At 35.7% G+C, this 63,553-nt stretch overlaps 2 protein-coding genes across 2 annotated transcripts in view; both read right to left on the bottom strand.

The window, feature by feature from the left end:
* Window positions 1-2,933: 2,933 nt before the first annotated feature.
* Window positions 2,934-43,613, bottom strand: LOC121416306. Its single transcript, XM_041609856.1, has 9 exons — window positions 43,216-43,613; window positions 40,502-40,549; window positions 37,635-37,855; window positions 35,844-35,933; window positions 34,636-34,786; window positions 29,799-29,981; window positions 27,997-28,293; window positions 11,833-12,023; window positions 2,934-3,777 (listed from the first exon to the last, which is right to left on the bottom strand). The coding sequence occupies exons 1-9, from the start codon at window positions 43,595-43,597 to the stop codon at window positions 3,535-3,537; spliced, it is 1,806 nt and encodes a 601-aa protein (XP_041465790.1). The 5' UTR covers window positions 43,598-43,613; the 3' UTR covers window positions 2,934-3,534.
* An 18,928-nt stretch (window positions 43,614-62,541) lies between these two features.
* Window positions 62,542-63,553, bottom strand: part of LOC121415002 (toll-like receptor 6) — a 2,553-nt gene continuing 1,541 nt past the window's right edge. The window contains exon 1 of the mRNA XM_041608041.1: window positions 62,542-63,553. This exon is cut by the window's right edge and continues 1,541 nt beyond it. Within this exon, the coding sequence (XP_041463975.1) occupies window positions 63,029-63,553 (525 nt within the window). The 3' untranslated portion in view covers window positions 62,542-63,028.

Below are 63,553 nucleotides of genomic sequence, written 5' to 3'. Positions count from 1 at the left end.
TCAGAATACGGGCCCATGACTACAGGCAGTTGTACACGTGATTGCACCTTCTTAGGTCTATCATATAGGCCTATGTAAGGTTAAAAACAAAAACAAGAAAATAATGAGACTGCACAGTGTATTCCCTTTTTACCATGTTTAATGCAGAATTACGATACGAACATATCACCGAACACCAACTTTGATTGGAAAAAAAACAAGAAGAATTAAAATAATGGAAGTCAAATGACCGAATCAGTCAGCGAGAACATTAAAAAATGATTAACACCTTCTTACAATGTGGAGCATAATCTATAAAATGCAGTATTGAGCATTGATCAGCCTCTGTAAAGGTATGGGTATAATGGATATAAAGAGGTCCCATGACATGAATAACTTACAACTAACATTTCAACCTCATGCACAAAAGTGTAGGGGCAGTTAAATAATTCGTTTCCTTCAATTATTGTACATATTAATTTCATTCTTTGATGATAATGTAGCATCTTCTCTCGTTTTTTTTTATTATTTGTTCTTTGAAATAGGCTCACTACTGAGAAATGGTCTAATCTTTCACTGGATCAACCAAAACTGAAACTTAAAAATCAAACTTAAACAAAATAACCATGGAACATCTCAAACAGAATAATTCGATCGAAATAAAAATCGTTAAAGGGGAATCCAACCCAAATAAAAACTTGTTTTTATAAGGAAAAGAAAAATCAGACAAGTTGATAGGTGAAAGTTTGAACAATATTGGACAAACAACAAGAAAGTTATGAATTTTTAAAAGTTGTAAATATTGGTAATCACTATACACATGGAGACTTCAAATTGGCCGCATATGGGATGTCATAGTGATGTAAGGCAAGGACTACTCTTCCATGTACTCCAATACATATTATGGCTAAAATGTCATTTTTCCCAAAAGTTTTATTTCAAATTATATTTTTCTTTCATGAGGACATACTACAATATACTACCTGCGTTATATTTAGATTACTGCCCCAGGGGAATGGGTACTTAGGAGAAAACCACAAATCCCTGATAATAAAGTACATGGCCTATGGGAAAGTTGTCCTTGCCCCTTGTCATAATTTACTTACACATTTGCCAATTTGAAATCTACTTAGTATTAGTGATCTCAATTTAAAAGCAGCTATAACTTTCTCATTGCTTGTCCGATTTCTTTCAAACTTTCACCATTCTGTTTAATTTATTTTTCTCCTTCCCAACATAACATTTTATGGCCAAGGCTGGATTCCCCTTTAAGACAAAAGAGAGTAAATAATTCAGGCACGGATCCTGGAAAACATCGAGTAAGTGCTCCCCGTTTTTGTAATTTCTTTGATCCGCCCCTGAAATTAATGATAAAACTAATTAAATATTTTTACTTGAAATACGATAAATCTTGAGGGTGGTAATAAAGTTTCTGCAAATAATCATATTCGTGCTATAATTCATAAGAAATTTGCAAATTTTCATCTTAAAAGATCAAGTTACATTGAAATCACAATATTCATTGATTAAAATGTAATATTTATACACTTTGAAATCATACGCAACATGCCCAATAAAATATTATCAAAAGTGAATTAATTGGAAGCTAGCAATAAAAAAAATAATATCATAAAAAAGGTAGAAGGTATACTCAATCTTATCATTATGAGTGTGATCAACCTACAATTCTAGGGATATCCTATATTCTAAGATCAACAAATTTTATCATGCCATAATAATCATGGTCTAAAGTGAACACAGAATTGCATGCATAAACTCATGTCTTCAGCAATCTCAACTTAACAGTTTAGAAAATTATAATTAACAAAACATAGAATAAACCATAACACCAAAATAACAAAATGTGCTGATAAAGATTAAATACAAATGACATAATTGTGAAATTGGACAGTAAATCAATTCGAAAAAAAGATCATGTACCAGCGGCAACCACCCATACGAGTACTTGTTCGTAGAATCAAAATAATCACACGATATTATTCAAGAGGCAAATCGCAAACAGCAAGCCCATAACAAGCGTAATGAGTAAAACAAGTATTGAGATGCAAGACATGGCGTTTTGGCAAAATTTCTGAAACCTTTTACATAAAAAAATCTAATTTTGTGATAGATTTACACATCATAGCACGTTGCACATTATGCGTATGTTGTTGTTTTTTCTTACGTTTTGGCGCGACGCACAGGCAATCAATTTATTCACCAAAAGGATATCAACATGCAATAAGTTATGTTTAGATATTCTGATAATTCAAATTTGCCGACAAGCAGATGTGACTTCTTCTTTCCCGTTATAAAGGACCTGTAGGATATTTTGAAAGCAAACATTCATAATACTGGCAACAAAACATAGGTCTACAGTATTTGTTCTATAATACTTTTATGTGTTTAATGTAACCTTTTCAATGTAAACACCAACGAACGTAGAGGGCAGCAACACAGAGCAGTGCACACCACTGATCTCAGTGGTGGTGGTGCACACCACTGATCTCTCCACTAACCCTAAGGGAGAGATCAGTGGTGCACACCAACGAATAAGCCAGTTCGTAGTTCCTTTCTGCGCATGATCAAAAGATTCTACGCATGATCAGAAGAAGGTCATTAAGTGGCATGGTGCTTTAAAATCTAATGAGATAAGCACCAACTTTGATGTCTTGATTATTCATATATTCTTTTGATTGTCGTTTTCATTTACATCCACAAAAACAACAATGCTTCCACGAACGACTGGTATTTCACAGTTTGTCAAGTACATTGTGCAACATGCTAAGATATGCATTCAAAGTAGGAATGCATTCAAAGTAGGAATGCAACAAATACCTTCATTAAGTGTTCATTGGTGTGCTATTCTAGTCACCTGGTCTATTCAATTTCTTCATCCTGCTATGTAAGGCAAGCTTAAGTAATATCTTGCTTTGAAATCTGCCTAGTATCATGATGAAAGAAATGAAAGGTCATTTGACCAAAATTGCCCATGAAGTAACTACGAACTGGTCTATTGTTAACTATTGTATTTCTGTGGTGCACACTGATCTCTCCACGAGGTTAGTGGAGAGACAGAGATGTATCAGTATATATATGTGGAGAGATCAGTGGCAGTGCAACACTGCCGTGTGTTGCTGCCCTCTACGTTCGTTGGTAAAAACTAAAGTGCTATGGTACAGATGTGAAATGCGTTTTCTAGGCCCTATACTATTACTATCATTACAACACAAGACTTTTGTTGCCTGAATTAAATGCATTGATAATGATGTCTTCCAGTGATTCTCATCATGATGATTAATAACATTTATCACTGTAAAATATGCTTTTGTTTCATTTATCTTTTTGTCTTTCTCTTCATTTTTTTTATGTGGATGCTTCTTTTTTAATATTTGATGTTAATGTACCCTAATGTGGCAATCAATGAAAATGGAGACGTTTTTTCATTGCTCGCTTCGCTCGGTCGGAACAAACAATGTGTTGATAATTCGGTAACATGGAGAAGTTTGTCGGCCACCCTGCCTGCTCTGGTAGTGACATTACCCATGTACTCCATCAGCCCTGCATTGCTACGTTTAAGTAGGCATTTTGTAATTTTATTACCTCCACTACAGCCTGTGTAGTCATTTTCTCATGAGAGAACACAATGTCATTAGGATCAGTGTAGTAGTAGCAGAAGTTTAATGTCACTCCTTCTGTATCCACTTGAGCGCCAGGACCCTCGTCCTGAGGCTCGTGTTGAGTCGTCTGGTCAGTCGCAAGGTATAGCCACAGCTTCTTCACACTCATACCGTTTACCTGTATTTATAAGATCATTCTTTTTATTATTTTTATGATTTCTATTGATGCCTTCAGAAAAACATAATAATTCAACATTTCAAGGGATAATATTCACATTTTTGTGTTTATATAATGATTACCCCCCCCCAAAAAAAAAAAAAATAGGTACAGGTGCGTTGAGTAGTGCAAATAATGTAACAAACTAGAAATTTGACGTGTAAAAAGGACACAGATGCCCCCGCTTAACGCGATCAGAAATTCATTCAATGTGATTGAACTTAATATCGTGCAGAAACCAATATGCATATATATAATGAACAAATTTAGACCTTTGAACCAACTCGCGCATACAGTGAGCTGTGACCTTTATCCTGCGGACTCCGAATTTGAACTTCGCCTGTATTTTGGTGTCATCTACCTACACACTTCAATTTTTTTTTAATCTGTTGAATATTTCATAAGTTATCATGCGGAAACCAACTTGCATATTTAATTAGCTCTTACCTTTGACCTGCAGACTCCGAATTCGAACTTAGCCTGTATGTTGCTGTCATCTACCTACACACCAAACATTTTTTAAATTCTGTTGGATATGAGCTGTGACCTTTGGCCTTTGACTTGCGGAATCCGAATTCGAACTTAGCCTGTATTTGGATGTCATCTATATACCTACACACCCAACATCTTTAAAATCCGTTAAATATATATGTTTCGAATTATTGCGCGGACACCAACTCGCATATTTAATGAGCTATGACCTTTCATCTTTGACCTGCGGACTCCAAATTCGAACTTAGCCTGTATTTTGGTTTCATCTACCTACACACCAAAAAAAAAATCCATTGAACATTTTTCAAGTTATTGAGCGGAAACCAAGTGGGGGGGGGGGTGGACAGACAGACAGAAGGACGGACGGACGGCCAGGGGCAACGCTTAATGCCCCTCCGGACTTCGTCTGCGGGGGCATAAAAAGGTAAGTAAAGGAAATATTGTATGTTGTGATTTGTTGAAATTAAATAATGGCATAATGCATTTCCATTTTGTTTAGCGGATATTAAATTTTTCCTTAATTTCTTTTAGCAATGTGCAATTCTTCTGTTTGTGAAGAAAATAATATTCTATGGAACAGTCCATGCTTGGCTTATTTTTACTATTTATACTAGTATAAAAGTGGAATGGTATTATTATTTTAATATCTTGTTTTCTAAAAAAATCTACAAGTAGGCCTACAAACGGTCTTTTCGCTTAGGGTAGAAAAATCAAATTTACTACGAGGCTACAATGCCATAGTGCATGATTATTCTCAATTTTCATAATCCCGAACCATGACTTGTTGAAGGTGAAGTGCACCCCACAAAATTGTTGATGTGAATCGATAGAGAGAGAGAAAAAAAACAAGCATAATGCTGAACATTTCATCAAAATCAGATGTAAAATAAGAAAGTTATGACATTTTCGAGTTTCGCTTATTTTTTACAAAACAGTTACATAAACAACTCAGTGATATGCAAATGAGACAGTCGATGATGTCCCCCACAATTTCTTTTGTTTTTTGTATTGTTTGAATTATACAATGTTTCATTTTTTACAGATTTGACAAAACGGACCAACTTGACCTAACCATAAATTGTTAAAATAATGGTAGTGTCACATGTTCAAGGAGGAATAAAAGTTTGTTTCACATTGCGATGAGGGAAAAATTAGAATATTTCATACTAAAAAAAATATAAAAGAAATAGTGAGTGGGTGACGTCGTCACTAACTTCCATACAGACTTGGATAACTGTTTTGTGAGATTAAGCGAAATTTTAAAATGTCATAACTTTCTTATTTTACTTCCGATTTTGATGGAATTTTCAGTGTTATGCTTGTTGAATTTTCTATTCAACTTTTTGTTGGGGTGGACTTGTCCTTTAACGAAACCGAACAGGAATCGCACGGTAACAGGCTACGATTTCATACACATACGGTTGTCCCTCAAAGAGGATTGTAACATTGTATCCGGCATAGTATTCTATTCGCTTAAAAACAAAGAAGATTCCTTGAATTTCTAAAAACAAACAAGGGGTGATGATGGTGGTGATGACGATAATGATGATTGTGATGATGATGGTGGTGGTGATGATGGTGGTGAAGATGATGATAATGGTGATGATGATGATGGCGATGGTGAAAACAGCAAAATAATGTCATTGATGATTACAAGAAAAAATAAAGGATCGTGATAATAATAATAAAAAAAATGATGCTTATTACGAACGAAATAATGATATGACAACATGTTATAAAGTAGGTGTATTATTTCAAACATCGCGATTGGGCAATACGCGTCACATGACATCCAGCTTTTTTTGTGCATGCACGGCAGTGCAAAAGGTGCGCAACGAAAAGTGACATTGCACGCTCAAGCAGACCAGTGGTCTCACAGGCCTAATTCATTCCCCATAGACTCATGTGTTAAATTGGCACTTTAAAAAATTCATAAAAAATAAGGATGAAATTCGGGGGTCGAATGTTTACTACCAGTGGATAGGATTTATATCTGGCAATCCATATCTGACCAGAAAAGGGTCCCTCGACCGGCTCATTTTAAAAATAAATTGGCGTGTTTGAAGACACCGTCGGGGGGAGCAGATTCATCAACTCAAACAGCAAAATAGCCGTAATCCTTCCGCCAGTCAAAATATAGTCCAAAATTGGTGATATTTCTTCCCAATTAGGGAAAAGGAAGTTCAGTAATTACCAAAAATAGAATCAGTGTTAGATGGACAATCATATGCATACACTTTGTCAATCAGCCATATCAAAATAAAAAAAATAGCAATGGGTTGGCTCGAATGAATATCTAGGGCCTGCCACTGGTGATTAGGCCCGTGAGACCCAGTACGGTAGAAGTCACGGCCATAGAGATGTATATTATTGACACTAGAGGGCGGACTTCATCAAATTGCTGTGAATCCATGTTCGGGGCGGCCGCCATCTTAAAGAGGGCAAGAGCGCGGATTTATAACACACGGCTCTATGGGAGAATATCACATATTTCACTTTTTTACATTATATTTTCAATTTAATGCTGTATGCAACGTTAAAATCACAAGGCAAAACATTTTTATGTTAAAATATATGATAACCATGCATATTTTATAAAGGAGATGGACTGAACATCCAGAAAACGGGGGGGGGGATAGGTTGCTGTACGTGCATTATATGATGTAGATCAGGGCTTGGTCTGGATTTCCCCTCCTTTCAGTTAATTTTGAGGAAATCAAAGTAGAAATCATATGGTGAATCACTGATAATCCCATTAAATATAATATTGGAGACTATGCGACGTTATAGCTACATTTAACACCACGGGTGTTAAATCTAGCAGCCCAATCAATAAAGGACCACACCATCTGGTGTTGGAGTTACAATGCCACTGGTGTTAAGATTACCAACATTTAGGATGTTAAAATATATCAACACCAGTCTTGGTGTTCGATTTGAACACGAGTCGGAGAACGTTATGAAGTTGACACCATTTGGTGTTCATTTGACACCCTCGAACACCTGCAGAAACGAACATTTAAACGAAAGTTTAAATCACCCGTTGGTGTAAAAAAATACCAACACCAGCTTTGGTGTTGTTTCACGGTTCGGATTCACACCATTTGTGTCCGATTTCAAGTTCTTCAACACCTGCAGCCTGATGGTGTAACTTAACACTAGGGTATTTTTTAAAAATATACCCCAAGAACTGACAGTGAAGTTGAGTTACTCCAGAGTGAAGTGTAACTTCAACAATTTTTGTTAAAATATTTCTATCCAACACCTGTCACAGTGTTGTTTCAACACTTCTGAGTATTTAGTGTTTATTTTACACTCTAAGTGTTGTTTCAACACAGTATATTGCTTGAACACTGCCGGAGTGTCAAATAAGCACCAAGTTGTTTCAACACTTCTGAGTATTTGGTGTTTATTTTACACTCTAAGTATTATTTCAATACAGTATATTGCTTGAACACTGAGTGTCAAATGAGCACCAAATCAAGAGAACATATGAACACTCTAAAGTGTTAAGTTGACCTTATCTAACACCCTTGTCACGGTATATGCTATATAATGGCTTACATATTGAATAACTACACTCAGTCGACCTCGTCGCCTTTTTCCCCCGTTTTCTGGATGTTCAGTCCATCTCCTTTATAAAATATGCATGGTTATCATATATTTTAACATAAAAATGTTTTGCCTTGTGATTTTAACGTTGCATACAGCATTAAATTGAAAATATAATGTAAAAAAGTGAAATATGTGATATTCTCTCATAGAGCCGTGTGTAATAAATCCGCACTCTTGCCCTCTTTAAGATGGCGGCTGCGCAATACATGGAATCACAGCCGCATTACGCGCGTATGGCAAGCCGTATTGACATATATTGTGATTTTGTGATATCACGAATTCGAATTACTGATATCACTAATTGGAATTACTGATATCACTAATTCGATTTAGTGATATCACTAATTCGATTTAGTGATATCACCAAATCGAATTAGTGATATCACTAATTCCCATATGTTTTTCACACAAATCCCTTTTTTGATATCAAGAAATAGAATTTGTGATATCACTAAATCGAATTAGTGATATCACTAAATCGAATTAGTGATATCACAAATTCGAATTTGTGATATCACTAAATGAATTTGTGATATCAAAAATTCGAATTAGTGATATCACTAATTCGAATTAGTGATATCACTAATTCGAATTAGTGATATCACAAAATGACAAAAGAAATTTAGCACTCATGTTGTGAAAGATATCGCTTTGATTTCGAGCTTTACTTTAGTGCTAGAATTCACGTGGTATTTTGAGCTTTACTTTAGTGCTAGAATTCACGTCGTATTTTGAGCTTTACTTTAGTGCTAGAATTCACGTCGTATTTTGAGCTTTACTTTAGTGCTAGAATTCACGTGGTATTTTGAGCTTTACTTTAGTGCTAGAATTCACGTCGTATTTTGAGCTTTACTTTAGTGCTAGAATTCACGTCGTATTTTGAGCTTTACTTTAGTGCTAGAATTCACGTCGTATTTTGAGCTTTACTTTAGTGCTAGAATTCACGTCGTATTTTGAGCTTTACTTTAGTGCTAGAATTCACGTCGTATTTTGAGCTTTACTTTAGTGCTAGAATTCACGTCGTATTTTGAGCTTTACTTTAGTGCTCAAATTCAGCTCTGTTTCTATCGCTAGTTTAGCGTTTTAATTCACTTGGTATTTATTATATTGATGCAAAAAATAACCTGTGATCTAAACCTTTACATTAGTGCAATAATTCAGTTCTGATTTTTTTTTGCACTTTATTCGTTTAAATCGATTGGCAACATATCAAGAATGAAATTAAGGATATGTTGCCAATTTCTATGTAATCATTCAGTATTCTCTTTTGACGTATGATATTTTGGGGTTTGTTTTTTTATTACAAAAAAATGAACAACTTATACTTTATTTGCATTTTCATGGTTGAAATTTAGTTTTGAGTGGCACATTAGACAAAAAAAATGAACGCTAATTGTGCAAAAATTGGCAACATATCAGTAATTCATTTCGTGATATGTTGCCAATTTGTTGTTTTTAAATATTATTATTATTTTTTCGACATCGCGTCTACTACACACTCTCGCTAAACTACACTCACGTTGCCACAATCTTCATGTGCCAATCCATCATTAATTATCTCTTCATGTTTTATGGACAATTCCAAATTTGAGTACCGTAAGTAACGGTGTATAATTAACTGCACCTTTTTCTCGGCGGGGCAGAAGCAAAAGTCGGGGGTGCGGTTTATACACGGTGACGGGTCCGGTCTGAGCCAGCCCGCCGTAACCCCTCCCGTACATGTACGATGTCTGCCAGTTCACAACACATCGAGTGGCCGGGCGTAGCCGCCCAGGCAATGTCGTTTAGAGGGGTATGAGCCGCGGGTAATGGGAAGCGATTATTGCAATATTAATTAAATGTTGTCCTTAACAAACGCACCCACCTTCATGACACTAATTTTGACTTTATTCTCGCTTCAAAGTAGTGAAGTTCCCTTACAACGCAATCTCTAAGCTCACTCAACTCTCGCTCAGCGGAATATTACCGAGTATGCTTGGCGTCTCTTTAAATTCGCCAGGGAACTTCACTACTTTGAATCGAGAATAAAGTCAAAATTAGTGTCATGAAGGTGGGTGCGTTTGTTATGGACAACATTTAATTAATATTGCAATAATCGCTTCCCATTACCCGCGGCTCATACCCCACTAAACGACATTGCCTGGGCGGCTACGCCCGGCCACTCGATGTGTTGTGAACTGGCAGACATCGTACATGTACGGGAGGGGTTACGGCGGGCTGGCTCAGACCTGTCACCGTGTATAAACCGCACCCCGACTTTTGCTTCTGCCCCGCCGAGAAAAAGTTGCGGTTAATTTGGAATTGTCCATAAAACATGAAGAGATAATTAATGATGGATTGGCACATGAAGATTGTGGCAACGTGAGTGTAGTTTAGCGAGAGTGTGTAGTAGACGCGATGTCGAAAAAATAATATTTAAAAACAACAAATTGGCAACATATCACAAAATGAATTACTGATATGTTGCCAATTTTTGCACAATTAGCGTTCATTTTTTTTGTCTAATGTGCCACTCAAAACTAAATTTCAACCATTAAAATGCAAATAAAGTATAAGTTGTTCATTTTTTGTAATAAAAAAAAAACAAACCCCAAAATATCATACGTCAAAAGAGAATACTGAATGATTACATAGAAATTGGCAACATATCCTTAATTTCATTCTTGATATGTTGCCAATCGATTTAAACGAATAAAGTGCAAAAAAAAAAAATCTGAACTGAATTATTGCACTAATGTAAAGGTTTAGATCACAGGTTATTTTTTGCATCAATGTAATAAATACCAAGTGAATTAAAACGCTAAACTAGCGATAGAAACAGAGCTGAATTTGAGCACTAAAGTAAAGCTCAAAATACGACGTGAATTCTAGCACTAAAGTAAAGCTCAAAATACGACGTGAATTCTAGCACTAAAGTAAAGCTCAAAATACGACGTGAATTCTAGCACTAAAGTAAAGCTCAAAATACGACGTGAATTCTAGCACTAAAGTAAAGCTCAAAATACGACGTGAATTCAAGCACTAAAGTAAAGCTCAAAATACGACGTGAATTCTAGCACTAAAGTAAAGCTCAAAATACGACGTGAATTCTAGCACTAAAGTAAAGCTCAAAATACCAGGTGAATTCTAGCACTAAAGTAAAGCTCAAAATACCACTTGAATTCTAGCACTAAAGTAAAGCTCAAAATACCGTCATTTTGTGATATCACTAATTCGAATTAGTGATATCACTAAATCAAATTAGTGATATCACTAATTCGAATTAGTGATATCACTAAGTCGAATTAATGATATCACAAAATCGTATTAGTGATATCACTAAATGAATTTGTGATATCAAAAATTTGGAATTAGTGATATCACATATTCGATTTAGTGATATCACTAATTCGATTTAGTGATATCACTAATTCGATTTAGTGATATCACCAAATCGAATTAGTGATATCACTAATTCCCATATGTTTTTCACACAAATCCCTTTTTTGATATCAAGAAATAGAATTTGTGATATCACTAAATCGAATTAGTGATATCACTAAATCGAATTAGTGATATCAGTAATTCGAATTCGTGATATCAGTAATTCGAATTCGTGATATCACAAAATCACAATATATGTCAATACGGCTTGCCATACGCGCGCGTCAATGCGAGCGATTACTCTAGTGTCAATATACATCTCTATGGTCACGGCACACTCGCCGTCAGCGGCTCGTGCCCAGTGCGGCACCGATCTAAAGAAATCTCGCGTGCTCTGCATTTCCACTTAACGCACACGACTGCATGCATTATTGTATAATAATATTGATAAATAATCATGATAAAAAGAGTTTTGAAAAGCGGCACCACCCCCCCCCCCCCCCTCAGCTTTAATATTAAATAGAAGATGATAAAAGAATTACGTACTTGTTGACAGGTATCAAAAACTGTCAGAAGCATAAAGTTGGAATCGGTGGGTAAGTGTATTGCCTGTGTCGCGGTGTTATCTGCTCGGCAGCAGAACTCTTGTTTAGTCTGTGTTCCAGCTGGCACCACGCCCTCATCGGCCAAATGTACGCCATCCCCATAATTCCAGTCTATGTAACTAGAAGTGAAGCCTGCAATGAAAGAATGTAAAGATAAAATATGCGTTGTATAAAATTGTGTTTTTATTTACCATGCATCCAATCTTAGCAGTAGGGGATAAAAGCAATATATTCTGAGCCGATTTTTTATTTTATTTTTTTTTTTGGGGGGGGACCCCATATGAAGGGCTATGTATAAAGATATACAAAACGTGCAATTCATTCTACTTTATATGACACCTAGATAGATCCTTGTGATTTGATTGGTTGTTTGCAATGACGTCATCAACCGTGCAATTTTGTATCAATTCATTGTGCAATTTTGGATCCATACCGATCCATACGATTTTGTCCATTGCACACGCGCACAAGGACTGCAGCTGTATGGAAGCAGGAGACCGTCAAAAACACGTATATACGTCGTGTCGTAATTCAATTTACTACACGACGTAAATAATTACGTAGTGTAGTAATTCGAATTACTACACGACGTAAATAATTACGTAGTGTAGTAATTCGAATTACTACACGACGCAATTCCGAATTACTGCCCAACGATTTAATGTCATGACGTTAAATGAATTAGTGTCGCTACATCAAATAATTAAGGTCGTGTAGTAATTCGAATTACTACACGACGTAAATAATTACGTAGTGTAGTAATTCCAATTACTACACTACCTAAATAATTACGTCGTGTAGCAAATAATTACTACACGACGTAATTCCGAATTACTGCTCAACGATTTAACGTCATGACGTTAAATCAACCAATGAGACCGTTCGTTATATGAGCGCAATGCGAAGAGCTGAGACTACAGAGTATTGTACAGGAACGTACCGGCAGGAAGTTAGTTGGATGTCCTGACTAATCTCTTGGTGCCGCCAGTGGATAGAGTAAAAAAAAAAACAAGGAAAGAGAGAATATATAATAGAAGAGAGAGAAGCGAAAGGGGGAGATTGGAAAGAAAAGGAGGGGGAACGGGAGAGAAAGAGAAGGGAGAACGGAGGGGTCATATCATTGTATGAACAGGATGTTTTATGATTGTGCCCCGAGCAATAGGGCGAAGCCCCAAGCTCAGTGCGTTATAAGAACAAAAAGAGGGGGCACACAATGGCGCATGCAGCAAAAATTTGCTTAATAATAAGTCTCGAGCCAGCGAGAGAAAAAAAACTTTAACTTTGAGATTGATTTTGACATGGTATGCATAAAATGACGTATCTTTCATCTTTCTTTCCTTTCTTTCCTATTATCATTTCCTATTCTCGGTTGTAGAACTTTTTTTGGGGGCAGTGCTATGCGGATCGGGTCCGTGGCATGTGACGGCACCAAGGTTTTTAACCTAGGAGGAGACAAAGTAACATTTTGGGGCCAGGGGGAGGGTGACACACATTTTTTTAAAAAACAGAGCGTGGGGCGCAAGCTAAATTTTATTTTAAATGTAGTCTCTAATCAGTGACTTGAAAAGGGACCTGTTAAGGACTAGCAGTTTGCATAATTAATTGGTCCATGAAAATGATATCTCACGAGCCGAAGAGCTTTGATATCCGGGGATGATATCTGGACGTTCTAAGCACTTTTTGTAATCATGAACACGATGGGTATACACCTATACAATTGATGCGATCGCGCTTGAGCGGAAACAAAATGGCGATTTCACACCAAAAAAAAAATATGGTCCAGCTTCACAGGCGTTTGCATATCGAACCTGAATATCAAACCAACTTCACAGTTTGAATATCGAATATCGAACATCCAACTAACTTCCCTTCTCTTTCTCTCCCGTTCCCCCTTCTTTTCTTTCCAATCTCCCCCTTTCGCTTCTCTCTCTCCTATTATGTAATCTCTCTCTCCTTGTTTTTTTTACTCTATCCACTGGCGGCACCAAGAGATTAGTCAGGACATCCAACTAACTTCCTGCCGGTACGTTCCTGTACAATACTCTGTAGTCTCAGCTCTTCGCATTGCGCTCATATAACGAACGGTCTCATTGGTTGATTTAACGTCATGACGTTAAATCGTTGAGCAGTAATTCGGAATTACGTCGAGTAGTAATTATTTGCTACACGACGTAATTCTTTAGGTAGTGTAGTAATTGGAATTACTACACTACGTAATTATTTACGGCGTGTAGTAATTCGAAATACTACTCTCTTAATTCCCGAGACTTAAAATTTAAACCTTATGTGAGACTTGTAATTATTTAAGTCGTAAAGACTTATTTTAGTGATGCCTTGATTTAAAATTTCTCGGACGTTTCGCGAAAACAATCGATGTTTTAATTCTTTTGGAAAGACTTAAAACTTTAACCAATCATATTGCGATGAATTGGAATCACGTGACCAGAGCAAAACTTCCACCGCCGCCATAATTTATCTCTCATAATGGCTGCGATCCCGGGCTGCGATGGAAGAATATTTGACCAAAAGCGTTCCGGAGGACATTATTGCAAAATTAAAAGGTATGCTCGAAGTTATATATGTATAATGATGAATATGTTGATATTTATTTTATTGTGATTCGTCGTGGAAAACTTCTTAGAATCTGTGTTTTTGGTGTCACCAATGACAACGTGATGTTAAACTTAGCCGCTTAGCGTTAGACTCTACCGGTACCTAACCCAGGCCAGGGAGCTCCGGCTCGAGAAGCGGCTCCGTCCCGCTTGCTCGGGCAGGAGCTCCCTGGGACGGGCTGGGTTAGACTACCGTAGATCTAGACATGATGTACCGTAGGCCCTATATTAATTTGTTGTGTGTCCGGACGGGTAGTTTATCCGGGCAGTCAATTTTTGATAGTCATTTAAAAGTTAAACAGGCAATGCCTTTTATAATTTTTAGAACAAATAGGCCCCGCCTAGGTCATAGAACAGTTATTGAAAACAGCGCATAGCCATAGATAATAGAGTCTAAGCCTAGCCTAGGCCTACAGTAGTTTTTGTTTAATCAAACTCAAGAAGGCAGTTTCATTTTTTAATTTCATTCTGTCCCGACGATGATGAGCTACTACTAGTATGGCAGCCCGAACGCTTACTACTGTACTGGCGTTCGTGGCAGCGTCCCGGTCAGCCCGGGGCTACACATGCATGTGTGCAGTCTCCTAGAGGCTAGACCTTGGAATTGCATTCATTTTATGCGCACTTGGTCAATATGTTATTGTTGGAATTGGTTTGATTTTTCTGTGTGTGTACTACTACTAGATCTAGTCACTGTAGCGTAGTGAAATCACTTGTTAGTGTGTTGGTATCACTTCAGAAGTTCAGTCAGTGCATTAGTCTAGCCTAGAATCTAGATCTATATAAAATGGTTGATCTAGATTTAACAGTCTAGATTCTAGATCTAACGTTAGATCTTCATGTATGGTCTGAAGCCCCTTGTCTGCGCATATACTTTGCAATTCTAACATCATAAAGATGCAACGGACACCATCATCTTTAAATCAATTTTTTGCGATACGTACATGTCACTGAAAAAATGAGGAAAGAGGACTATTTTATTTTTTACTCGCATGCCTTGAAAATGCCACTTTCATGCAAAAAATCCCAAACTGCATGTAAATTGTAAAGTGAATGAGTGGGCAGACAAGGGCACCGTCCTCTTTTTTGCGTCAAATTTACATCATCGCCTTTTCTGGTAAAAATCACATTCTTGTTCGCATTTTGATGAGATTTTCTGTAGATAGTACATAAAGTTAGATCTATTTCTGACATGTAGAGTAAACTACCCGAAATTCAACCACTTAAGCTTTTCTGCAATATTTAAATGCGCTGCACCATATACATGGTTGTCCATCGCAGAGGTTCCGGCGCCCATCAGTACTCCCCTTGCGGTCGAATGCAGGCCAGCGGGGACTTGCATTTGACTTCGGCAGATACGGAGGGTTTGGGTTTTTTATTTGTTTTTCGCCAATACCATCACCCTCGGAGCTTGAGATAAACGAAAATCTTGTCACAAACTGCAGATTTCTTTTTTTTTGCGCATTTTTTGCAACCATGTTTCTTAGCAGTATAAGCTTTAAAAATATGGTGCCTTTTTGCATAAATTATGAAACCAAAATAATCAAAATATGGCCTTTATGTGGATTACGGGACTTGTGAGTGACATGTCTCTAGATTAGTGTGTAATGAAGTGATTTGTGTGTGTTGTGGAGCAGCATGACACATTGGTTAGATTAAAACAAATGTGCCATTTTTTTTTTACCTTACTATAATCAACAACTTAAAATAATCATTTATTAGAATACCATATGAGGCACACAATCCCAACGTAAATGTTATTCATTAATGCCTTTTTAGTAAAGAAAGGGAGTTTTGTTTTTATCTGTAATTTGTAAAGGGAAAAAAGTAGTTAAACAAATTAATGACATTTATTCATTTTAAATCTAAATATAGGAAGTGCTCTATTGTGATGGAGAAGGGTTCATCCAAACTTGTCTTAAAAACTCCAGAATGTCAGCAACAGGAGAAGAAAATGAGGAAACCGAAGAAGACCAGCGATGAAAAGGAAGATGAAGCAGGTATAGATGATGCATTATTGGAAGACACTGATGCAAAGGAAATGGTAAGCCCCTTTTAACAACAGGGTCAGTAGCAGGGTGAATATTCTTCCAAAAAGCTGCTTTATCACTTGATAATTTTGCACTTTGCTATTAAAGATTTTGAAACCTAATGAAATAGGATTGTGGAAGATTTTGATCTAATCACAAAAGCAATTTAAGAACATCAATTTTCTCGAAGAATATTCACCCTGGCCCAATGGAAATTCATTTTGCAGGATTTTCTTTTTAAGAGCCAAATCTCGTAACTCAGCTACTAAAGATGCAGCTGCAGAAAACCTAGTATTTATACCAAGCATATATGCTGACCCTAGTTACTTGGAAATCAATCAACTCATGTTTAAAATCAATCATTACAATTTTGTATGGTAAATCTGATTCCCCTTCTAACTTATAAACCCCATGCTATCCATCAAACTGCAAGAATTAAGTTTTTATTATGCTATACTACCTTGTGATTCTGAAGATTATAAGTACTTCTCTCCCCACCTATAGTTATATTGGTTCATATCTACCGTATTTTGACTTTGTAGGTTGAATGAATGAAGTATGCCAGCCCAACCAAAGAAAACTTAGCAACAATAAGAGAATACTTTCAGCGAACTTATGAGTATTGGCAGGCACAGGTCAAAGGGGAACTCTGTTACCAAGCTCATAGACCTGTATCCATGATACAAGGATTTATCCAACTAACTTGGTAAGAAACATAGATGGTTCTGTAGAATGTGCCAATTAGTTTATTATACAGTTTATACCCTCGATGTACATGTAGTGCTTTAGAAATCTGTATCATATAATGTGGACATCTACAATTTCTTTTTCATTATTTCACCTTTTAAAAAAATCTACCACGTACCAAAATGTTTGCAGAGTAGGCAGAGCCACTGCATTCATTAAAATTTATTATGCAAAATTGAACCTCTCACTGTTTTTTAATGTGCACTCTTGCAGCCAATCTCGTGGTAGTGCACTATCACATCAGAAAAAGTTGTGAAAGGAGTGGAGGATTTTACTTAGGCGATTCCTTGTGAAGGAATACAGCAGTCGATTGCTGGAAATGTACTTCATGATTCCTAAGGATCCAAACTTTAACCATTAGCTGAAACATGCATGGTCCTCCCATTTTCAGACTTTGGCATGGCTTCTCCATTTTTCAGAGACTGTGGCTAAAAAAACATGACTCCAATTCGAACACACTCCTGTGTTGTGCAAGCATGCCACATTGTCCCGATCTCTACCTTGGCCAGGCAGGCAGGGATATAAGTTTGCGGCACCCTGCGTAAATCCATTTGGATTCTCGCAGAGGAGTTTTGCGCGAATCCACAGATAATCATGAAATGGTGGTATTAATTAGTTTGTGTTTTATTTTATTCCAGATCAATGTTGAATTTGCACTTATGTTTCGTGAGGAGTCTGGGATTTTTCTGAAAAAATGGGGGACTACAGGGAGAACATCATCACCACTGCCAAGGAGGATTATGCTACAATACAACAGGTCATGAAAGATGAAGTTTCTGACAGTAAGCTGCCATTTTTATGTTATTAAAACTGCCAAAATTGGAACACTGATGTGATCAAACATCATGAAATATGCATCCAACTTAGGAATGTTGTGTCACTTACTTGCATTCCAGCCAGATTTGCATTTTCATGAGTGTACTTTTTTTAAATTGAATAATTAGGAGGTTGTTTTTCATGTTTTGATTTTAATTAAATCTTGTTGTGCAAATGCAGTAGACTTACTTTTTTTCACTGGAGTGAATTGTGCCTTTGTCAGATAACAATGAACAGCTTGCAACACTTAATTGGCGGGTCTTGTGAGTTGGATATCTTATATGTATTCAGAGTTTCAGTGATTTCATCGCTTGACTTAAACTGTGTGCATCCATAAGAGACCAACGCTGTGTGATGTTGACCAACAAAATCACTCGAACTCTGAATGCACCCTTTTTAGTGGCCTTAGCTGAGCTTTCGATTGTAACAGTCTTTTTCAGTTCTAGACCTCAAAAGAACTCCCGCTTCGATTGGCAAAAGTCTTTTTGTTGGATATATATCTTGTTTATTGAAAACGTCCATTAAACTCAATTTTTTTCAGATTGAAATATCAAAATTTTCAGCACGAGCTTCGCGCTCGCATCTATTTTTTTTTAGATACCCATCTTAATCATTGGTAGCAAAAATGCTCAGGATATCAAGTTTTCAGATCAGAATATGTAAAGAAATTGTGTGGGCAGCTCTAGGCGAATGATGTCAATATTCAGAGATGCCAGTCTTCAATATGATTCACCGTACAGGGTTGGTTTTTTTTTTTGCATTTCAGGTTTTTGAACAGTAATGACTGGCAGCTCTGAATATTATCCTCCTGTTATTAGACCAAATTAAGGCGAGTGATAAAAAGCTTGCTGCAAATGACAAGGCCTGATATATTTTTTTGCTGAAATAGATGATGGATATGGTTTTTACTGATTTCTTTAAAATTGTAATATTTCAGGAAGGAACTGATTTGAGGATGACGGCTGGAAACGGAGAAAATGTTCAGCCAATCTTTCCTTGTGAAGAAGAGCAAGCGACACTACTTGGTGTTGGACCAAAATGTCCTTGTAGCAGGTGATACATTTGACAGGCTCTTCAAAGCCCATTACTGTTTCGATGTCCACTTTTCCCAAGTTTTGGCACCATTTAATGAATATTTAGCAGCCTACATATATGGGGTGTTGCACCCATCCAAGGTGAGACCTGCAGTGCGCTCACTTGCATCAGTTATTATGTCTGATCAGTAATCCGTACAAACTGAACCCTCTTCGTGTTAGACCAAAATGTTATAATTTGATCATCACTAAATAGGCAGGCCAATTCACAACGTGAATTGATATAGGAAAGTACTGAACACAGCGCAACTGCAGCAGACGCAGCTTCTGTCTTACGCAGCTTCTGTCTTACACGCGCATCGGTGTCTATGATGTACGTGTGAGTGGGATTACCTTGCGCACAGATGAAGAAAAGCCTCACATTTCCTGCCTGTTTAGTGATAAAGTAAAGTGCCAGGTGATGGCTTTGTTGAATTATTTGACAGGCTATTAGAAGCCCATTTTGTTGTTTTAAAGGGATGGTCCGGGTTAAAAATATTTATACATGTATCTGAATACATAGAGTAGAATTCATTGAGAAAAATGCAGAAGAATTCATCAAAATCGGATAACAAATAAAGTTATTGAAGTTTAAAGTTCAGCAATATTTTGTGAAAACAGTTGTCATGGTTATTCATTAGGTAGGTTGATGATGTCACATCTCCACTTTCTGTTTTCTCATGTTATTAAATAAAATCATATTTGTTTCATTATTTCATACTTGTGTGAATATGTCTCCCTTATAATGAAATAAGTTCCAGCAATAAATATCTAATGCACAAAATCAGTTATCCACTTTTTCTAGTTCTTGGTGGAAAAAATTAGAACAAACCTGATTTCATATAATGAAATACAAAAGAACAAGTGGAGATGTGATATCATCAGCCCACCTAATGAATATTCATGACGACTGTTTTGACAAAATAGTTTAAAATTCAATAACTTTGTTATTTGTTATCCGATTTTTATAAAATTTTCGGCATTTTGCTCAGTGAATTCTACTCTATTTATTATGTTTTACATACTTTCAGCCCGGACCATCCCTTTAAAGGTCAAGTCCACCTCAGAAAAATGTTCATTTGAATCAATAGAGAAAAATCAGACAAGCACAATGCTGAAAATTTCATCAAAATCGGATGTAAAATAAGAAAGTTATGACATTTCAAAGTTTCGCTTATTTTTTAACAAAACAGTTACTTGAACGAGCCAGTTACATCCAAATGAGAGAGTCGATGATGTCACTCACTATTTCTTTTGTTTTTTATTGTTTGAATTATACAATATTTCAATTTTTACGAATTTGATGATTGGGACCTCCTTGCCTGAAACACAAAATGTTAAAATAATGGAATTCCATGTGTTTAGGGAGGAATGAAACTTCATTTCTCATGACAATGACGAGAAAATCAAAATATTTCATATAAAATACAAAAGAAATAGTGAGTGAGTGATGTCATCAGTTCCCTCATTTGCATACCGACCGAGATGTGCATATAACTGTTTTGTGAAATGAAGCGAAACTTTAAAATGTCATAACTTTCATATTTTACATCTGATTTTGATGAAATTTTCAGTGTTCCGCTTGTTGAATTTTTCTCTTTTTATTCAAATCAAGTTTTTGTTGGGGTGGACTTGTCCTTTTAGGCCACATTCCCTAACAATAAGACTGATAACGAGGTCTGCCATGTTCACTGGAAATTTTAGCTGGTTTACACTTGTTGGATTTACAGTTTTTGAATACAGAAAGATGAAAGTCATCTTGTATATCAATCATTTAAGTTGTTTTATAGTATAATTCTTCCAATTACTAATTGATTAGTCCAATTAAAATTGCACTACATGCAACATTTCAGTAGCTAGCAGCCATTTTTATCAAACACTAGTAGAGTTTCCAGTTGAATTGCCAATTGATTTTATCTTAAAGAAGGGGGAGAAACAATTTTTTTTAATTATCCCTCAAAGGGGTAAAATAACATGCAGTTTATTTGACAAGTCATTGAAATAACTGTATGGTATATTTCACACAATTTTGATGAAATTTTGGTTCAGTACAGGAGGGTCAAAAAAATTTTTACATGTAAAAAATTTTTCAACCCAACCCTACCAAAGTATTCATGAACACTCCCTCAATAAAATTGTTGTAATCCGTACAAATATGCAGTTGATCCAAGTTAACCTTTCCGCCAGTGTCAGGGACAAATTTTAACATGGATTAGGTTAGGTAAACTTTATCTCATTTTGATTTAGAAAAACAGGGTTGGCGGATTTAAATCACGTTGATTTAAATCGTGATTTAAATCGCGATTTAAATCACCATGATTTTTTAAAAAAAATCATTGATTTAAATCACTTCCATTGAACCATGTACAAATCATGGACAAAGTATTTGTTCAATGCAGTTTTAATTCTTCAAGTCAACTGAAAAACTTTGAATTAACTTTATATCAATAAAAGATCAACAAAGTCTTCATATCTACTTAAAACAAATTAAAATCAAATCAATAAAATCAGGTAATTCCTTAAAAACTACAGATGTATGTTGTCAATAGGTACTCATTTTTTGTAAATTATGTCGAGTTTTTCTTCTGAAATTTTACATTCTTTGTCAGTTATTATTAGTCCATTTCTTTCTTAACGTAAAGTTTTCACATAATCCAAAGACTTTTCAGAGAGCAGTTTGTAAAAAAAAATATAATATATAAAAGTCGATGAGAAAAGGTTTGTTGGCAGTTTTCCAGTTTTGATCCTTCGCCTACACATAACTACTTCTGTCATGTAAAATAAAAAATGATACCTGCATGTAATCAACATATTTAACATGCCTCTTATTTCGTATTGTTACATTTATCATACATTTGATGTTTTGAATAACATAATTATAAAAATCACATTAATGTAATGTAGTACAGTCATAATTTGACTGTTGAGAAAAGCTTTCTCTTATAAACCTTTTAAGTCACTGCAGCCCATTTTATTTTCAGTGCTACAAATAATGGAAGTTTTGTATCTGCATGTAATAATGGAAAGAGCTCTATAACAACAATTTGCAACACTCAGAATAAACATTTAACTCTGTATTTTAACGTTAAGATGCAGGTACTTCAGTTACAATCATTGGCAGTTGTAAGCTGTGTCTCATTTAAAATAAAATACTTCTTTTTGTAATACATAAGTTGTAATTTAAGCAGTTTTGCAGTTTTTATCCTTTAAGTTAAAAGTAAGTAGATTTTTTTTTCATACTTCATGGATCAAACAGATTTTTTTGTAGAGAATATGGGAATAAAAATTGTAGATTAATGTAAAGAAATCACAGTAACAGAATGTAGTATAGTCACCCTTTGACTAAGCTATCTCCTATATTGTTCTCCAAAACTGAGAGTTTTGCATCTATATCTGTAGCAAGAGAAGAGCTTTTTATCAAAAAGATCCTTAACATATACAGTTGTAGTCTCTCTTTGACTATTGTAAAGCTGTGACTAATTGAAAAAAATCATTGATTTGAATTATTTCTCTTACAATATACATGAATACTAGTAATTGGCAAAGGGTTTGTTGGCAGTTTTGATAAGGGATTTTTTTAAATATTTGAATGAAAAATCCCAGAGGAAAATTTTCTCTACTCACTGGGAATTCCCTATGGCATATTCCTTCATAGGCCTATGTATGATAGAATTAAGTTCAGATACATGATTCCTCAAATTTATTTTTAATTGTCCATTTTTACTGGATTTTAATTACAAAATATGTGGTTAAGAACAATATTAGGGGTGAAATGTATAACATCAATATTGATGTCATTGTAAGAGTAAGGGGGGGGGGATAATTACCCTTTTTTTCGAAGGAACTTTTAAAAAATCAAAAAAATCAAAAAAATCTGATTTAAATAAAAAAAATCTGATTTAAATCAAATAAATCCGATTTTTTTGATTTTTTTAAAAAAATCAAAAAAATCGCCAACCCTGAATAGAAAATGTATGTAACATTATAATGTGCCTCTATACAGTCCACACTGCTGTTTTCATTGCATCTTTTTAACTTTTTAGCCCCTCAACATATTTTTGCGTTATTTCCGGAATATGAAAAGTTTGTGCCGTGACGTTTGATAACTTTAATTTCAAATTTTCAACGGGTATGTGGTTCCGAAATTGCACAACATTTTGTAAGCACGTCGGACCCAAAATTGCTCAAAAACACGATTTCATGTACAAATCCAATGCAAATTCTGTTTCTAGCCAAAATTCATAAATGTATCATTAATTTCATGTCGAAAAAAGAAATAAATTTAAAACAATAAAATACATAGGAAGAAAAAAAATTGATTCCACCATTTTTGGGATGTACATTTGATGAGAATCCTGAAAAGAGTGTTTAGACATAATTTAGCAGTTTTTGACCTGTATGTACAGATGTACAGCTGAATTCTAATTTCTAGCAGAATTGAAGAAAAAATTGAATAATTATGTAATTATACAATTTTTGAGATTATGTTGTGGAAAACGTGCATGCCTATTTTCGTCGCGATCGATGGCCAAGATCCGGGGGGGGGCAAATAAGCCCCCCCCCCACCCCACGCTATGCAGTTTCTAAATAGCCCATGCTATATAAGGTTAAGATAGAGCTGATGAACTACAAAATTGTAATTTGGCAAGTGTGCAGATCTACTCAATCCATGAATACACCAAAAGTTTTAGGTTATTTCGATTTTTTGTTTTTTAGCTACAGGTAATTTAACATGGCCAGTTAGCGGTTTCTGAGAACGTTGTAAATTGTGCCCAGTGCGGCGACTCTTACTGGCCTTCCTGGACGGGGGTCGTATTCCGAGCTCTCCCTGCCATGTTTGAATTCACCAGGCCACTTCTTAACCATTCTGTAGGAAGGGGCAGTATCTCCAAATATGGTCTCCATGTTCTTGTTGATTTCTGTTGGTGTTAAGCCCTTGAGACCAGGGCAACGGATGACGGCACAGTGCCAGATTTTGGAATTTTGTCCCAAATCTCATGGTAAAAAGGGTTAAAAACCGATGACTAAATATATATTTTTTAAATTAGCTGTACCTAAAAAAACGAGAAATGGCACTAACTATAAATGAATTAGAGGATCTGCACACATCTGCCACAAACTTATTGAACACCCCTTTTACTGTAACATGTTTTATGAGTAAATAGCAAGAAATCTTGAATTAGTAGGCCTGGGGCCCGTTGCAGAAAGAGTTGCAATCAATTGCAACTCTAAAAATCATGCGCAAGTCCCAAATGCGCATTGTTGATTGGTCGAAAATCAAATTGCGCATTATTTTTAGAGTTGCGATTGATTGCAACTCTTTCTGCAACGGGCCCCTGATTATTAGAGGTTAGTAAATGATATAAATCCAAATGATGTACATTCACTGATTGGATTGCTGTTGTTGCTTACTTGCATTTTGTACACACAAAAGATAGGGCAATTACTGAATTACCACGGCAAAAGGAAGTGTTGACCATAATTTTTGACCAATTTTACCATTTTACTTGGCATAAATTTCCACATACCGAAATACTTTGTAGTTTTTTATTATGCATCATCAGTTTATCTGTTTATATACCAATTTGAGCTATGAATTCGCAACAAAATAAAATGAATCGTACAAAATATAGTTTTTGCTTTATAACTCGTAAACTATTTTATGGTCAGTACTTCCTTTTGTCGTGGTAAGGCAGTATATAACAGATTGATATTGTAAAAAGGTTATGAACTGGTTCGAATTTGCATGTTGGTTTATTGTGGAATTGAAATTCTACATTATCTTATAATTGACTATTTCATGGAGAAATAAATGTTTATGAATTTGAAGTACTTGTATCGTGTTTCATTTGAAGTTCAATATTTTTAATTCTAAGAAGGACTTGAAAACAACCCTTACATGATTTGTTTTTATGTTGGGATTTACCATTCATATTTAAACCCGTAGAAAGACTTAAACTGCAGTAAATCCTGATGGTACTTAAAAATGAATCCAGAAAGATTTAAATTTCAAGTCCAAACGACTTAAAATTTAAAACTTCTATGGACTTAAAATTTTAAGTCTAAGGATAGTTTTGTTTTTAAATCCAAGGGTTTTGTCATTTTAACCAGTCTCTCTTGGACTTAAAATATAAGTCTTTTGGACTTAAAAATAAGTCTTTGGAATTAAGAGAGTACACGACCTTAATTATTTGATGTAGCGACACTAATTCATTTAACGTCATGACATTAAATCGTTGGGCAGTAATTCGGAATTGCGTCGTGTAGTAATTCGAATTACTACACTACGTAATTATTTACGTCGTGTAGTAATTCGAATTACTACACTACGTAATTATTTACGTCGTGTAGTAAATTGAATTACGACACGACGTATATCCGTGTTTTTGACGGTCTCCTGCTTCCATACAGCTGCAGGCACCAGCAGTGCACATGATGTAATGACGTAACAATCAACAGACCGAACTCGCACTGCATGAGCATGTTTTGCATCGAAATTCATAAATTTCATATGGAAAAAAAATCAAGTTTTGGGTGTCATATAAACCAAATAATGAATGTGTGTTCATTCGTACAATGAACAGAATACTTCATTCGATTAAAGATAAAATAATGATCCATTCAGCTCGGCTACGCCTCACTGAATGGATCATTTCATCTTTCACCTCATCAAGAATTCTGTCCATTGCACTCATAAACATGCGTTATTTGTATATTGATTGGTTGTTTCATGGGTGTCGATCGGTATTCTTGGTTGGGGGGATGATTGACACAGTTTTTTTTGTGGATGGGGATCTTTCAACATTATCCCCACTAAAATCACAAATAAGGGCATTTGGGAGTGGTTGATATGCATGGTGATCTTGGAAATTCCTTCATTGTTGTAGTTTACTTATATATTTTTTTTTTGAAAATGCAAATTGTGTTACAAGTGAGCCTATTCTAAACTCATGCGAAAGAAAAAAAATGACAAAAATTGTCTGGACCATGTACATAGTGATCTGTTTATTGAACATGATGTATACACAGGGGCGTCGATCCATTTTTCAGATGGGGGGGGGGGGCAAAATCATGAATCAACGTTCTAAAGGCGCTCTATCACTCAAGACGAACAAACTCACCCACCCACACATAGGCCTATATATATATATATATGACTCATGGGAAAGAGACACATATCTCACCCTCACCAACAATGCGAGCGCGAGCTGAAATTTTTTAGTATGACATGAAAACAGGAAAAATGTACCTGTTTATGTTTGTTTTGCAGTAACTCATGAGGAGGATAGATACATGTATCTCACTAGAGAACGAGCTGAAATTTCTTTTTATTTTGACCTGAAAGCTTGATATTCTGAGCATTTTTGGTACCAATGATTGAGATGGTTATCTAGAAGAACAATAGATGCAAGCGCAAAGCGCGAGCTGAAAATTTTGATATTTCGATCTGGAAAAAAAAGACAGATTATTGGACGCTTTTGATAAAGAACAAGATATATATCCAACAAAAAATTATTGCAAATCGAAGCGGGAGTTCTTTTGAGGTTTAGAACTGAAAACAGGACATTCTATTCACCTATTTAATCATGAATAGTATGGGTTTTTGGTACAGAAATGATGCGAGCACGAACTGAAAAGCTTTATATTCCAATCTGAAAAGCAGACATTTTGAGCACGATTTTAAATCAAAATGGAGTTGGTATCTCAATCTTGTTTGCTGATTTAAGTATAGCATTACAATCTTATTTTTTAGTTGCACATGCGGAATTATTGAGGATCGACGCCTCTGTGTATACAACCCGACTGGCAATATACTTTTTCTTCTTAATGCATAATGATAAATGCAGATTCGGACCAATTGAATTGAATTAAAACTAGCACAAGTTACAAACTGTGTGGCTTCTCGTGCACCATCGGGCTAACCGTCATTCCTTATAGACGATTTATCTTGCCACCCTTTTGAATTGATTGATTGATTAATTAATTAATGATAAAAAGGGTATTTAGAATGCTTATGCAGATTTTAGGTCGAGTGTCCCATACTTAGGTGTAAATCTTGATTTTTCCATTCGCGCTTCGCGCATCAATTGTTTACTTATATACTTATCTTTTTCACGATTACAAAAAGTGCTTAGAATTTCCATTCTTCAGGTAGAAATGCCAAAATTTTCAGATCGCGCTTCGCGCTCTCATTTTCTAATTGTTAAAATATGTAAAGTCTTCATGGCTAACTGCAAGCCGCCGTAAACAGATCCTTTTTCGATCAGTGATCAAAACGTATATTAAAAATTTCTGCTCGCGCTTTTCACGCAGTTATTTAGTTGAAACACATCTCGTTTAGGATCACAAACATTGCCCAGAATGTTTAAATTTTAGGACAAAATACATGAAATAAAACAAACAAAAAATTAGCTCGCGCTCGCACTATGTAAATAGGCTTATGAGATTTTTATATATTGAATAGATTTTGATTTATAAGATTAAAAGTTAATAGGGACTATTACGACTACCCCTTCAAACAAACAGAAATCAACTTCGTGCTGAAAAAAAAATTCGCCCCAACCCCTATTGGCGAAGGCTGGATCCGCCCCTGCAGTTCATGATTTTAAAAAGTTTATTTACTGTGATTGTGCTAGATTTGGATCTACGCCGACAAAGATACAATTAACATTGGTTCAAATTTACGTTTCTCATCACATCGATGTTTAATTACTGCAACTACTTTTTTATTTAAATATTTAATGTCGTGGGGTCTGCTCCTAAAGCTTCTAAAGCTCTCCTTAGAGTGGCGAGAATGCTGTAAAAAGTTCAATGTTACATTACATACCTTGTGGGCATCTTGAACCGTATCGGTAGATACAGTATGAACCAGGCTGCCACTGCCATCTAGAACCTTGGATTTCAGAAACGGTTTTTATGCAGAATTCTTGTCTCGATGAATGCTCCCAAACCCAACCAGCAAGGTACATATTTGTGTCAGTAAGGCCTAAGATGTTCTTATTGGTAGGTAGTCCTACTTGCCAGCGAGATCCCTTTTCCCAGTCTCTTGAAGGGCACCCATTGTAAGGTCTAGGAAGACCATACTTCCCATCCGGCCACGTCAGAGGAATTCTGATGGATGGATCTAAGCAACAAAATGTTGAGAGACCGAGTTAAATTTACCCTGCTATGAAAAAGATCCTGTTTTACAGATCTTATCAGTATTTTTTTTTTTGAAGGGGGTGCTTTATGTCCCAAAATTTTGACATGAAAAAAAGGGTCCTCATACAAAAATGACTGGCATTTGGTCTCCAGGAAAAATAATAAAATGAGGAAAAAATGGTGCCATCACTCCTAAATCAACGCAATGAACTAAACATTTAAAAACATCCAAGTCATGATCAGATATAGATATGGATATCTAGCATAATTTGATAATTCAATCCCCCCCAAAAAAAAGAGAGAGAGAGAGAAAGAAAGAAAATTCAAATTCAAATTTATTTATTTCACTTCCATCAAACAAAAACAAATTGTATACCATATATAGACAGATACAGCCCAACAAAGTTTAAATGAAATGAGTGGAATAAAGCTGAATTATGTGGACTAAAAAATAATTGATCTTGTCTTCTGTGGTAAAGAATGTGCGTGCCAATTTTCGGCGCGATCGCATGAACAGCGGTCGAGATCAGAAGGGAGGCCATGATGACCCCCTGAGTCCTCAATGCATTTTAAATTTGCCCAGTCCTGTAGGTTAACGTATTCTTGACTAATTATCTGGTCATATCTAGTTTTCTTTTTCCATTCATACGTTTCAAGTCAAGACTCATGAAAAGGCAACAAATTGCTTATTATTACACATAAAAAGGTATTTAAACTTTTCTTATATTTTCTACTTATAACGATGTATTTTTAACATTTCTCCGAATAAAAAAAAGAAATATAAACTCCCCGATCCTCTGGGTGTGATTCTGTCTACTATAACCAACGACACGCCATCCAAGTGCCACAAGATTTAATGGTAATCAATGTGTAGATAGAAACCTGCTATAGGTCACTTGTTCACTGCTACCACCCTGTCTGTGGTGAATCTACAGGTAGGACTATGGTATGCCAATGTTGTACAGAGCACGCACTTCAAAAAATCATTAAACTATCACTTTTGTGACCAAAATTACTAATTTTCATACAGTTGCAATTTATTTTTCATTAGTAACTTGGGAATAATTTTTGTATTCACCAGAGCGCTCAAAAACTTGAATTTTGGGGATATTTTTGTGTACGCCCTCTATTGGTGGAAAGTAATATGGCAAGAAAATTTTCATTTTTTGATCTCTATTTTTAATTAAGAAAAAAATGATTTAAAGAATCAAATTGAAATAAGAGCCAAGTAGTATGAGTAATAGGTGTAATGAAAACTGTCAGTGTAAAAAAATCAAGGATTTGTCCCAAAGAAAAAGAGAAAATAAGCCAAACATTGCCACACTTATTTTACCACACATGGAGATATAACTGAGAACAAGGTTATATTATAACCTTGTTCATTGAATGAGTGCTATAGGTGTTACACTGAGGATACGTATAAATACAGTTTGCTTAATTTTTTATATATAGGCCTACAGAGTCAACAAAATGAGAGATTTTTCATACTTGTGCTATTGTCAATTTCGCGCCATTTGGCGAACCCCAGCAAAGCCTTATCCATGTTTTCCTTCACTTTAGTCTGATTAAAAGAAGGAGTACAGTGCCCTTCAGATATATAGTCATCCAATCCAGTCCAGTAGTCTGACTCAAAGATCTCCGGCATGGCTATCAGTTCGATACTTATAGGTTCTATGGCAGATATTAAAGAGAAATTGAGAAGTTTGATGATGATTTAACGATAACGATAATAATAATTATAATAATAATAATTGTAAATTCATGTTGCGCAATTTCTATTTGGATATACTCAACTGCGCATTACAATACACAACAGATAAGCAGAAAAACAATTAACAAGAATACGCAAAAATTTTAAAAGTAAAATTAAGTTCGCTAAATTAATTGAAGAAAAATAAGTAAAGATTAATTATTTCTACAAAATACATAACCAAAAAACATGAAAAAGTGACTTCTTTATTAAAAACTCTCTTGAAAGAGGTGGGATTTCAGTTTGGTTTTAAATAAGTTGACAGAGGATGCATATCTTATTGAGGAAGGGAGACTATTCCAGAGTTCGGGTGCAGCACTGATAAAGGCACGGTCACCTAGTGTGATTTTTGTTTTACATGGTGGGAGACTGAGGAGCATTGTGTCATGGGAACTACGAAGCCTGTAAGACTGGGTGGGTGATTTTAATTTAAGGAGTTCACTGAGATAGGTGGGGGCCATGTCATGTAGTATCTTATATGTTAGGAGCATTATTTTGAATTTGATTCGCTGACGTACTGGAAGCCAATGTAGATCGTTGAGTAGGGGCCTTACATGGGAAAATTTGGGGGAATTACAATGAGTCTGGCACATGCATTTTGAACAAGCTGTAATTTGTTTATCTGAGAATCTGGTAAGCCAAAAAGTAATCCATTACAATAATCCAATTTGCTTGTTACAAATGCATGGACCAGTGTATTAATACATGTGCTGCTTAAATATTTTCGGATATGACGTAAGTTGTAGAGATGATAAAAGGCAGTTTTGCATGTTTTGGATATGTGGGTTTCCATGTTTAGCTGCGAGTCAAACCAGACACCAAGTTTTTTTTTTTGCAACCATGGTCTGCTTTTAATACTAAAGTATTTCCAACTGTTATGCAATCTATATTTAGTTTAGACACTTGTCTAGGTGTTCCAATGATAAGAAACTCAGTTATGCTATCATTGAGTTTTAACTTACTGCTCAACATCCATCTACGAAGTTCCTGTAAACAGTGTTCAAGAGCCAAAACACACAACTGTTCTTGTTCCCTGACTGGGCTGAAGGAAATGTATAATTGAGTGTCATCTGCATAACAGTGACAAGATATTTTTTCAGAGTATGCTTTGACAACCGAGAAAAGCCTACTAGATATAGGAAAAAAGGAGAGGTCCGAGCCTGGACCCTTGGGGAATGCCCCATCTAACGTCAAATTTCTTTGAGGTAATGTCACCAATTGATATTTGTTGCTGCCTATCGGAAAGGTAAGACTGCAACCAAGACAAAGCAGAGTCTGTTATCCCAAAATCAGTTTCCAATATTTCAGCAAGTATACTATGGTCAATAGTGTCGAACGCAGCACTAAGGTCTAAGAGTACTAAAAATGTGTTATGTGTTTTTACAAAAATAATTATTTCAATCTAGAAAGAAATCAGAAGGTAGATTGCCAGAGGACTTTGATTTTCACCAAAGGCCATTAGGAGATATACTCTGAAATAAACCCCTCAAGTTCTGTAATGTTTGAGGGATGATGGATTTTTTGTTACTGAAGTATAAAAAGTTAACATGGCATCATTGGAAATGTTCATTCTTCTTCTTAAAGAGTTGCCATCTGCTTTGATTACGTAATCAAGAAATGTGCAGTTACCCTGAATGTACAGGGCAAAGTCAGAAGTGAGATGTTGCAAAATGCATCGTTTTCTAACAAGAGTCTCCATTTCTTTAGAAATTTTGCCAATGCAGATGAGAGTGAATGTTCTCCAATACCATGTTCGGGTGTCTTCATTGTTGTGTCATTAAGGTCGAAAGGAGTGGTTTGTATTGTTGAAGATTTCGTATTTCGACTGTCTGCATGCGTTAACGAGTATTTCAGATAAAAACTGTAAAATATGAAAATATTGCGTGATTTATTGTTTGTTTGAAGTGAGGCCTTAAAATGCTCAAGAACAATGAAACCAACATTCTCATTTTTTTTTTCAAAAGCTTAAGACATTTTGAAATGGCAGGGTTCAACATTATTCCAAACACATTCAATCCATTAACGCAAATGAGAATACATTTCACGCATCACTTCATCAATATCTTTTAAACTTGTTCCATCCTCGTTACAATTCAAAATTCACTGTTAGAAACAATGAATTTTGACGAAAACTTTTTTTTCATTTGCGGAATTTTAATCAAGTCTTTGCATTGCATGATAACAATAGCATTACAAATAAGACATTATTTATCATTATTTCCAATGATGCCATATTCACGTAAAATTATTTGCACACTGACAAAATTATTACCCCTTAAACTTGAGTTGCAGAACTTTTTAGGGGTTTATTTTAGAAGTATTAAAGTTCTACATGTATATAAAACTGTTGACAAATTTATTCTTCGTTAGTGAAAAAAAAATGTTTAAAAGCTGAAACTTATATACATCTGAAAATATTGGTTAAAATATGTTAATAAAAAAGTATTTCACAATCCCCTGTACCTTCACCGTAGGACGATAGGGATGTATTGCGTGAAAATGCCGGTTGACACTGAAAGAAATTAACTTTCTTGGGGTGTACTGGTTTTCACAAGTAGAGAGAACTATTCATAGGCACATACATTGGCAGCGGAAGCCAGAAAATTTAGGGGGTGTCCACCTAAAATTTTGGGATGGACACAGGTAAAAAAATGACAAACGCCCCCAAAAAGGTTTTGAACCTAAATGTTATGAGTTCAGTGGCGTAACAACGGGGGGGGGGGGCATGGGGGGCACGTGCCCCCCCCCCCATCGGCTGGCCAAAAAAAACCGGAGAAAAGGAGAAAAAGAGGGAGAAAGAAAAGAAACGTAGTGGGAAAGAAGAAATTATTGTTCATTATAGTTATAGTTGAAATTATGTTATATTACATAAGAAACTTTTTTTTCATAACTTTATGAAACATTATTTGCTCAGGGCCTACAATGTATGTCTTTATTGTTCCCAGTGCTCGCATTGTCTGTTTAACGAGATATATAATCCTGTTGTATCAAAACCTCCAGGTTTCAAGTCATTATACACCAAATAGTTTCCTCGCCCTTCGTGTTATTCTTGTTTTAAGTTATGACATATGCTTCTTTTTCATGACTTCTTAAAGTTATTGCCCAATTTTAAAGGTTTTAATATAAGACATTTCATGTCCGTGCTTACGTTCGCATTAGTGGATTAGTTGCGATATACGTCTGCTCTTCATGAATTCCTGAATCAGTCTTTAAAATGTCTCTTTTTCCATGTTTTCTGATCTGAATATCAAAAATTTTCAGCTCACACTTCGCACTCGCATCATTTGATTAGTGAAATTATACGTATGGTCTTAGTGAATTCCTATAAACAAGCCTTAGAATGCCCCTCTTCAGATCTGAATTTCCTAAATTTTCGGCTCGCGCTTCGCGCTCGCAACATTGGATTAGTGAGATGCGTATGTTAATCATGATCATTAGGGCCCTATCACTTCAAGTGCTACATGTGCTTAGATATAATTCTAACAAAATCAGCAAGCGTTTGTCACTCGCATTAGACGACCTTGGTGAGACTCTTAATGGATTACTAAAATATAGCCCTTAAAATGTCTATGTTTGGGGTCAATATTTGCAAAAATTTCAGCTCGCGCTTCGCGCTCACATTTTTTGTTTAGCGAGAAAATTACATCTCATGATTCAAAAAATTTGCTTATAATGTCCCTTTTTAGGTCTAAATATCAAAAGTTTTCAGCTCGCGCTTCGCGCTCGCATTATTTGATCAGTGACGTACATATACGTTTAACGGCACTGTCCGTAAGATGTCTCTATTAGGTCAGTATACTAAGCAACTAAGCGCGCTACGCGCGCTCACTTAGTGACTCAAAAATTTTGCTGGTGCCCCCCACGCCACTGTATGAGTTGGTAACCAAAAAATTTTTGACAAGCAAAAAAACAAAAAAAAGTCATCAACCTAAATTTTAGGGGGGACAACACACGTTTCAGGGCGGTCAACGTTAATTTATGGGGGACGTAGGAAAAAAAGTTGAGAAAAAAAAAAAAGGTTATCCGCCCCCTATGGGCACATATGGAAGCCTAAATATGGATTCCAGTGAAATTGCTGAATTTTATTCAACCCTCTGTGTCAGAATCATGAGACTGAATCAGAAGAGTATAGTAGGTATATAGGCGTGTTTCCCTAAATACGAACGGATAATTCTTCGATTCAACTATATAAATCCATGATTTTATACAAGATTTGTCTTACAGTAAAAACATAATTGCTCATTATGTTACGTTTATAGGATTGGGTATAGTGTTAAATCCAGGGTTGAAGTTACATGAGTTAGTCATTCCATTAATGTGTGGAATTTACAGCGAAGCAATTGTCGCCGCAGCAAATGTCAAAGAACCCACTGCCCCCTCCCCCCAAAAAAAAGAAATTGTGACTGCTGGCGAATCGTGTATCATTTCATTCCGCGTAGAGCATATAGTAGATGCTCTTTGACTTGGCGATTCGGGTCCTTATATTAAATGTTTTCATTAGTTTGTTTGATTTCAAATGATATGACAGTTTTTTTTATAAAAGTAGTTAGAATGAATCGCAAAGATGTGATTTACCATTAAATGTCTCACTTCCTATCCTGTAGCTTGATGCCTCCTTGCCGAACTGAGTGTCACTATTCAAATCACTGTTGAAAGATTCCATATCAACCGATAAGGACGCACTGAATCCCATATAGGCACCAGAAGCAGAGATGCTACCTCCTACCTGAACGGTTAATGATAAAAGGTCATTGTATTGATGGTGGTGATGATGAAACAATGTCCGTTACAATGATACTGATTATGATTATGGTGATGTTGATTATGGTGATAATAAAGATGACGATGAGATGACCCATGTGCGTAACTGGCGTCAGTCATCCGCCCGGGGTAGATTCGAACTCACGATCTTTGGTTCGACGGGCACCAACTTCGGTCATGTGTCGGTCTCTAAACCTAAATTTCATGTAACATGTATGATAAAATACAAAAGAACAAGTCGAGATATGACATCATCAGCCCACCTAATGGATATTCATGAAGACGTGCCTAAAATTGTTTCACCGGAATAATGCAAATCTTTAAAATTCAGTAACTTCGTTATTTGTTATCCGAATATGATACAAATTTTCAGCATTCTACTCCGTGAATGTTGCTACATTATATTCTTTTAGATATAAATATCTTCAGCCTGGAGCATTACCGTAAGGTTGGTTACACTTACACACAGTAAAAAGGAAATAGTATGTTGTTTAAGCCTGTCACTCTACAACAGGTTGTTTAAACTTTTTTTGTAATGCTTAAACTTTTTAAACAACTTGTTTAAAAAGTTTAAACAGCTGTTTAAAATTTTAAACAGCAGTTGTTAGAGTTCAGGCTTTAATAAAAACGTACCATAATTTTAAGCAGCGTTTTTCCAGTACAGTCAAATCATCACCTACAATCTGGATATCAGTACTAAAAGGGATGTAAAGGCAATGCGAGTGGGCTTTTTGCAGTAGGAGAGGGGCATTGCAACTTTGCCCCCCCCCCCCTTGAATCCTATCATGGTCTGGTTGTGATTAGTTGTTTGAGCGAATGAGATCCACCGCGTACACATTAACATGGCGACTACATTAGAAAATTGGGGTTGACGATAAAGTACTATACCAATGGCTATTGGAAAAAACACAATTTTGATTTAAATTACAGATTGGCACTTTAAGAAATTACTTTCTCATCCTGCAAACCATAATCTTGAGATGATACATCACACACTCTTCCGATAAAATTTTAATTCTTACATTTGTAGCTGCAAAGTTGACGAAGGATGATCGATTTTCTTCATAGTGTTCGCCTTCTTTCATTCCCAAAGATACTCGAACTACAACGTGCTATGCAAAAGAACAGAAGAAATATTATTTTTCGTATTATCCTATTATACCGCGCCGCTCGCAGACTTTTTACTTTGAAGTCTTGTGCATCTTTTGAGATCAAATTTACGATGCCCGGGTATGCGATTCGAAAATTATGCAACATTACGTACATTAAGTGCATGTCGGAACCAAAATTGTTCTAAAATTTGACTTTGTGTACAAAGTCAATGTAAATTGATACTCTCATCTTATTCATAAGGTTATTAATATTATTTTTACTTTTAATGGATGAAATTAATTGATTTTAGCATAATTATACTTCAAAAAGGCTCTGCAATAATTTAGGTAAAAAAGACCCAAAGAAAAACAAAGAAATACATAAGGATTCATAAAACAATAAAATACATGAAAATTAATTTTCAAAGCAGGATCATTTTTTATTTGTAATTGTTAGTAATGGCATAAATGGTATTTATAACAAAATTAGCATTCTAAGAGCTTTTTATAGTGAATTAGGGCAAAAAGTATGATTTACGAATAAATTCTCATAGTTAATTCATATTTTAAAAAATCTCAAGATTTCGGAAAAAATTACCATCCAGCCTTGTGGATTACATCCCTTATTATCATGCCATTTTTCACGGCGTTCGCGCTATCGGGGGCCGAGTTCTCAAGGGGTGGGGGTAATTGATTCACCCCCATCCCGGTCACATAACACTAAAAAAAGCCGGTCTGGTTACAGAAGCGGATCTAAAGAGGGGGGATGGGGGTTGCAACCCCCCAAAAAAAAATCCGGGGCCATTTGTTTAAATCTTATCTTTTTTTAAACTTGTATTTTTTTTATTCTATTTCTATGTATTTATTTCATTTATTATTATCATTATTATTATTATTATTATCACCTCTATACCAAAAATAGTGGTGTTTAGATGCAAGAAAACGCCATTTTCACACACAGATTTTCAAAAATTTTCCCTACTGTGGGAGGGGGGGACACCCCCTCCAACACACCCCCTCCCACACCCTCCCCCCTCGCTCGCTCCGCTCGCTTGGACTCGGTCGCTACGCTCCCTCGCATACCACCCCAACCCCTTTATAAAAAGCTGTATCCGCCCCTGGGTTAGGGTTTTAAAAAAAGATAAGTCACTTATTGAGCGAATCAAGATTCTCCTAATTGTAGAATGATTTAAAAAAGGGGTCAATTGCTTATTTATTTCTCTGGATTTGTCGTTGAAAAGAAGACTTAAGGAAGACTAATTTCAACTTTGCCTTTACACTGATTAGAAATCATTGTCAATAGTGGTGAATGGAATAAATTGTTATTATTATTATTATTATCGCTTTCATCATTATCTCAATACGTTTGTATCTATAATTAATATTTTGGTTATAATAATAATGTTCACGATGATTATTTATATCACAATTGTCGTTTTCATTATAATTACTATTATTATCAATATCCCTATCATCAAAATTAAGATGATAACTATCATCAGTATCATGATTATCATTTGTTATTCTCCTCAATACTATCATCATCACTATACTCATAACACTTTCTTATAGTTTACTCTTCCATTACCTACTACTGCAAAAACATCATACAACTTACGACACGGTATGGGTATCATAGTACTTATCGTATAAAGTTACCATGATTCAATAACTTTCCAGGGGTATGACAATCATCAATTAATTTTCAAACATATATTTTACCGTTCCCCAATCGTCCATAAATTTCATATATTGATGCTTTGTTTCTTCGGTGTAGGTTTCTGGAAGCAGACAAGCGTCAGCCACAAAGCCTGTATTGAGTGATTGATTCCCCGTTCTCATTAGTTCTGTCCTGTAGCGTGCTTCCCCAAAGTTTGATATGGTCTCATTGCTTAAGAACACCGATCCCTCACCAGAAGTTTTCTTTTTCACATTTTGGTAACCTGTATGAATGAATTGAAAAATCCTGAGGAAGTTATTTCTTGAATCCAGTGGCATCTGTCATGAAATCTTTTATATAATTGCATGATTTGTGCAATGTATAGGATTCCATGTCCAAAACGAAAATTTTACTTTCGGTGATTTTCACAAATATCTTTTAACGCGCGAAGCGAGTTAATGAGAGGTTATCTCAGGTCAGGCTAGCTGGACAACATCATATCCTGTCAGGCTTGACCTCAGCGGCACGTTTTCCTAGCTGACACATCTCAGGAGGCTTATACGTTTATATTTATTATGTATTGATTGTTACATACTATTACTTTGGGTTTTATTTTACAACATATTTTACATTTCGGTATACATCATTTTGGGAGATGCTCTTCGGAAACTTTTGTTTATCAAACTCCACGGAAACTGCGTGTACTCGCATCTCGAGTATTTTGTTTTGGATGAGATAAAGAGTGACATGCACAACTCAGTGACATGCAAAGAGATTAGATGATTTCTTTTGTTGTTTATTGTTTGAATTATACAAGATTTCACTTCTTTCAGATTTGACAATAAGGACCAACTTGAATGACACATATAGTATTAAACAGTAATTCCACATGTTCAGGGATGAATCAGTCGTTGTTTCACTTCACAATGAGGAGTTAATTAGAATATTTCATACTTCATATAATAACATACAAAATAAATAGTGAGTGGATGACGTTATCAGTCTCGTCTTTTGCATACAGACAAGGATGTGAATATAACTGTTCTGTGAAATTAAGCGAAACATTAAAATGTCATAACTTTCTTGTTTTACATTAGATTTGATGAAATTTTCAGTGTTATGCTTGCTGGATGTTTCTCTTATTATTCAAATCAACTTTTGGTATGAGTGGACTTGTCCTTTAAGAAAACAAGGAAAGTGATAAACGAAATTCTAGGTAAAAAAATTAAAACATCGCAATATGCCAGATGTGAAACTATTTCTGACAAGACTGAAATATGTTCATCTTCTTACAAATACTTTATAAAAAAAATTGTCAAAAATTAACTAATAGCTTAAATGGTGGTCCTAATTGTAACAAAAATTTATTGATTTATTATGCAATGTAAATGTTAATTTACATATAACCTTTTTCAATTATATAACACCAAAAGAAATAATTGAAATAGTAGATAAGCTAAAAAATGACAAAGCTTGTGGACTTGAGGATGTATGTGTAAAAGTACTGAAGAAAATAATTCATATTATATCTTACCCTTTAAGTGCAATATTCAATTCTTCACTGACTACAGGCATAGTTCCAGATAAATAAAAAAAATAATGATCTAACATTTCTTATTGATATTCAATTTACTTGTTATTTATGTGTATATATATCTTTTTTCTTTCACAATTTTATTTTTGCTCATTTGTGAAATGCTGTGATACAGATGAAGAGCGCTGTATAAATACTTATATTGTATTGTATTGTATAGGGATTGCAAGATTCATCCCGGTTTTTAAAAGTGCTCCAAAGGAAGTTTTATCGTCCAATATCCATTTCACCATTCTTTTTTCTCGAAAATTCTTCAAAGAGAGGGTAATAATCGTTTATTTAACTTTTTAAATAAATTGAACGTGTGTCAAATTTATAAGTTTATTAGGTACTACAAAAATCATGAACTATTGTGGCATCACACATTGGTGTCATCTGCAATAAAATTGCCAAAAATATTCAATGTGATCCATCAAATTTTGAATAAAGTAGCGATTATGAAAGGAATCCCCCCCCCTTTCTGCTACCCCTGACACTCTCATTATGTTTATATCTTGTGTTTTGTCATTGTATTTTTTATATTTATCTCACTTTATTTAATCCTTGTATAATATTGTAATGTATTATGATGAGTGTTGACCAAATTTGAACTGAATTGATTTTTTTTTTGAAAATGCAAGTATTATTTAAAGGGGTACTCCGGGCTGGAAATATATCTAAATAAATAAAGTAAACTTCACAGAGAAAAAATGCTGAAAATTTCGTCAAAATCTGATGACAAATAACTAAGTTATTGATTTTTAAAGTTCAGCAATATTGCATAAATAGTTAACTGCACGTGGTCATGAATATTCATTAGGTGGAATGATGATGTCACATCCCCACTTTTATTTTTATGTTATTACATGGAATCATAATTTACTTCATTGTTTCATACTTGTGTGAATAATATGTCTCCCTTATAATGGAATAAGTTGCAGCAATGAATACATATAATACACTAATCATTTGTCAATCCAATTTTTGTAGTTCTTGGAGGAAAAAATATGAATGAACCTAATTTCATAAACAAAAACATACAAAAGAATGAGTGGGGATATGACATCATTTTGCTCATTGAATTTTCATGAAAACATGCCTAGATCAATTTCACCGTAATAATACAAGATTTAAGAATATCATCAATATGTTATTCCTAAATCCGATTTTATTCAAATTTTCTGTGTTTCGTTTGTCTGACTTTTGTTTATCTGTTCAAATCATGTTATTTTCAGCCTGGAAGTACCCCTCTGTATAATATGTACAGTTTTGATAAGGAATATAGTATTGCAAGATGCATTGAAAATGTTACAGAAAAAAAAAATAAATTCAACTACAAGGTTTTTTCATACTTACGAGCACTTGCAGCAAATTGAACACTAGCTGTGGCGCCTTCATATCCACCTAACAAAGAGAAGATTAAGATAAATCGGGTTTTTGGAAACGTTTCTCTCCAAAAAACAAACCCCGTTTATATCCTGCTTTCAATCTCAAAAGTGTTTTTTGCCCCTTTCACCGGAGAAGGACCCGTTTTATGTGTGAGAAAGTGTCCCCTTGCCTTCTTGTAAGTGCACTTTCTCAAAATTCCGTGCCACATTTTACCCATGAAAAGTGGTCTTAATAAACATGGTCTGTGCCCCTCTCATACCTAAGATGGGCCCGTTTTATGCCGTTAGCAAGTGCCCTATTGCCTTCTAATAGGTGCCCCTTTTTACCCAAGTAATGTGCCCCTCACGGATCTGTGTTATATGCATTAACAATAGTGCCCCTTTGAAACAAGAAAACAATATTCTCATTTCATATTACTACTAATGAAGGAAACAAACTTGTAAGAATGATCCTATGTGCCTTAAGTTTCATGAGTATTGTGAGTGGGGTATAGTTAAGAAGTGGCGTACATTATGGGGAGCTTAGGGAGCTCTAGCCCCCCGAAAGTTTTCACGACTAACAAAAAAAGGAAAGGTATAAGGGTGAAATGTGATACTATTTTCTGAATATTTTGGCAAAATCTATCACAAAATTCGATTTTCGTTTTTAAAATGTCGAAATTTTTGTTCTTTTGATTCGCTTTCTCGCAGCTTCTTATAAATTTTACGATACGACATATCACACCCCCTCAAAATTTCTGGCTCATTTCACTGTAGATAAGTCATTTTTTCTTTCTTTTCGAAAGAAAAAGTGCCATTTTTTCCCTGTTCCCCCCCACCCTAATTTCAGATTCGCTCTGCCGCCCCTGGTATATATTATTCACAATAATGAAATCGCCAAGCAGGGTACTCGGTACGATTTTTACATAGGGGGCGTTTTGCTACTTGTTCAGAAAAAAAATACAAGTAAAAAGAAGGGGGGAATTCACTCCAAGTTGATAGGACTCTGGTAAGGAAAAACATTGACAAGAAAAAATCTCCATTCGCTTTCAAAATATGCGTCATTGTGGAACAATATTTTTTGCTTGCTTGCTTGCTTGTCACCCTGATTTCCATGGGGTGCTGCCTATGGTAAATGACCTCCGAAGCACCCCCGCCATGTCACCATTTTTTGTTGGTTGCTAGCTCATAAGATATTAATGAGTATAGTAAACATGGTAAACGCAGTAACCATCCCTTCTATGAATATTCATGAGTGCTTTCTGGATGAATTATTAGGCATTTCATCGAGCTACTATTTAGGGCTTATACTAATCAGTCGGGTCGCGTGCGAAATCACTCGGGGGGGGGGGGTTTAAGGCGATTTTTTTTTTTCGATGCCATTTTTCTAACGGTGTCTTCAATGGGAAAAACACGCTGGGAAAACAAAATGATATTCGAGTTTCGTTTTAAGCCGGCAAATGCCTTAAATAAAATGTACTAGACTACTGTTTTAACATAACAAACGAGCGAATTTTGACGACTGTTTTAACATAATCACATTCCACATATTTGACCTGATTTCTGTTAAATTTTGTGTACATCCCACTCCGTTGTGTCCCATTTTCTCCAACATGTACTTCCCTCTCCGCACACTCGATTTTGATCGTGAGGTACTGAACTGAAGTTATTGGTCACAAACACACGAACTTCTAAAATCTACGATATCCTTAAAAAGATTCTTGTCCAAGTCGTGTTTACTTTTTTCCGTGCTTTTTACATTTACAAGTATACGCTTCACTGTAAATATATGTCGTACTTGGTTCTTTTTTAATTTCGTTTCTGCTACTCTGGATTTAGCCTCTTGACACCTAATCTGAATCTCACCAAATTTCTTATGTCTTTCATTGATGTTGCATGGGCTTCAATGACATATTGAATATTCATGAGGCCGAAGATCATAATACTGTTGCTGTAATTCGATGAAATGATTCTTACTAGCAAATTAGGCTATTGCACGCCAAATCAAACCTAAGAGTCATAGGTGGTGGAACCTGGGCGGGGGACGCCCCCCCTCCCTAAATTTCAGGTGGGGGCAGAAAGAGAGGGGGAGAAAGAAAGAAAAAAAAGAAAGAAAGGAAGGAAGTGTGTCATCCAAGTGATTTCGCACGCGACCCGACTGATTAGTCAGATTAGTGTAAGCCCTATATAGACTGGTACTTGCATTCCCTACGGACCACCTACAGGACAAGATTGCCGGGATTTATCATTCAAACTAAAGAATAAATGTTTCTTCAAAATTAATAGTGGGAACTGACAATCTTACTTTATTTTCCTCGAGGCTTCGCCCTTCGGACAAAATAGTACTTGCCAGTCCAACCTCGGAAGAACGATCCCCACTATCAGTGGCGGATCCGGGGGGGGGGCACATCCGGCCCGTGTTTTTTATAGAGAGTCATAATAAATTTTTGTAATGCAAATATTCCGCTCTTACACAAGTGTGCCCCCTTGTTATTTATAGCATTTATTTTTTTTATTGGAATAATTATGTCGTCTAAACACAAGTGAGCACCCTTTTTTGCTTGTTATCAAATTGTATATTTTATGAAAACAAAATCCCCTTTAAATTTTGGTGAAAGCTTTTTCGTTCGCTTTGTCAAATTTTTCTCGTGAAAAGGTGCCCCCTTCAAAGCCTTATGTTAATCGAGAAAATACGGTACTTACCCCCTACTTCAACCTGTGCAGCCAGTTTTGAAGCGTAGCTTTCCGTACCATGGAACGTTGTAAGGGATGATTTTTGGAAGGCGCTACTTCGCCTGACAAACACAACTTCGTCAGGAATTCGATGCAGCTGGTCTGCGGTTTTGTGCCCCTGGTCAAAAGTAAACTGAAAGATTCGCCGACTGACTAAAAGACCAGGGTCGACCCCTCCAGTGGTCAAGTCGCCCCCTTCAGGATTTCCATCTAAAATGTTGTAGCCGACTCCCACAAACTGGACGCCGTGCTGGACTGGAAGTTCTTGTGACACGTGTGACTTAACCCAAACAACTTGGATTTTTACCAGCGTCGAAATGAAGACTACAGAAACGGGTATTTTTCCAATCATTTTGGACACCCAGCGAAATACTAAAAATAAAAAGAAATAATAAATATTGTAATGATAATACCCAATACTCGGAATATTTAACTGTTAGCTTCTGCAGGCCTATTGACAATACTGGAGTTTCTAAGTTTGAATTCGAATGAAATTGTGAATTGTAAGTGTTTAGATAACTCGCTTAAGGCCTGGTCACACCGCCCGGGCGTTGTTGGAGAGGTCGTGGAGCGGTAGGGAAAATGGTGAACGGTAGCGAGCGGTGATGATTTTTTTCTCTTCGCTCCACGACCGCTCCAACAACGCTCGGGCGGTGTGACCATGCCTTTAGTGTCTACAAGTTATTTTATAAACATGATAAAACGTATAAAATATATACATATAAAATCAAGGTTTCTGCGTTCAAGGTTGATCTACTCAAGCTAACGTTAGGTCTTTGAGTGTATACACGTCATGAAAATGATGAGTACTGGAAATAAATTGACTTCTTAAAGGGAAGGTTCACCCTGCAAATGCAAACAAGGCAGATCCAGGGGGCGAGGCCCCCCCCCTCCTTTTGGCGGAGCAGAAAAGGAAAAAAGGGGGAAAGAAATGTAAAAAAAGAAAAAGGGAAAAAAGAGGGGGAAACATAAGAGGAGGAAGGCGACTGAATAAAATAAGGTAAGTGGAAGACTTGGAAAATAAGTTTTTTAAATCTTTCATGTTACTGTAAAAAAAATTTGCTCCCGCTTCGCGCTCGCATTGCCTTTTAGGTGATTTATATATCTTGCTCAATACAGAGCTTAAATATCAAATTTTGTAGTCAATATACAAAACATATTTCAGCTCGGATATTCGAACTTTCATTATTTTGTTTCATTTACAGATCGATTTTTAAAAAGTGCTCTGTAAGAATTTATGTTTATCTTCTGAATATTAACATTTCTGCTCGCGCTGCGCGCTCGCAAAATTTGATTTGTCAGGTACCTATTATTTTCCTGTATTCCATAAAGTTTTCAAATTTCCCTATTCAGGTCAAATTGTCGAAACGTAATAGCTAGCGCTGCACGCTCGCATTTTCATTGGTGATTTGATATATATACACAACAAAAAAAGTAAGTCCCCCCTAAATCAAATTGCTGTAACTTTTGAACCGAATTATTTTGAGATATGATATTTCATGGGTGGATTTATACACTCATTAAGCAACTCCTGGGGAAAAATGAGATTGATCGGTTGAGTCATGCATGAGTAATTAAAGATTGAATTAAAAATGACCATTTTTGAAAGTCACAAGAGTCGTTTTTCAGATTGTGCAAATACAAAGTTGGGCCAAAAATTGTTTTTAAGGTGAATTTTATGGTGTTATGCTGTTTTACTATCCATCATTTACCCACTTCAGACCAAATTTTGATATCGTAATATGTTCATGGTTGATTGAGCATGATGTATTGCAGGGGCCGCGGGGGGGAGAGGGCTGGGGGCTTCAGCCCCCTAGTTTTTCCCATAAGCAAGTACAAAAATGTAATACGATTGTGATTTTGGCATGGTCAGCCCCCCCCCCCCCACTTTGAAAACTGCTCTGCGGCCCCTGTATTGTGACGTATCATCATAGGGGTTTTTTTGGTAGTATTTTCTACAACTTGTTAGATCATGTTAAAATTTGAAAATGTTGATGGCTCCCCCGATTATAGGCCCCTCCCCCATCTAAAATTCTGGATCCACCACTGATCTGTCCATTCATTTAACTGATCCTGAGAAATTGTTAGGAAAAGAATACATTTATGCAGTATAAAGTGTATTCATTCCTAAGTTTTCGAATGTGCTCGCGCAACCATGAAATGGTTAAAGTTCGGAAAGTGTTTGGTGATAGAAATGATGGATGATAAAAACTACAGCAATTAAAGACACATTTGAAACCAAATTTGCCCCCAATATTCACTTTATTACCCTTTAAAATGAGTCTGTGACATTGAAAATACCAATTTTCCCACTTTGATGCGTGCTCACTCATCCATAAATAAACAAATCGATTTCATTTTTGCACAGAATTCTGCCCATAGGTTGATCATTACTGCCAAACGACATTGCTATAAACAGCCTTGAAAAAAAGTTCCACCATATTGAACAAGGGGTTACGTATGCTAAAACATATGCACCAATAATGTACACAAGTCTATGAGAGAGGAAGTCAAAATTTTAACAAATATGAAATGAGGGTTTGTTTCATGGACGGTTTTTGTTACTTCTGCCAACAGTTATTTTATGAAACTTCGCACATGGCTTCAGAGTAACACTATCCAAAATGTGCGCACACCAAAATAACCATTCGATACGGTACAGAGTGGGGCCAAGGCCTTGAACTTTCTTCTCATTTGCATAATTTTTTAATATTGTGTGCTCACTGATGCATTAACATGCATCGGGATTTTCATGAAAATCAAATAAAATGAACTGTGCAAGGAGTTTTGTGACAGATATCCATAGTTACAAATTGCATTTTTTCCAATAACGTAAAAAAGAGCTAATCACATTCCACATGTTCATTCAAGCGCAAATGTTTAATTTGACACCTTTGAATCATTGAAGCATGATAATTGGTCATGAACATAACGAAAAAGTTGATAAAAGATCATTTTTAGTTACCAAAATGAAGCAATACTCGCCTACGATATTTGAAAATCGCATTTTTTGTTTCCAATAAATGTTCATTGAACCGTGAAACGATGAATATTGTTGAAGATAGTCTTCCCAAAATAACTGTCATCATATTCTGGCATTTTTATTGATAGAAATGTGTAAAAACCCAATTTTAGTAAATTTGGACTTGAGTTTATTCAACCGTGAAATTTAGCTAAAAAAGTTGTATCTTCTTTTAGAAAGTACTTTTTACAAGCCTTCTGACTATTTTTCATGATGAGAATGTGGAATTAGTTCCAATAAAATGGAATCAAAGTTATGATATTTTGCTTGTGACTTTTGAAAAGTGACATTTTTTACTTCTAACGGTGCTCATTGAAGCATGACGTAAGATACGTCCACAACATTTACTCAGAGGGTAGCTTATAAAATTACCTACACGCTCATGTAAAAATACATTAAAAACTCGCATGGGTTCGGAAATTATTTATGTTTGTTTACGGGGGGACTTATTTTTTTTGTTGCGTATATATCTCAATATCAATTCTATAACAAACTACTAACAATCCCCATTTCATGACAGTTTATCAAAAATTTCGGCTCGCGATTTGCGCTCGCATTGATTGTTGAAAATAGATTAACTTATCATGCTTATGCATCTTATTTTATAATCACAAAAGTGCTTGAAATGTCCAGTTTTCAGGCCATAATAAATTAACAGATTCCGCGCTTTCATTAGGCTTATTGAATTAATAGATAAGAAAATTGCCCCTTTTTTCAGAATGGAATATCGACAAGTTTCATCTCCCGCTTAGGAAGATAGATAGGAAGATAGTCATCATTTTCATATGATGACATAAATGTCCCGGCCTTATGTCAAAACTCAAAGTAATAATATTTATTTAATTTTATTTCTTGTAACACATTTAATCAGGATAAAGATAAAACATGATCAGCCGAGGCTGTTTTACATCATGGTCCTGACAACACACACAAAATATATACAATGCATAAAAATTATTTCTTAAAAGGAGTAAACTACAATGGCTCACAATATAAAAGAAAGAAGAAAGACGAGAGAGGAAGGTAAGAGAAAGGGGGGGGGAGATGGGAGAAGGAAATAAAAGAAGGTCGGTCAATTAGAGAACAATACATATCTTTTCATTAAACGACATAATAATGAAACATATCAGATCTTTTTTTAACTGTGATTCGTATCCACCTCATAATTTTCATACAAAGTGCTTGAAATACAAAGCTTAAATTGATCCTTTTTTCAGATTGGAATATCAAATATTTTGAGCTTCGCGCTCGCTTTACTGATTTTCATGATGAAAAAAGGGTATTTAATATGCCCGGATTCTAGGTCGAAATCTGAAACACGCGCACGCATGTTTATTCAGATACGCAGCTTGTTCTCTATTTCAATCATTATGAGCCTATATATCCAGTTTCAGAATATCAAAATTGTTCTGCTCACTCTTTGCGCTCGCATTATTAATGTAGAAAGATACCAAGTTATATCCCTTTTTTTCATGATTTACAGAACATGGAGAGAGTGTCCCGTCAGGTTTGAAATTTCATTTTTTTCCCGCTCGAAGCAATTGTTTGGTTATATACTTATTCCGTTCATGATTACAAAAAGTAAATAGAACGTTAATTTTTTAGGCCGGAACGTCAAAAACTTTTCAGCTCCCGCTTCGCGCTCGCATTATTTAATCATTGAAACAAGTCTTAATGGCTACATGCAAATCGTCCTTTACAGGTTCCTTTCGACAAGGCCAGGACGCATTATGAAATTATCTAGTTACATACGCATCTTCTTCAGGTTTACAAACACTGCCCAAAATGTTCAACTGAAATATATGAAATTTCAAAATAGTTTAGCTCGCACTTTGCGCTCACACTATTTCAATAGGGCTTATGAAATCATTACACATTTATGTTGTTATAGGAATAAAGCTAAGAAATTACTGTTAGGACATGGGCGTTTTGCCCCCACCCCCCCCCCAAAAAAAAAAGAAATCACGATCACGAAAAAACAGAAAAGGAAAGGGAAAAGGGTGAAATATAATATTATATTCCAAATATTATGTTAAAATCTATCACGAACTTGGATTTTTGTAATAAAATGTCAAAAATTTTGCTCGCTCGCTTCGCTCGTAACTACTTATGAATTTTACGCTTTACGCCATTTCGAGCCCCCTCCAAATTTTTGGCTCATTACGCCACTGGGACAACCCTTCAAAGAAACAAACAAAAATCAATTTTGAGCAGCCGATCGGGGAAAAAATGGTTGAAAAATAATTTCCCCCCCCCCCCTATTGGCGGAGGCTGGATCCGCCCCTGAAAATGAGTCGTTTTGATAAAAATTGAAAAGAAGGAAAAACAGTTTGGTGAAGTTTTGATGAAAATCCATTAAAGAATAAGGATGTTATTTCTTTAAAGTTTTTAATCATTGACATCACAGTTCCCCGTTTATCATGTGGTGAAAATTCCAGAAATTCAATTTTTTAATTGATCTTCATGAATTAAAAAATATATATTATTCCTCTAGAGAGTGATGCCAAATGAAAAATCTGTATATATATCAACCGCATAAGTGAAATTAATTTAGTTTTTTTATGATGGGGGGTTATGTCAAATGTCTTATAGAGGAGGAGCTCGTCTATGACGTCACAAAATTGTATGTATTGCAGGGGCCGCGGAAGCGGGGAGGGGGGCTTCATTCAAATGAACTATGCAAGGAGGTTTGTGACAGATATCCATAGTTTCAAATTGCATTTTATCGTAAAAAAGAGCTAATCACATTCCACATTCCAAGTGTTAATGTCTAATCAAAAACCTTTGAATCATTGAAGCATGTTAATTGGTCATGAACATAACGAAAGAGTTGAGAAAAGATCATTTCCAGTTACCAAAATGAAAGCAATACTTGCCTATGATATTTGAAAATCGTATTTTTGGTTTTCAATAAATGTTCATTGAACCGTGAAACGATGAATATTGTTGAAGATACTCTTCCCCAAAATAACTGTCATCATATTTTATCATTTTTATTGATAGAAATGTGTAAAAAATCAAATTATAGAAGTTTGGACTTGTGTTTATAATACTCAACCGTGAAATTTAGCCCAAAAAGTTGTATCGTCTTTTAGAAAGTACCTTTTACAAGTCGTCTGACTATTTTTCATGATGAGAATGTGGAATTAGTTCCAATAAATGGAATCAAAGTCATGATATTTGGCTTGTGACTTTTGAAAAGTGACATTTTTTGCCTTCTGACGGTGCTCACTGAAGCATGAAATAGCAAACGTCCATAACGTTTACTCAGAGGGTAGCTTATAAAATAACCATGATAACCGACGCGCTCATGTAAAAATATATTAAAAACTCGCATTGGTTCGAAAATTATTGATGTTTGTTTAAGGGGGTATTTACTTTTTTTTGTTGTGTATATATCTGACATTCCATATCTGACCAGAGAAGGGTATTGTAGCTAGCTCATTTTAAAAATAAATCGCCATTTATGAAGATAACTACGATGGGATCAAATTAATCAACTAAAAACAGTAAAATAGCCCTAATTCTTCCGCCAATCAAAAAATAGTTCCAAAGTCATTTATATATCTTCCCAATTTGTTGAAAGGAAGGTTCGACCCGTTCTATTCTGGACTAGTCCGGCAACGTTAGAATTGGTCTAGACATAAAACATCAGCAAGGACTATAGGTACACAAGTTAAAGAGGGATATAAAACAAAATATATCAAGCGTTTCTTTCAGGCATTGTGTGAATTATTAATCATTGGTTGGACTGGCGATGTTACTATTTTTCCCGGGGAAAATAGTTAGTGCAAGCCCAACCTCGGATAAATAATTCCCACTATACTTTCTCAAAGCTATATCTGTATATTATCCTGAAAATGCTTACCCTAGACTGTGAAATGACTTTCTTCTTCGGCAATATTCTTCTCCGATCGCTGATGACGCAGTTGTATACGAGCTCTGGAGCTTCACTCTTGGTCGATTGAGATACACCTTGTCTCTTGTTTGAAACTGGATTTATCCTCTGATATATATGTATATCAAACCAGCTGAAAGCTTAGCTCATAATCTCATCGTTTTCCAATCGGGTGTTGCCATATTTGTCAAAAACCACATGCAAGGTCGCAATCAAAACAACTGTGGCGTTAAGAATATTTTTTTTTTTAAATTGTAGCTGCTATGATTGTTTTGAGGTTGGAAGTTATACAGCAGCTCTTTTTTTAAATTAATTCAAGGGGATATGGAACGTTATCCGGGTAGTTATTTTCCTTCAGAGTTGAAATCGATGAATTTTGGCTTCCTTTCGGTTTGTTCGTCCATGAGAATACAGGACACGTAAACTTGGGCCTTGCCCTTATAATTTCGAAGTCGTACTCACGCCCATCAGGATTTGAAGAAAGGATACCAAAAAACTCATTTGGCGGGGGGTATCTGAATTTTAAAAAGAAAATCACATGCCTGAAAGGTTCAATATCTGCTCTTTAATTTGATACCTTAATCACAAAAAATGGTCAAGAAGTAAAAAAGTTATGTTCCCTCGAAACATTGCTTGGATTTCCATAATTTCATTAAATAAACGTGTTTTCACCGGTTTCCCACAGAAGCTATCGCATGGCTAACAAAAGACTTAATGCATGGCTGATCGTCAACAAGCCGGAGTGTCGAGTGAGTTTGAGCGCTAGCCTGTAAAACCTCTTCATTTTATGAAATTATTGAAATCCAAGCCTTATTTTTTAAAAAACAGAACTTTCTTATTTCTTGACCATTTTCTGTAATTAAGGTATCAAATTATTGAACTTTTTAGAAATGTGGTTTTCTTTTTGAAACCCAGATACAGCCCGCCAAATGATTTTTTGATATCCCCTCTTCAAATTGTTTTTGCTCACTCATGCGTGAATGAGAAATAATCTAAGTACTTTCGGTTTAAAGAGGAGATTCTAAGCTTAACAATGGTAGGTAATTTGTCTATTGTATTTGTTATTAAGTTATGATAAATCATCGATAAATCTCGGTTTCGTTGTTTTTTTTTGTAGGACGCACTGTATAGAGTTACTGTGGCTCGGTGGATAAGACACCGGGCTTTGAACCACAAAGTTATGGATTCGAATCCCACCATATTAGCATCTGATAAGACGTTGTGTACCCGATAGGAATGGATTCCTATAGAGTTTCATTCACGGGGGTATGGAGCTGATTTAGCCTTGAAATCAAGACCCATTTAATAGATACTGTGTGCTTTCAAGTTCGATGTTGACTTATTGCTGTTGGTGTAAGGCCAATTTCGATGTCAGCACAGATATCACTAGTGTGTTCTGGATTATCTTTAACACTCAAAATTTAGATTTTTGAAGAGAGGGGAGATGAAATGTTACCTCTCCCCCTCGCAAAGACCTGTTGCATTTTTTCAGTCTATAAAGGCTTAATTAATTTCAATAATTGGAAATACAATTTGATTCTTTTAAAAATACAACCTTATATAGAAGACAGATTTTGGTGAAATGAATTTTTTACCTTAGGCCTATATTTTCTGCTATCATGAGAACGATTGTGATGTCAAGCCGCAGTTCCTTTGTTGAGGATAATTCATATATAACGGCAACATTACACACTAAAATATACAAGTTTATGTATCAACGTAAATGGGTACCTTTACATCAGATACATAATACGTGCAGAGGTGCACCAAGCCATGCATGCCTGGCATGCTGGCGTACAGATGGGGGCCATAAGCCCCCAACAAATTCACCAACAAGAAAACAGGGGAAAAGAAATTGTGACATGTTTTCTGAATATTATGTAAAGAAAATCTATCTCAAAATTATATTTTTTCATCAAAAGAGTACAATATTTTGCCTTATATGCGATGTCCGTCCCCCTCAAAATTCCTAACTTATTGCCGCCACTGTTGACTTGGTCACTGCGGATCGATGCAGATAAAATGTCGTTATGTAGGAATGCATTTCAATCTACAACCATCAATAAAATCATGTAAATACTGACTATACACCTTGACCTCTCAATTAAATCGAAGGAATGTAATCCGCATTTATCTCGCTCAATAAAATTGTTATCGGCTTTGTACATCCGATTCTCTTTAATATTGTATATAACCGACAAACTTTATGGCTGACGTGAATAACAGAATAACACTCACCTTATTTTATAATCAATACCTTAACCGGATAAATTGCATTTACGACTAGTTCGAACTAAACAAGATTATAGAAATATATATTATGAATAAAGAAAATCGCTGAGCTAAAGGGGGGGCGAGCCGGCACCGCCCCCCCCCCCATTTTATGGCGATCAAAAAATGGTTTCCTTTTTAACCTTGAAATGAACGCTGAAAAAAGAAGAGTAAAAATGAAATATTATACCCATGTTTAATTTGAGGTCTCGTAACGGCCTGCCCGACCATAGGGCCCGACTCCCATAGGCCTACTCTAAGTTGCAACGCTTTTGTTATGTACGTAAACCACTCTACCGCACCTCAGCACATTATAGGGATGGTCCGCGCTGAAAATATATATATCTAAATAAATAGAGTAAAATTCACAGAGCAAAATGCTGAACATTTTATCAAAATTAGATAACAAATAACGAAGCTATTATCAATATTTTGTGAAAACAGTTATAGGCACATCGTCATGAATATTCATTTAGGTTGGCTGATGATGTCACATCCCCACATTCCTTTTTCTTTTGATATTACATGAAATAAAAAATGTTTCATTATTTTATACATGTGTAAATGATGTGTCTACATTGCTGTGAAATAAGTTGCGGCAATAGATAACTAATGCACTTAAATTGTTGTCAATCCAATTATTTTAATTCTTAGTAGAAATTTTTTGAATAGGCCTAATTTCATAACATAATACAAAAGAACGAGTGGGGGAATTACATCATCAACCCACTTAATGAATATTCATAAAGACAAGCCAAGAACTTTTTCACCGGAAGAATGCATATCTTTAAAATTCAATTACTTCGTTTATTTGTTATCCGATTTTGATCAAATTTTTAGCATTTTGCTTTGTAAATTTTACTCTATTTATTGAGATATAAATATATCCAACCTGGACCATCCGTATAAAGACATTGCGCCGCACCCGCACGCCACCAACGGTCGAGTTGCTTTGTATAGGAGGAGTACCACATGCGCTCAGGTAGGCTGTAAGCATAGAGATGTATACTATTAGGCGTTATTAAGTATATATCTCTATGGCTGTAAGTCACTGTAGCTCGATTTCGACATGGTATAAAAGAGGAAGCAACAGATAAACACTTTTAATGATCAAAATGTCAAATTATCAGCTCGCGTTTCGCGTTCGGATTACTTAATTGTTGAAATATGAATCGTCTTTATGGCTAACTGCAAACATTTCTACGTAACTTTGGTGATACTTTCTTGTGGTAAATGATATTCACCATTAAGTGTTCATTGGTGATTATTTAGCGCTCTTATCTTACGAACAGCTTTATGACACGGCGCTCAGGTATGGCTAAACTCACACAAAGTCGCAAGAAATCAAATTTTTCAGCTTGTTTCCAATCCCCTTTAACAAACAATAATTAATTCCGTCTCCTCTCTGTGCGCCCGTCTGTCTGTTTGTCTTAATTCCGTCTCCTCTCTGTACGTCCGTTTGTCTGTTTGTCTTAATTCCGTCTCCTCTCTGTACGTCCGTTTGTCTGTTTGTCTTAATTCCGTCTCCTCTCTGTGCGCCCGTCTGTCTATTTGTCCTCTATCCCCTTCCTCTCACTGTCTTTCTGTCTGTCCGTCTGTCTCTCTCTCTCTCTCTCTCTCTCCCTCTCTGTCTCCCTCTCTCTCTCTGACTCTCTCTCTTCCTGATTTCCTCCTTTTATCTATATATGGCTATTCAATTTGCCCAACCTCTCAAGGATTGATTTTTTTTTAAATTATCATGACAATTTTATATTTTAAAAAAATATACAATAATAAATAATACAACGTCATCAAAATAGTGACAACATGTTTAACTAACAAATAATTTTTTTTGTTTAGAAATATGAACAAAGAAATAAAATAAGGCTTAGAAAATATAAGAAAGATGAATGAACAAGTCTGAATCAAACACTGTATCAAATAAAAAAATATATAAATTTAAATCTTTTTCGATTTTAAGAATAATTAATCACTAATATCTCTTAAACACAAGTTTACACGACTTTACTTCCAACTATTCGGGATCGTGCAGGACAAATGCATTGATTCCCTATGATTATCTTTTTGAAATGAATATCATCATTTGTATGATCTATTCAATTGGAAAATTCTTTTAAAAACAAACAAAACAGACAAATTAAATCATAGTACATGAGCGTAAGTGTGAAAGCTTTATTTATTTGCATGTGTATATATAACATAACAATTCTCTCGTTCGATAGGCTTATATAACGAGCGTTTTTTTTTTTATACCTGATATGCATGAAGTAAAAAGTGCTAGCATCCTCAATCTAAAAATGGAAACAATACAACATATGATTTCTATTGAAACAATAGAGTTATCTAGATAGTTTCAAACGTGCGGGTATGATTTACAACCATCACACAATTTACTTGGGATTTTTTAAAAGAAAAATAGATTGAAATAAATTTGGGAAACGATTACGTTGCAGTTTTAATAAAAACACGATTAACAGTATAATCTAACCCATAGGGTAAAAGCAACAAAAAGTCGTTATAATATTTGCAAAACGTGTAACATACTCTTCCATCAATTGGATATCAAATGAAGAATATAATCCTTGTATTTTTGTATAATGTTACTTTGTCGGGCGGTTCATAGGCCCACTTGGTGTATTACACTCTTTTTAGATTCTATTTCCGTTTTGTCCTTTCAAAGTGCCTAATATTGGGATCATTTGAAACAAAAATCATGAAAATCACAGCCATACTTTAAATGGCATCCAGTGAGCACAATTATTTCAGATTTAAGTGTCACATGCATAACTTAAAGACTGATTGACATGATTACAAATTGTTTGTATGATTTATTTTCTTCAAAAACATGGTCAAGTGGTTCAGACTCTAACCTCATAAGCAGACATGGCAGAGGGTCGTTTGTTCAAATCTTAACCTTGACGTACTTTCCTTCATTGCCGGAAATAAGCGGCATCCGATCTATAATAATAGGGTTTTGTATCCTCTGGCCCGTATTCTGAAGTCAGGTTTAACTTAGACCATGGTCTCTGTGCTAAAATTATGGGAAGCCAAGAGTGTCAACATTTTTATTAAGTTGTATTTTTCTTATGTTTAATGTGCTCTTTTCTGATTCATAGATGGTGAAGAAATCATATATTTATACTTCTTAGACAATTATGAATGATTTGAGAGCCAAATGAGCTGAAATATGATATCTCTACTGTTATTGACTTATGTAATAATTGGCTATCCATACTTAAACCACAACTTTAAATCTGAGTTTAAGTTAAACCCGACTTCAGAATACGGCCCTCTGGATCTAAATGGAGATATGCCATGATAATTATTCTTGCCTAATGAGAAGGTCCATGCACTGAAGAGTTACTTTATCAGAAGCGCAATACGGTAATTCAGTAATATTAACATGGCTCCTTTTACGTACATTGCGCTTCAAGGATTCCTATCAGGTTGAGTGCAGCAGAATGCACGTGGATCACTTTCTTGCTGAAGGAAATTACGCCACTGTGCACCGTGGCTGAGATTCGAAACCACACCCCTCTAATTCAAAGTCCAAAGACTTATGCACTGGGTCATTATTAGATATCCAGTGAAATAATTATTGGTGACTACCAGCACTCTGAAAAAGGATCGGTCAAATTGACAATTCTTTTAGTTAATATTGTGTCTGACCGATAAAAATTAGTCAAAATCAACCTAATTCCTACTAGATTCTAACCAATACTTTGGTTGATTTTTACAACTTTTTTCGGCCGGACACATATTAACAAGATAATGGTCATTTTGACCAATCCGAAATTTAGGATGTGCTGTTTGCTCGTTAAATTATTCAGGTTCTTAAAACAATTTAGAAATAAACTTTTCTATGCCACATCGTACACACTTACTAGTATACCATAATCACTTGCAGTATTATGCTACATGCTACATGCAGTCGAGCCAATGATTCACCACGGATATGCTGTTGTAACTTTGCCATTATGGCAACTACCATGGTAACCTTGATTTTGATTGGCTGCTGAGCCCTGTTACCATATGGTAGTTGCAATAATGGCAAAGTTACAACAGTTGTAACTTTTTATAAAACGACCCCTGGTCGGTGCGGTGTCGGATTCTTGTTGATATAACTCTAATATTATATTGTTATGTTATTAATCAGATAGAACTACGTAGTACAAGGGTTTAATCAGAGGTTCATTAAGCGAAAGCGTATATTATGTGTGCCATGTACAAATATTTCGAATCAATAATTGTAAACATCAAGCGTATCTATTGATCATAGACCTGGCTCAAGATATTATAAAATCTAAGCGGTGATTGGGATAGCCGTTATGATAACCGGATCCATTCATTATATTCCCGCTCTGTCTCACGTTATCATGCTAATGCATGTTCACTATTGATACATTCCATCTCATTCATATTTCACTTGTGCCTACCTGAATATAATAATTTTTAAAGCATGATCAGTAGTTGCAAGGATTGAAATAGATACCAAGTTTACTCTACACTATTTCACAAGGTAAAAGCAATTCGTAATTTGAATGATGACATCAGTAAAAAAAAATAAAATAAATAAGGCTAATGGCGAATTTTTAGCACGTGTGAATTAGCCAAACTAGAAACAGGAACGTTAATCACAATCACTAATTTAAATTCTAATCCGGAGGTGAATTTGACTCAAATTACGGTACGAATTTTAAGGCCTGGTCACACCGCCCGAACTTTGTTGGAGCGTTTCTTGAACGGTAGGGAGAGTGGGCCGAATTTCGACAACGCTTGTCACCGTGCACAAAATTGGGGGGGGGGTCGAAAACACGGAAGCGAGCAGTAGCGTTGACGCTAGCGCTGATAGAGCGGCGTTCTACCTTTGCGGGCGCTGGCTCGGCGGGGTTTAAAGTTGGTTTAGCGGCATACCGCTTTTGACTGAGGACCTGAACGGATCGCTTTGATAGATGTTCTGATAGATTCCAAATGGGCTCCTGGTCAATTTTCCCCGTATGTATAGCCAAATTCTGGTCCCTCTTCGACATACCAACGCCAAACAATATAAAATTCATTACCACAATGGATCGCTGCTTCAAGGTCCGACACCGTTCAAGCAACCCCGTCTTCGCTCTTGAAACGCTTAAAACGGCTCCACCAAATTTTGTGCAACGTACCGTCCGGGCAAAGCTGGCGGAGCAGCAGTTGTCCAGCGTTCAAGATATCAAGTGGACCCATGAGTCCACGAACTTGCGTCTATAGCGGTGCCACTGCTTTGACTAGATTTTGGTGGAGGGTGGTGAACTTTGCCGGAGCGAATATTAACCGCTCCTCACCGCTCGCAATATTTTGTGCAGCTCAAAACTTTCGGAGCGGAAGGAGGAACCATCTGCGGTTGCCTTAACGGGGCAAACTTCTGCTAAACAGTGGTGAACGGTAACGAGTGGTGATGATTTTTTTTTCACCGCTCCAGGAACGTTCAGGCAAAGTTCTTGCGGTGTGACCAGGCCTTTCCGTGCATGTGAAACCGAGGTTCAATGGTTTTTAAAACGAATTGCAATCATCGTTACAATGATGATCCAAGATTCACGTGTGAAAAGGCTCTTAAAGTTGTCAAAACATTGGTTCTAATGTGAATTAATAGAAGTGTTAACATTCCAAACTTACTATTTATATTGACCATTGATCATCCGTTGGTTCTTAACAAAAGTTTTAATCTTGAATTTTTATGACATTATTCGGCGCCATCTCTTGATTATATTTTAACTTTCTTTCAAAAAGGCAATTCAAATTCGTATCTTGCAAATTATATCATGGAAATTCTCAGTACATTTTATTCTTAACAGGTGGTTTTATACTGAAGAAAGGTAATTTTGCGTGCCACTTTCACTTTAGGTCTTTGGCCGTGATCTCGACTAAAAGAAATTTCATGAAAGATTGCAAAATCATCCACTAAATAGTTTTTATTCCAAATCATCTTCATCATAATAATTCCATTGATATTCATAAAACGAAGGAGATGCTAAATCATAGTCAAATTAAATGAGATTCTATAAACACCTCTTAAATCCATGCCTTCCTATTACCCCCAAACGGGAATTGCCCCAACTAAGGTAGATTTCTCCAACTGTGCTTGTATCCTTCATTAACTTCAAATCTGGTTTCCATTATAGGGTTAACATGGATAAGAAGGGGAATAGATCGATCAGTTACTTCTGCTTCAGGGATGAGCTGTGTTTGATGTCACCCATTTGATGTCATTTTTTCGAGCTAAACATGAACACGTTAATCCTGAATGGGGTGCTGAAACGCGCCAAAAAATGGGGGATGGTGCATGTTATACACCATTCGCAGCACCTCCATGAAATGAGGTTGGTATATAGTTTATGAAATGTATTGACCCAAATCACCTTTATTTTCAAGCAAAACCCCTTTTGTGTAATAAGGTTTAGGAAACCACCATCCTCTCTTCAAAATCGCTCTCAGGTCCCTGTGGTTAAACCTCTCTTAATCCCTTTGAAAATATGACAAAATATTTTCTTTATATATTTTGGTGTGTTATGCAAATATGATTATATCCAAAATGTCTAAGAGTGTTAATAAATATTCATCTTCATATTTCATGTATTCACCAGACAATATAAGAAGCTATTATAAATATTTCCTCTTGTGTTTATATTTGTACAGTTATTTATAAATAAATACTTTAACCTTGTAATTTGTTTTCATATTTTTATTATTGGTAGTATTATCATTATTATTGTTGTTATTATTATCATTATTGTTATTATTATTTACATTGTCCACAACTTGATGTCCTGTTGGTATAATAAACAGCAACCGGACTTCTTCCAGAAATCTAGGATTATTGTTCTATATTCTATCAAATGGGTCCTCTTCTCATTGTTTACTTCTCTTTCTAATTCAAGACCTTCCGTAGGATATGAGCTGTTCCAAGCAAGCTTGCCTTCTGTATTTTTTGAAAGGACACCTCGACTCCTAGAACAGCCAGAAAGCTTCTGTGTCTTGTTGTCACAGTTCTTAAAGCTCCGATGACTATTGGTACCACCTTCGTCTTCACCTTACATATCCTTCTCAGCTCTCATGCCAGATCCTTATACTTCTGTATCTTTTCCTCCTCTTTACGCCAAGCTCTGCAGTCTCCTGGAATCGCAATATCCATGATGAGACATTCTTTATCCTTCTTCTTCTCCTTCTTCTTAATATTATTATTTTTCTGGGGGGCTTATTGGATTGTGAAATAAAGTTGAATTATGGAATTGAAATTGAAATGCACTGTAAATGATAACGTAAAATATGCATGCATATCACGTGGGTTCGAAGACCCGAGAAGGAACAATGCTCCAATCTACTCCAAACCTATAGAGAGACACACAATTTTCGGTTAACCACCATCAGCGTGATCGGTGAAAGTACAATGACAAGTGATACCTATATATGCTATATCTTTTTGTGCAGTCTAATTACCAATAAAACGCATAAGGTCTGGCATTAGGATGAATTCATCGGTTCCGTTTCCAAGTTATTGGCACGTATTTCAAGCAACGATGATGAAATATTCAGGGCTATTCAGGAAACACCGAGGCAATAATATACGCAATGCATGCGTATTCGTATCTTTTAAAAAAAGTGCGAAGTTTCTACTACCCTCACACACACTCACATGTATGTGTTTATCAAAATATGAAAAAAATAGCTGAATCAATACTGAAATGATATATGTACATTAAGATAATTTGATGAATATAAGACATATTGGTATATACAGAAAACAAATAATGTGACTGCGGATACTCAAAGCCGTTATCCGTTTGCATCTCATACTTCAAATGCAAACACTGCAATCATTATCACGATTATGTAGACTCGTTCATAAATCTATAAAAAAAAATGTAAGCCTATAATAAAGGACACTGGTATAAAATATTCATCAGTAATCCCATTGTTTTTTTTTCAATAAATAACGTTATATGAAATCATTAAGTGCCCGTATTGTAAATCAAATTTGAATATACTCTTTTGATAATAATAATGATGATGATGATAATAATATACTACTACTACGTCTTCTACTGATAATAACTTATATTCATTAAGCGCTTTACACAAAAAAATCAAAGTGCAGAAATGCAACAACAAAAAAAACGATACGATGGAGTAGATATATTGCAATTTTGATTTCCCGGTAATATAATCAGCTAATTGAATTGAAAATGCAGTGTTAAAGTCTAAGAATGGAATAGAGTCAACATAATTGTATCACTATGAACACTACATCACAATCAGAACAGACTGTTCGCTGTTATGAATGATCATTTTGTCAAATCAGGCAAAGAAGGCTTCAATGACACATATGTATCAGGCCGAATGATGGAAGCCTCTTTCGGACGCAGGCGGCTGTTTTCGTCGGAGTAAGGTCGGAGGAAGCAAAGTCAGTGTAATCATGGTAATGTCGGAGGAAAATGCCGTAGTGCCCGTTTCGACGATGGACCTGTAGGTCCGTGATTCCAACGAAATGTTCCAACTGCCTCATGTACCGACAGTGATTAGGATGTATCTGTCGGTTCACCCAGGACTGTTCCAACGGCTTCATCTACCGACAGTGATTAGAATGTCCCAACTTTAGGTCTAAATCGCCTAAAACACGTGTTCTATTCCGACAGTGATTAAAATGGTTGTAGCTCTAATCGCCCAAAATTTTCAGCTCGCGCTTCGCGCTCGCATCATTCATTTAGTGAGATTGACGCCTGTCAAAGAATGATAAACTGTCGGGTCACTCAGGAATGTTTCAACTGCATCATATGTACCAACAGTGATTAGAATCTTCTAGTTTTAGGTCTTAATGGCTAAAAAAATTAATTTAGTACCTACAGTAATCAAACGGCCCGGTTGTAGTTCTAAATCGCAAACATGTTCGCAAAAAGGAGATCAATATTCTCTCTTTAATTTTCCTTTTTGTGGCAGTGCTTCAAATTCCCCTATCGGTTCAGTACTGTACAAATAATTTCAACTCTTGCTTCGAGATAGCATTTTTTTTAGGTACAAATTTATGCCGAAATTGAGATTCTTTTAATGCAAAATCGTGTAAAAATATTTAGTTTTCAAGTAAACATATCCGAAATTTTCAGCTGGCGCTTTGCACTCGCTCTATTTGATTAGTGAAAAGTGAATCATATTAATGAGTTGCAATCAGTTAATATACATGTCCTTTTCAGAACAGTTACTTGAAAATATCAGCTCGCGCTCGCATAAATTCTTATACGCACATCATTCGTGCAAAGAGTCCTTAGAATGTCAAGTTTCTGGTCGGAAATCAATTTTTGCCGGGCATTATAATTTCAGCTCACATGGATCGTTTGGATAAACACCCCTCTAGTTATGATTACAAAAAAGGTCACAAAGATCAATTTCCAGGTCTAATATTTAAAAATTTGAGCTCGCGCTTCGCGCTCGCATGGTAATTTATGTCCAGGCCAAATAATACCTTCCTTAAAAATTATCAGGTTGTAGAATTTTTAAAAATCAGTTAACGCTCTCAACATTTGCCTAGTTCTATGCCCTCATTCTTCACGGTTACATTGTTTCGAATGTTCTGTTTTTAGTTCTAAATCTGAAGAACACTTCAGTTCGCGCTTGGCGTTTGTTTACTGCGTTCTTTATTAAAGAAGCATTTCTCTTTCAACATTGTTGATTCCTATTTGTAAATTTGAATGTTTTAATTCAAATTTTATGATTTAAAATGTAATTCCTTGAAATGCTTGTAGGCTGTAAGTAATCACGGCCCGGGCAAGCTAAAGAGTAATAATATCCAAGTCAGTTGGAAGCACATAGAGACGTTATAATCATAATATGATATGTAATTGTTATTACTATTATTATCATCATTATTATTATTGTTGTTGTTGTTGTTAGTAGTAGTAGTAGTAGTAGTAGTAGTAGTAGTAGTAGTAGTAGAAGTAGTAGTAGTAGTAGTAGTAGTAGTAGTAGTAGTAGTAGTAGTAGTAGTAGTAGTAGTATAATTATCACTGTTGTTATTATTATTGTTTTGTTTATCATTATTAAGCAAAATAAATCATCACAACCATTAAACCTTTTGGTATTCATTTCTTTTTCCTTACTGTATTGCCAAAACTTACACAAATGGATACTGAATACTTCGTCACCTTGTCACCAACTACCGTTACTTTAAATTGGCAAAAGATGTGGCAAATAAAGGCATGATTAATTCAGCAATATAAATACATACAAGTATGATATGTATATTCATTAAGACCAGCTAAAAATAAAATGTTTTTTTTCCATCTTTTATTTTTTGTTGGTTTAATTCGTGAACCAGCTCAAGAAAAAATGCAGCCACCTTTGACCCTTTGATCATTGTGTAGGTCATTTGAACAAGCATGTTTATTTACACATATAATGTAGATTTTTCACGTAGAATCCCGATAATTTAATAACCAGATGCTACATTTGTTTACATTGTATGAGCAATATACGAAATTGAAACCAATTAATTGTATGATACACATTATCTGCTGATGGTGAAGGATGGTATTATATTTACATGTTAGCTTTAAATATTTTATAAAGTGCTATACATAGAATTCTTCCTCAACAAATGATTTAATTGCGTTTCCATTAATTCTTGTACTGCTACCGGTAACTGATGCCGATCCTAATAAATCATGGCTTCCCCGAAGATTATGATAATTTCCCGAATTCTTCGACGGGCTCATCAAATGTCCAATCTCCTCTTCATACTTATTCATCTGTGCTGCCTTTTCCTCCACGGGGTACGACCTTCGTCTTGCGTTTCCTCGTCCAACCCGTCGATATCTGCTATACAGGAAGGCGAGGATGATGACAGCGATGACGATGCCGGCAAGGAGAGCTGATAGGACGATCGACTTCACCGACTTGACGGTGCCGATGCATGGCGAATGAGGCACATTGATCAGCATTTGTCCCTCGTATGCTGGGGGTGAAACGCATGTGATGTTATCTAATTTAACACCCCATTGGCTGGAACTCCTTACTCTTTCTGACGTCAGCGCCAGGTTACAGTCACATCTCAATAAGTTATCAAGAAGGTTCACCTTGGTGAGACTCCTAGGGAG

Source organism: Lytechinus variegatus, chromosome 5, assembly GCF_018143015.1.
Source record: "Lytechinus variegatus isolate NC3 chromosome 5, Lvar_3.0, whole genome shotgun sequence".
In the NCBI taxonomy this organism is placed as follows: domain Eukaryota; kingdom Metazoa; phylum Echinodermata; class Echinoidea; order Temnopleuroida; family Toxopneustidae; genus Lytechinus; species Lytechinus variegatus.
This window is presented reverse-complemented; position numbering and strand designations above follow the sequence as displayed.

Excerpts from the sequence above, each read along its gene's own strand:
- LOC121416306 (XM_041609856.1), bottom strand. The coding sequence starts at position 43,597 with ATGATTGGAAAAATACCCGTTTCTGTAGTCTTCATTTCGACGCTGGTA. Across the intron at positions 37,856-40,501 it reads TCAATTTGCTGCAAGTGCTC|GTTACCAAAATGTGAAAAAG; the intron begins GTAAGTATGAAA and ends TCATTCATACAG. Across the intron at positions 12,024-27,996 it reads CGGTTCAAGATGCCCACAAG|GCTTCACTTCTAGTTACATA; the intron begins GTATGTAATGTA and ends CTTTCATTGCAG.